General features: G+C 42.7%; 1 protein-coding gene across 1 annotated transcript; it reads right to left on the reverse strand.

Annotated features, from left to right (window-relative positions):
- Positions 1–17,457: 17,457 nt before the first annotated feature.
- On the reverse strand, positions 17,458–31,047 carry ALKAL1 (ALK and LTK ligand 1). The gene is made up of 5 exons (XM_019435258.2): positions 30,441–31,047; positions 23,102–23,155; positions 21,279–21,359; positions 20,124–20,200; positions 17,458–17,891 (listed from the first exon to the last, which is right to left on the reverse strand). Exons 1-5 carry the CDS (start codon positions 30,610–30,612, stop codon positions 17,862–17,864), a joined length of 414 nt encoding a protein of 137 aa, XP_019290803.2. The 5' UTR covers positions 30,613–31,047; the 3' UTR covers positions 17,458–17,861.
- Between the last annotated feature and the right edge of the window lie 30,000 nt (positions 31,048–61,047).

Here is a 61,047-nt window from a genome sequence, read left to right on the forward strand (position 1 = left end):
TGCGGAGTTGCATGTAGCCTAGTACTTTACGTTCAACTAGGGTTAGGAAGGCTACGGCGAGAAGAATAGGGATAATTAATGAGAGGATATTGATTATGAACATGCTGTTAGGGAGAGGAGTTGAACCTCTGATAATAAAAGCTTAAGTTTTATGCAATTACCGGGCTCTGCCACCCTAACAAACCCTAGCTCTCGGGCGGTGTGTTTAGGTAAACTGTCTAGATTGAGATTATATCATCTATTTGGTTAAAGGCGCTTTGGTAAAGTGGGCCTTACTTCTCTTGTCCTTTCGTACTGGGAGAAATTATTTAATAGATAGAAACCGACCTGGATCACTCCGGTAATCGTTGAACAAACGAACCTTTGATAGCTGCTGCACCATCGGGATGTCCTGATCCAACATCGAGGTCGTAAACCCTATTGTCGATATGGACTCTAAAATAGGATTGCGCTGTTATCCCTAGGGTAACTTGTTCCATTGATCAAGTTTTTGGATCAATAAGTGATGTAATACTTTCGACTGGTTAGTCTAGATTTAAATCACTCAGAGGTTGTTTTATTCTCCGAGGTCACCCCAACCTAAATTGTCGACCCATGGTAGAGGTTTGTTATCCCTGTCGGTTGATTATCAAGGTCTCTTTGGGTCGGTTAATTAAAGCTCCATAGGGTCTTCTCGTCTTATTGTCATATTCCCGCCTCTTCACGGGAAGGTCAATTTCACGGATTGGAAGAGACAGTAAAGCCCTCGTGTGGCCACTCATACAAGTCCCTATTTAAGGAACAAATGATTACGCTACCTTTGCACGGTCAGGATACCGCGGCCGTTTAACTAATGTCACTGGGCAGGCAGTGCCTCTAATACTGGAAATGCTAGAGGTGATGTTTTTGGTAAACAGGCGGGGCTTGTGTTTGCCGAGTTCCTTTTACTTCTTTTAATCTTTCCCTGGATTGCATGCCTGTGTTGGGTTAACAATTAGTTTGATATTTTGCTTGTAGTTAGGTTATATTTATCTTGTTGTTAACTATCAGTGGTTCTCCGTTCTGATATAAGCTTATGCACGGGAGAAATATTTCTTGTTACTCATATTAGCATTATTGTTTCTATTATTAAATAGATTAGCCCAGTTTTAAATTAGGAGTTGGTTGCGTTTTTTGACATTGAGATGTTTTGATTGTTGAGCTTGAACGCTTTCTTAATTGGTGGCTGCTTTTAGGCCAACTATGGTTTGCGTTTATGCTTACTCTCTAATTAAGGCTGTATCCTAATTCTAAAAAGCTGTACCTTTTTAGACTATATTTTAAACTTACATTGGAATTTTAGAGTTTTGAGGTAAGTTTAAAGTCGAACTAAGATTCTGTTCTGGGCAACCAGCTATCACCAGGCTCGTTAGGCTTTTCACCTCTACCCACAAATCTTCTCACTATTTTGCAACATAGACGAGTTCATCCTGTAATAGATTGTTCGTGGGTAGCTCGTCTGGTTTCGGGAGGCCTAGCTGAAGTTCTCTTTGTTAGGTTATTCTAGCTAATTCATTATGCAAAAGGTACAAGGGGTAATCTTTGCTGTATAGTGCTTTTAGTTTTTTCTTTCATCTTTCCCTTGCGGTACTTTCTCTATAGCGCCAAGTTAAATTTCTCCTATACTTTTTGAGGTAACTAAATGTTTTGTTTTACTTTCTAATGTTAGTTGCGTTTATGGACGATTGGGCTAGCTTTGGCTCAAGATGGTCAGCTTAATATGAAATCTTCTGGGTGTAGGCCAGATGCTTTGTTTAAGCTACATCTTGTCCTCCAAGCACACTTTCCAGTAGGCTTACCTTGTTACGACTTGTCTCCTCTTGTGGGTGTAGTGGTTTGAATAGGTTTCTTCAGGGCTTAATCACTTGAGGAGGGTGACGGGCGGTGTGTGCGTGCTTCATGGCCCGATTCAATTGAGCTCTCTACTCTCAAATTTACTACTAAATCCTCCTTTAATACTTAATTTCATAAGGATTTTCGTGGATGTTCTAGTTGTAGAAGATGTAGCCCATTGCTTCCCATCTCATGGGCTACACCTTGACCTAACTTTTTTGTGTTAAGGCACTTGTGCTTACTTTTCTTCCTTTTTAGGGTTTGCTGAAGATGGCGGTATATAGGCTGAATTAGCAAGAGATGGTGAGGTTTATCGGGGTTTATTGATTATAGAACAGGCTCCTCTAGAGGGATATAAAGCACCGCCAAGTCCTTCGAGTTTTAAGCTGTTGCTAGTAGTTCTCTGGCGGATAGTTTTGTTTGAGTTAACTATCTAGGTTTAGGGCTAAGCATAGTGGGGTATCTAATCCCAGTTTGGGTCTTAGCTATCGTGTGGTCGGAGATATTAAAGTTACTTTCGTGCTATATTTTTATGTTAACTGCAGCTTTTTACAGCCTAGTTAAGGTTTAACTTTAGTATATTTTTCTTCTGTAACACGCTTGACGCCGTAGGTCTATTAGTTTGGGTTAATCGTATGACCGCGGTGGCTGGCACGAAATTTACCAACCCTATTTTAATATAGCTTAGTCGAAATTTCATTCATAGCTTAATTTTTATCACTGCTGTATCCCGTGGGGGTGTGGCTGAGCAAGGTGTTATGAGCTACAATGGTTGTGTGCTTGATACCAGCTCCTTTGGATCACTGGGTGATTTAGAGGGCATTTTCACCGGGATGCGGAGGCTTGCATGTGTAATTTTATTAATAACTAATGGAAAGGCTAGGACCAAACCTTTATGTTTATGGAGTCTGGCGACTCATCTAGGCATTTTCAGTGCCTTGCTTTATGTATTTAAGCTACATCAACCAAGATATAGGATTGTTGGGTGTGTAAATATTGTTCGATAGGGACGAGTTAGAGATCGGGTTGACGTATCTATAGATAACTGCGAACAAAGTTATGATTTAGTATCAATAATTGGTAATGATGGGGTTGGTAAAGTTTATAAACGTTAATTCTTAGGCCTTATGCTTGGATACGGTTTAGTCTTGTTTTTGGGGTTTGGCAAGACAGAAATAGACACGTATTGTAATAAATAAGGTTAACGGGGGGTAAGGGGGGTTTGTTTAAGCTAATTATTTACTAAATCAAAAAAGTTTGCATGTGTATACGTGTATACGTGTACGTGTGTACGTGTGTACGTGTGTACGTGTGTACGTGTACATGTACGTGTGTACGTGTATACGTGTACGTGTACGTGTACGTGTATACGTGTATACGTGTATACGTGTACGTGTATACGTGTATACGTGTGCGCGTATACGTGGGTGCGCGCATGCCGTGTCCTGTGGAGCAATAGGAATTTAAGTATATGTCCTGTGACCATTGACTGAATAACACCTTGTTTGTTGTACGTGTGGAACCCCCGCATAGAGAATAAGTCCAGCTACATTATATTTGACTGAGTCAGGACCTTTAGGTCATAGCTGAGTCATAGCAAGTTCGACCCCCTAAAAATTAAAAATACCAAATGCATGACACCACAGTTATGTGTGATCATGGGCTGATTAGTCATTAACCCATCGAGATGTCCTATTTGAGAAAGTTGAAGGATTGGATTTAAGAATGTCATGGCCCTGAAGTAAGAACCAGATGCCAGATATAGTTCCGTTATAGACACCCCCACGTTGAAATGGGCCCGGAGCGAGAAGAGGTACACGCTCAGGCAAGGGTTGCTGGTTTCTCGAGGCCAGGTGATTAAGCTCTTTCGGACAGTTGAGGTCCATAGAGGACTGTTATAGATCATGGATATGCACGATTAAGCACTATTATGTCTTATGTAATATATATAAACTACTGTACATGCTTAATATTCATGGGGACAAGCAATTAATGCACGATATACATAGTATGTCTTATGTAATATATATAAACTATTGTACATGCTTAATATTCATGGGGACAAGCAGTTAATGCACGATATACATAGTATGTCTGGGGGGGGTATTGGTAGCTAATAGGTTAGTTTTACATTGTGCGTTTGTGTTATGGGAATTGAGGATTTTCACTTGCTTTTTTTGTGGAAAATGAGGACATACTGGGCAAGCACAGTGAGGGTGTATGTAATATATGAATTATGGAAGTCATGGGGTTGTTTTTTGGTATTAACAAGGAATAGTTTAAGAAAGAATTTCAGCTTTGGGTGCTGATGGTGGGGCTATTGCTTCTTCCTTGAAGTCTTAGGGAGGGCACATATTCTCCTTTTTTGGTTTACAAGACCAAGGTATTTTATATACTACGAAGACTCTTCATTTAAGGAGGCGGTTTTCAATAATGCCTGAGATGGGTATTAGGATTAAAAGGATAGAGAAGTATAGGATGGAGGCTAGTTGGCCAATGGTAATGAAAGGATATTCTACAGGTTGGCCGCCAATTCATGTCAGGGTCAGAAGGTCCGCCACTAGGAATCAGAATAAGCACTCGCTTAGTGGCCGAAACATTATTCCTCGTTGTTTGGAAGTATGGAGGGCGGGGATAATTGCTAAGATTAAGATGGATAGGACTAGGGCTAAAACTCCCCCTAGTTTATTGGGGATAGATCGGAGGATTGCGTATGCAAATAGGAAATACCATTCGGGCTTGATATGGGGAGGGGTGTTTAGAGGGTTGGCGGGGATGTAGTTATCGGGGTCCCCTAATAGGTCTGGTGAGAATAGGACGAGTAGTATGAGTGTTAGGATTAGTACTAGAAGGCCCAGGATGTCTTTGATTGTGTAGTATGGGTGGAACAGGATTTTGTCTGAGTCAGATACTATTCCTGAGGGGTTGTTAGATCCTGTCTCATGGAGGAATAGGAGGTGGACTGCTGCTAGGGCTGAGATGATAAATGGAAGGATGAAGTGGAAGGCAAAGAATCGTGTCAGGGTGGCTTTGTCTACTGAGAAGCCCCCTCAGATTCATTCTACTAGGTCGGTTCCAATATATGGGATTGCCGATAGGAGGTTGGTAATTACGGTTGCTCCTCAAAAGGATATTTGGCCTCATGGTAAGACATATCCTATGAAGGCTGTAGCCATGACCGTGAATAATAGTACGATTCCAATATTCCATGTTTCTGAGAAAGTGTAGGAGCCGTAGTATATTCCTCGTCCTACATGCATGTATAGGCAGATAAAGAATATGGAGGCTCCGTTGGCGTGTAGATATCGGATAATTCAGCCATAATTTACGTCGCGGCAAATATGGGTGACTGATGAGAAAGCGGTTAATGTGTCTGATGTGTAATGTATGGCTAGAAAGAGGCCGGTGAGAATTTGTAGGATTAAACATACTCCTAGCAGGGAGCCAAAGTTTCATCATGCTGAGATATTGGATGGAGCAGGAAGATCAATGAATGAGTGATTGCTGATTTTGATAAGGGGGTGTGATTTTCGAATGTTGGTCATTAGGTTCTTATAGTTGAAATACAACGATGGTTTTTCATATCATTAGTCATGGTTAGATTCCATGTGAGAATTATGATAATGTACATTGTATTTATTTTAAGTACAATTTTCGTGGTGAGCTTTGTAAGTTTTTCTTCAAAGCCTTCTCCTATTTATGGTGGATTTGGTTTGATTGTGGCTGGTGGTGTTGGTTGCGGTATTGTATTGAATTTGGGGGGATCATTTTTAGGTTTAATGGTCTTTCTAATTTATTTGGGAGGCATGCTTGTGGTGTTTGGGTATACTACGGCTATGGCTACTGAGCCCTACCCTGAGGCGTGGACATCTAATAAGGCCGTACTGGGTACGTTTATTACAGGGGTGTTAGCGGAGCTATTAACTGCTTGCTATATTTTAAAAGAAGATGAGGTTGAGGTTGTGTTTAAGTTTAATGGTGCAGGTGATTGAGTAATTTATGATACGGGTGATTCGGGGTTTTTTAGTGAGGAGGCCATGGGGATTGCAGCACTGTATAGTTATGGAACCTGGTTGGTGGTTGTTACTGGTTGGTCCTTGCTTATTGGTGTATTGGTGATTATAGAGGTTACTCGTGGAAACTAAGTAGGAGTAGGCTAAGGGCTAAGGTGATTATGAAGGATAAGAAGTAGAGCTTGGCTAATCCTTTCTGATTAGATACGACAGTTGATATTTTTATTTGGAAGTGGGAGATGGATTTTGGTAATACATTTTCTAGCCAGATTATATCTAATAGTATCGATGCGGATTTTTGGCTTATAGTTAAGCTTATTGTTGATGGGAGGCGGTGTATTACGATTGGAAAGTACCCCAGGAGGTTAGAAAACTTAAAGAGGTTTGAGGGGTATTTAAATTTTAAGTTTTTAGCCGCGAGGTTAAGTTCTAATGCTAGGATGAAGCCTGTAATGGTCACGGCGAGAGCAGTTTTAGATAGTGGGGTATAGTTATTTGTGGGATGATTGTTGGGGGGATATTATGGGAAATCAAGTATCCTGCAAAAATGCTTCCAATTAAGAGACGTTTAATGGAGTTGATGAGGTGGGGGTTATTTTCATTGATTGGGCTTAGGGAGTTGAATCGGGGTTGTCCTAGGAGTGCGAAGAATATGATTCGAGTGCTGAAGGCGGCTGTGAGGGATGTAGCGATGAGAGTGACCGATAGGGCTCAGGCGTTGGTATACGACGTATTGGCTGTCTCGATGATTAGGTCTTTGGAGTAAAAGCCTGTTAGGAAAGGCATACCTGTTAATGCGAGACTTCCGATGATGAGGGAAGTGGTGGTGAAGGGTATTGGTTTGTATAGTCCGCCTATTTTTCGAATGTCTTGTTCATCATTTAAACTATGAATAATTGACCCAGAGCACATGAATAATATGGCTTTGAAAAATGCGTGCGTACAGATATGCAGGAATGCAAGGTAGGGTTGGTTAATTCCGATAGTAACGATTATTAGGCCCAATTGGCTTGAAGTTGAGAAGGCAACGATTTTTTTGATGTCATTTTGTGTGAGGGCACAGATGGCTGTGAATAAGGTTGTGATGGCCCCTAGGCATAGAGTGAAGGTTTGTATGGTTTTGTTTTGTTCTATGAGTGGGTGGAAGCGGATTAATAAAAAGACTCCGGCTACAACTATTGTACTTGAGTGGAGTAGGGCAGAGACGGGGGTTGGACCTTCTATGGCTGATGGTAGTCATGGGTGTAGTCCAAATTGGGCAGACTTGCCTGTGGCTGCTAGAAGGAGCCCTAGTAATGGGATATTTAGGTTTTCATGCTGGGTGATAAAGATTTGTTGAAAGTCTCATGCATTTAGGTTGGTGAGGAATCATGCTATGGCCATGATAAATCCTACGTCTCCGATGCGGTTGTAGAGAATCGCCTGTAGGGCGGCAGTGTTTGCGTCTGCTCGACCATATCATCATCCGATGAGTAGGAAGGATATGATGCCTACTCCTTCTCAGCCAACAAACAGCTGGAATAGGTTATTGGCGGTTACTAGGATCATTATGGTGATTAGAAATATGAGGAGATACTTAAAGAATCGGTTAATATAGGGGTCTGTGTGTATGTACCATATTGAGAATTCTATGATCGATCATGTAACGAAAAGTGCTACAGGGATGAAGATGATCGAGAAATAATCTAGTTGAAAGCTTAGTGACAAGTTGAGGGTTTGAATTGATAGTCAGTGTCAGTTTGAGATAATTGTTTCTTGTCCGGAGGAAATGAATATTATAACCGGAACTATGCTGATGGCGAAGGCATAAGAGATCGTGGTTTTTACATAGTGAGGGTATAGGTTGTTTTTGTATAGTTGAGTGTTGGATATAATGATAGGTAGGAGTAGAATAAATATTGCAGTGAGTATAAAAGAGGTAAATAGATTTATTACTTTTATTTGGAGTTGCACCAATTTTTTGGCTCCTAAGACCAATGGATTACTTCTATCCTATAAAAGTTGAAAAAGCCACGCTTTTATACGTGGGGGCATGAATTAGCAGTTCTTGCATACTTTTTCGGTAAATAGGAAGATTTGCACTTCTATTATTAGATTCACAATCTAATGTTTTTATTAAACTATATTTACAATAAATAGGACCTAGTACAATTTTGGGGTTGAGTGATAAGAGAAGGAGTGGGAGCAGGTGAAGGGCTATTAGGGCGTTTTCTCGTGTGAATGATGGATTGATGTTTTTAATATGGTGTGTATATTTACCTCGTTGGGTTGTAGTGAGCATATAGAGGGTATAGGGCTGTGATGATAATATTTGTACCCATGAGGACGATAGTTATGTTGGATCATGAGAAGGAAGCTATTACTACAAATAGCTCTCCGATTAGGTTAATGGTAGGAGGCAGGGCTAGGTTCGCGAGACTGGCTAGTAGCCATCAGGCAGCTATCAGAGGGAGGATGGTTTGTAGGCCTCGTGCTAGAATTATTGTTCGGCTATGGACTCGTTCGTAGTTTGAGTTTGCAAGGCAAAATAATATTGAGGAGGTTAGTCTGTGGGCGATTATAAGGGCTGTAGCTCCTATATAACTACAGGGTGTTTGGATTAGCACAGCTACAATTACTAGGGCTGTATGGCTTACGGATGAATATGCGATTAAGGATTTCAGGTCTGTCTGACGTAAACAGATAGAACTTGTTATAACTATTCCTCATAGGGACAGCATCATGAAAGGATATGCTATTTGGTTTGTTGTGGGGTTGAGTAGAATTGTAATACGTATCATTCCATATCCCCCTAGTTTTAACGGTACGGCAGCAAGTACTATTGAGCCGGCAATGGGGGCTTCGACATGTGCTTTTGGTAATCACAGGTGGAGTCCATATAGAGGTATTTTTACTATAAATGCTATTATGCATGCTAGTCAGAGAAAGATATACCAAACAACCCTAACAGGTAGACGACCTGGACTCTATTATGGTCAGTGCTCAGAGATCTGCGGCTCAAACCACAGTTTTATGCCCATTGTTCTTGAACTAGTCCCATTAGCATATTTTGAAAAATGATCTGCGTCTATACTGTAAATTCATTAAGAAGCTAAACTAGCGTTAACCTTTTAAGTTAAAAACTGGGAGTTTAAACCTCCCCTTAATGACATGCCACAGTTAGATACATCAACCTGATTCATCACTATTATTTCAAGAATTATAACACTATTTATTATATTTCAACTAAAAATCTCAAAACACCTGTATCCTTCAAGCCCGGAACCCAAATCTACAGCTGCACTAAAACAGCCTAACCCTTGAGAAAAAAAAAAATGAACGAAAATCTATTCACCTCTTTCACTACCCCAACAATAATAGGATTGCCTGTTGTCGTATTAATTATGATGTTCCCCAGCATTCTATTCCCCTCACCTAACCGACTAATTAATAACCGTTTAGTCTCACTTCAACAGTGATTAGTACAACTAACTTCAAAACAAATACTAGGCATTCACAATCACAAAGGACAAACTTGGGCCCTAATACTCATAGCTCTCATTTTATTTATTGGATCAACAAACCTGTTAGGTCTACTGCCGCACTCATTTACTCCAACTACCCAATTATCAATAAACTTAGGAATAGCTATTCCCCTATGAGCCGGTACCGTAATCACCGGGTTTCGCCACAAAACTAAAGCGTCCCTGGCCCACTTTTCTACCACAAGGAACACCAATCCCCCTGATCCCTATGCTTGTAATTATTGAAACCATTAGCCTTTTTATCCAGCCCGTGGCTCTGGCCGTACGACTTACAGCTAACATTACTGCAGGCCACCTATTCATACACTTAATTGGAGGAGCTGCTCTGGCCCTAACAAACATTAGTACCTCTGTTGCTTTAATTACCTTTATTATCCTCATCCTACTGACAATCCTTGAATTTGCTGTGGCTCTAATCCAAGCCTACGTCTTTACCCTACTTGTAAGCCTGTATCTACATGACAATACTTAATGACCCATCAAACCCACGCATACCATATGGTTAACCCCAGTCCATGGCCACTTACGGGAGCCCTTTCAGCCCTACTGATAACTTCAGGTCTGGCCATATGATTTCACTACAACTCAATACTATTATTGACCCTAGGTATAACCACTAACCTACTGACTATATATCAATGGTGACGAGACATTATTCGGGAAAGCACATTCCAAGGTCACCACACACCCATCGTTCAAAAAGGTCTCCGTTATGGAATAATTCTCTTTATCACCTCAGAAGTATTCTTCTTCGCAGGCTTTGTCTGGGCCTTCTACCACTCAAGTCTAGCCCCAACTCCTGAATTGGGAGGATGCTGACCACCAACAGGTATTATTCCCCTAAACCCCCTAGAAGTCCCACTACTCAATACCTCCGTACTTCTAGCTTCCGGAGTGTCAGTCACCTGAGCTCACCACAGTTTAATAGAAGGGAATCGAAAACACATACTCCAAGCACTATTTATTACAATCTCCCTAGGAGTCTACTTCACCCTCCTCCAAGCCTCCGAATACTATGAAACATCATTCACAATCTCAGACGGAGTCTACGGATCCACCTTCTTCATGGCTACAGGATTCCACGGACTACACGTAATTATCGGCTCTACCTTCCTAATTGTATGCTTCTTGCGCCAACTAAAAGATCACTTCACATCGAGCCACCACTTTGGATTTGAAGCCGCTGCTTGAGATTGACATTTCGTAGACGTGGTTTGACTATTCCTATACGTTTCTATTTATTGATGAGGATCCTATTCCTTTAGTATTAACAAGTACAGTTGACTTCCAATCAACCAGTTTCGGTATAATCCGAAAGGGAATAATAAACGTAATACTCGCCCTGCTCACCAATACACTTCTACCCACACTACTTGCACTCATCGCATTCTGACTACCCCAACTAAATATCTATGCAGAAAAAGCAAGTCCTTATGAATGTGGATTTGACCCCATAGGATCCGCCCGCCTGCCTTTCTCTATAAAATTTTTCTTAGTAGCGATTACATTCTTGCTATTTGACCTAGAAATTGCACTACTACTCCCTCTTCCTTGGGCCTCACAAACAAACAAATTATCAACCATACTTACCATAGCTCTTCTACTAATCTCTCTATTAGCCGCAAGCCTAGCCTACGAATGAACCCAAAAAGGACTAGAGTGAACTGAATATGATAATTAGTTTAAACTAAAACAAATGATTTCGACTCATTAGATTGTAGCTTGCCCTATAATTATCAGATGTCCATAGTCTATATTAATATCTTCCTGGCTTTCCTCATGTCACTTATAGGACTACTGATGTACCGATCCCACCTAATATCTTCCCTCCTATGTCTAGAAGGCATAATACTATCCCTATTTATCATGATAACCGTGGCAATTCTAAATAATCACTTCACACTAGCTAGCATGACTCCTATCATCCTGCTCGTATTTGCAGCCTGCGAGGCGGCACTGGGCTTATCCCTACTAGTAATGGTATCAAACACATATGGCACCGACTATGTACAAAACTTAAGCCTCCTACAATGCTAAAAATTATTGTCCCTACTGCCATACTCATACCGATAACATGACTATCAAAACCCAACATAATCTGAATTAACTCAACTACCTATAGCCTTCTGATCAGCCTTATTAGCCTCTCCTATTTAAATCAACTAGGCGACAACAGCCTAAATCTCTCATTACTATTTTTCTCAGACTCACTCTCTGCACCTCTACTAGTATTAACAACATGACTCCTACCACTGATGCTCATGGCTAGTCAATCACACCTGTCAAAAGAGACCTTAGCCCGAAAAAAACTATACATCACAATACTTATTATCTTACAACTTCTCTTAATTATAACATTCACCGCCACAGAACTAATTATATTCTACATTCTATTTGAAGCCACATTAATCCCCACCCTCATTATTATCACTCGATGGGGTAATCAAACGGAGCGACTAAACGCTGGCCTATACTTTCTATTCTACACCTTGGTAGGCTCACTACCCCTCCTAGTCGCACTACTATACATCCAAAACACAACAGGGACTTTAAATTTCCTAATCATTCAATACTGAGCCAAACCAATCTCAGCCACCTGATCTAATATCTTTCTTTGACTAGCATGCATAATAGCATTTATAGTAAAAATACCATTACGGAACACAAAGGTTTTGTAACGAGAATCAACTAACTGTAGCTATGGAGAGGGCTGGTTTTCCTTTTTGTAACGCCTATGCTGCCTGGTGGGAATGACTTGTGTCAGCCCCGGGATCACGCGGGCAGGGCAAGCCTGAGACTAACGTCTTGTCAGGAGTGCACGGCATTATTCTCGGGACGGGATGATGACCCTAAGACCATAAAGGTGGGCGCAATGCATACTGTAAGTCAGGGATATTTCACTTTTTTTATTTAACAATATGTGGTGCTCAGTGCGTTCTGACACTTTGCTAAGCCCTTTAAGATTAGCTGATCTGCTTCTCCGAGAGGTGGTTACTGTTTTTATCCCCAGGCAGGCCAGAAGATGGCAGCACCAGAGATTTGGTGACTCACCCAAGGTCATACAATCTGTAATAATTCACCTGTTCAAAAAGTTAGCCAGAAAATTCATATGACACACATGTATTACCGGTTGGATTTATTTGAATGCCTACTGTGAACCTTAATTGTTTTTCTTTTGTTCCAGAACCCATCGCCTTCCACCTCTTGCAAAGCCTGCTGTACTGACTTGTGTGCCTCTCGGTGTTTAAACAGGACCAAACCTCTCATATCTTCCCAAAAACTCCTTGGGGCTCACAATTCCCTCCAACCATGCCTTCCCTCTTGCCTCGGCCGGACGCTTCGAGCTTGGGGAACGATCGTCTACGTTCGGGGGCCTTCACTTCTGTCCCCCCATTATGCCACCACCTATTCCCCTAAAACCTTTGTCCCCAGACTCGCTGATGTTGCCAGGACTAGTCACATCTCCATTCCCCAGAGCCTGTTTCCCAGGACCTGGGTGAGGCCCTTTTTGCATCTCCTGCTGTAATGTGCTCTCAGAGGCTTCCGTTAAATCAGTGATTCTTAACTTACCACGGTGTCATGGATCGACTTCTACAATTGAATGGAAGCCGTGGACCCTTTCCTAAGGAAAATGAAGCATGGCTAATATAAAATACAAGTTATATGTGTGTGTATACACATGAGTGTGTGTGATCCGTTCACTTTCAGAAGGGATTCACAGACCACCTGGGAGCATGACGTGGGAGATTAAGAACTTGTCGTCTGAATTCTGATGACTTCCTCACAACTGCCCCTGTGCCACTCCTACCTGTACACTCCACAGGTCCTGCAATGGCCTCTGGTCCCCATGTAGTTTCCCTCCCTCCCCCAAGCCTATTTTTGTCTTCCTGTGTCCATAGGTCCAAGGACACCAAACAGCACGTAATGTCAAAGACAGATTTTCCTTGGGGCGCCTGGGTGGCTCAGTCGGTTAAGCATCCGACTTCGGCTCGGGTCATGATCTCGCGGTCTGTGAGTTCGAGCCCCGTGTCGGGCTCTGTGCTGACAGCTCAGAGCCTGGATCCTGTTTCGGATTCTGTGTCTCCCTCTCTCTCTGACCCTCCCCCGTTCATGCTCTGTCTCTCTCTGTCCCAAAAATAAATAAACGTTAAAAAAAAATTTTTTTTTTCTTTTAAAAGACAGATTTTCCTCAAGGCTGAAGCCTGAGCTGAAGTCCTAGCATGTGTTCCAAGGTCACTTCATAGAACGTGGACCCGCGCCTTTGAACAGAACTTTCACTTGGCAGTCAGGGAATGTTCTAGCATTCTGGACACCTACTCATCATGACTGGGAAGCTCAAGAAGTCTTTGAAAAAGTGTTTGTTTTCCTTTTTGTTTCGTGACAGAACTGAAGAACCCTGTCTGGACACACACCCCCCGGTTCGGAGGAGGGATTAGCCCCATTGTTGAAGGTTGATCTTCCCCTTGCGTGGGCTCTGCCTCTCAGCCACAATTATTCATCAGCGCTGGTATTGGGCCTCATCACTGCTGTTGTCCCCAACCCACAAGAACGAAAAGGCAGCCACTCCATTAAACAGCGAGAGAAGGTCGCCAGGATGAAATCGCCCTGGTGCTAACTGACCACTCACTCAAGTATATTTTGAGATGTGCAATAGGGAACATTTCACTGACCAGAGGCAGACAGGTGGATAGAATAGTTTCTGTACCTCAACCTCTTCTCCCTCTCTCTCCATCCCCCCCCCCCCCACCTCCCTGCCTATGATGGACACAAGCCGAAGAAGCTGAAGACGTCACCTCTGTCAAGGATCAAGAGGCATCTCAGGGCACTTTGAGAGATGTGGACAGATGGTTTGCCGTGCTCAGGGCTACACAGCAGGGATCCTAGGAGACGTTTCCAGAAGCAGGGTATTAGGGGACTGCCAGGGCAAAGTCAAGGTAAAACTCAGAAACGCATCACGAAACCTCCATCGGGACCAGATTAGAAGAGGGAGCCAAGATTCTTCAAAGAGGATAAAAGGAAATCAAGCTGAAGAAACTCCCAAGTCAGAATGCCCATCAGATGTCAAAAAAATAGCAGTTCGTGAGCCAAGCAGGTCACAGACTTTTTTATTTGACTGCCATGGTGTCTTATCCTTTTTCTCATTCAATGCCAACATTTAGAAGTGGAGATATTTCACTTCGAAGTCCAGATCCCAGCCTTCTCAGGAAAATCACAAGGAGGCTGCTAACACGGCAACACCAGCCTGAGCTGAAGCCCACCACCCCCGTCAATTCCAACACCAGCCACTGTCCCCGTGGCTCATTCGCATCGTTTGCATGAGTCACCTGGCCCCACAGGCATTTGACATTCCATGCCCAGGGTTAAATGGCACTCCCAGTTTCAGTACTGTGCTCATGCCTGTAAGTTGGATAAACTGAAGCAGTTATGAAGGGGAAATGAGACAGATGATTTGTCCTGTGGGGTTCGCACAAGTTTACTGCATAAGTAGGCGACCCTCTCAACAGTGTTTCATAAATCACTGTTTGCCTCTTATTACGAATTACAATATGTTCTTAATCTCGTTCGTTGCGCTATGAGATAAGCTTATTCCTTATTACATAAAGCACCTACTATGAGCCAGTCACTTTGCCAGGCTCTAGAAATACTTCGGAAGATAGGTGATCCTCCATTCGACCTTATTTATTGGGGAGAGATGGGTAAGAAACAAATACCATTACTGCATAGAGTGATAAGTGATAGGAAACAAATTAAACAGAGTAGTGTGGGGAAGGGCTGCTTCAGACAGGGCCAGATTTTCTTATCAAGTAACCATTAAACATTTTTTTTCTTTAATCTTTATTTTTGAGAGAGAGAGACACAGAGCGTGAGTGGGGGAGGGGCAGAGAGAGAGGGAGACACAGAATCCAAAGGAGGTCCAGGCTCTAAGCTGTCAGCGCAGAGCCTGACACGGGACTCAATCCCATGAACCGTGAGATCATGACCTGAGACGAGTGGGACGCTCAACCGACTGAGCCACCCAGGTGCCCCTCAAGTAACCATTTTTCAACATGCAGAAAAGTGATCACACACACACACACACACACACACCCCACCGCCACCTCCCCTCCCCCAACACCCCCCCCCCCCCCCCCCCCCCGCCAATCACACATGCATCCTGTCTTCTAGATTCTCTCAAGGGCTAGTTTTAGTAATTCCATCCTGCCTTTCAAAGCAAAGGCGATAGAAGGTGAAATGGAAGGTCAGGTCATTATGCAGATAGTTCAGAGATTCACTGGGCTGTCTGTTGAAACCCTTAGGTGACTAGGGGAGAGCAGCCAATTTAATTGACCTGGCGTTCAGTATTCTGGAGTAAACATTGTTAACCTCCCGGCTTGCTGCTCTGCACAATGAGATTACTTCTGCAATGCGGGGATGTTACTTTGTTACTAACCATGAGCATTCTCCCCTATTCATCTTTCAACCACTTACTTCCCCACGTGAGAACATTTTCTCCATAGAGACAAATTAAAATCTCTTTATTTATTACTCTCTCAAGTTCTCCCTATTGAGTTCACTACAATGAGCAAATGAGTACCTTCAATGAAACACACTGTTAACTGGAGATATTTTTAATCAATCCCTAGGCTTTAAATATACAGAGATAGCATAGAATACATTTCTGAGGCACAGTAGTCATCTCTGGGAATGCTTACAATCTAACTTCATAGAACTCCATCGGAAATAATTTACCTTATAGAAGCCACACTAATCATGAAGCCTTTTTGGCCTACTCTTTTTTTTTTTTTTTTTCAGCCTAATATGTCTTTCCATTAAGTTCTTACCTGTCATTATTCAATAGCCTCTTCTTCACTTTTACAAAAATAGCACTCCAACTATCGGGGTGCCTGCCTGGGGGGCTCAGTCGGTTAAGTGTACAACTTCGGTTCAGGTCACGATCTCACGGTTCGTGAGTTCAAGCCCCCGCATCAGACTCTCTGCTGTCAGCACAGAGCCTGCTTCGGATCCTCGCCTCCCTTTCTCTGCCCCTCCCCCCACTCTCAAAAATAAATAAGCATTTTACAAAATAGCACTCCAGCTCTTAGAAAGTTAAGAGCCAAAGCTACTTCATTTTTCTGAATGTTGTAAATACCATAATTACTATGTTAAGTGCAATGAACTAAAAGTGTGGTATTTTCCCTGTTCTTTACTACATAGCATTATTGCAAAATTCCATTCCACCTCCTCTGTTTTTTAAGCATAATTACTTGTCTTTGCCCATAAGCCAAAATAAATAACACTGAAATTGAAAATGTAGCTTCAGAATATTCCTGAAGCCAAAGGGCATTTTTGAGCTTGTTTTTCTGATGGATAAAGGAGAACGTATGTTACGTACACAGACAGGATACACTCCGATATGGGAGAGACCAAACGTGGTGCACCATACAAGCATGGGCTAGTACAGGCATGCCTGTGTCCCTGACGCCAACACGACAGAGGACGAGCAGTGAGAGGCAATGACTGTGCTGGCTATGCCCTGGCAAACCACTCATGCTGTGTCTACTTTAGAAGGATGGGGGTTTTCTATCATTTTATTGCAGGGTTCTCATTTTTACACTGTTGCTTTTACATGAAGCTGTTTTAAAGTATCAGAATGCGATACAGGCTGGCTCAGTCAGGGGAGTGTGTGACTCTCGATCTCAGGGTCATGAGTTCCAGCTCCATAGTACATGTAGAGATTACTTAAATAAAATAAAATAAAATAAAATAAAAAATCCAAACAGAGCATCCAGGCAGCCCACATATTTTCCTAACTCCATAACACATAGCTCTCCTCTTTTTATTTAGGACAGCAGTACCATACGTCCAGACTTCAAAAAGAGAGGAATTTTCTCAGGAGACTAGTTAGCAGTTTAGAAAATACATATTTATCCATATATACATATGTAGTAATCACATCCCAATAGTCTAACTTCCGCAACAAATAGATTCAATTCAAAGAAAAGTAACACAGATCTTTTATATTTCAGTTTTAATAGAATTCATATTTCCAATTAGTGCAATTAAAGACAAATCTGAATGGATGTATTTAAATATTATTTAAAAGAATTGTAAAAGTGGACTTCATACAGGATTATTCAAAAAAATATATTACTTAAATCATTTCTCACCAATACTCTGAGACATAATTTATGTAATTAAATATTTAATTCATACTTATATGGAATATTAACCATATAAGAAAATAATATAATAAAAATAAAAGAATAGCATACTTTTCAATATTCTATTTAAATTGTGTGATTTAAGCATTGTTTTAAAACATTTCAAATTACTCTATACACAAAGATAAACCAAGAAAGACTTCGTTGTACAGAAGGACACAACTAATCAATTATTTCTGTAAAATCTCAGATGAGATTTTCATCTTAATACAGCAAAAAATTAGATGCTTCCCCTCTTTGTACAGTTAGTATGATTCCAGGCACTTTTTCCTTCAAGTTGCATTTATATTCTTAAGCAATGCCTATCAGGGAGAAGAAGAAAAATGTCATTTATAATCTGGTTTTTAATGTACTTAAAAATATGTATAGTTTTAATATAGTCATATTTTATTTTATTTTGCTTAAAGAATCTGCGGGCTCAATGCATAATCTAATCCTGAGAATATAGGCTAATGTGTGTGTGGAAGGGAAAAGGGTCAATCAGTACTTTTAGATACTTTCAATTATGGCTTCCCCACTAAAGTGTTAGGATATCTAAATAAACTGAAAAATGAACTTGGCATCACCTAAATAACTTATAAATATTCCTAAAACGTAGTAATCTGTAACTCTGTGTTTCTAATACCTTGTTAAATAAATAATGAGAAACACATACTCCTATAGAGGAAATCACTAAACCTCTAAACTTTACAGTTTCCAAGGGGCGTATTTATCAGCTCTGTCTTCCATGAATCTCGTCTCAGGGGAAGTTAGCTGGTAGGCAATATTTTGTATTATAGCACAGTACTTGTTTTTTGAGAACTTTTGCAGTTAATATGTTGTTTTGGACTTTATGTTTATTTACTCATTCACATTAAATATGCTAAAACCAAGAAAGATAAATGTGGCTTGATTTAGGTAATTTCAACAGCTTAATGAATTTTCTTTATTTGTTCATGTTTTACATTATTCACAAGGTTTGAGATAGATTGAGAGTAATTAATTCAAGTACCTTGCCATTGAATGCTAAAATGATCTAGCTCATTTTCTTAATCTAAAAAAGAGAATTTTTAAAATTTAGCAACTAAAAATATGCAGAATTAAGAGTGCCCATTATTATTAATTTATCATCACTATTTATTTATTTAAATGTTTATTTATTTTTCAGAGAGAGACAGAGTGTGAGAGGGGGAGGGGGAGGGAGAAAGGGAAACACAGAATCCAAAGCAGGCTCAAGACTACGAGCTGTCAGCACAGAGCCCGATGCAGGGCTCGAACTCAAGAACTGCGAGATAATGATCTGAGTCAAAGTCGGAGGCTCAACAGACTGAGCCACCCAGGAGCCCCTATAATTGCTTTTTAAAGAAGAATAAAAATAGCAATGCAAGTCAGGATTGTCTTAGTAACTGGCACAACAAACCTGTGAGATGAGTTACTTGGGGTAGATTAAGTCACATAGGCCAGATGGAGATATATATAGATACTTCTAGACTACATGTATCCCATGACTTCCATTTCTACCCTCACAAGCTATGAAACTAGTTTCTTTAAAGGGACTTGTCCGTGGTGCTGAAATACTGACCCCAGCCCCCGCCCCCTCCCCCAAACAGGTTGGCTTTGATCTGCACTGGGAAAGAATTACTGAGTAGAAAGATCTCTGCAAAAAATGAATGTCTTTCAGTCTCTTGTATACAGTCTACTTTTGTAAATATTATAATTTTCATCAGATTTATTTAGGTTATCCGAATACTTTATTACCCTAGGGCTCTTAGGGTAATTTAGCCAGAATGAAAATTCTGACTTACCATTTCAGTCTGGCAAAGTATATGCTAGAGCAGATGATGATTACATGGTTATGTTTTTGATCCCTTGCTTTTTCTTTTATTCTTCCAATACTTTCTCTCTTCTCCTTACCTATCTTGCATAAACCAAAAGTTTAGGACCCAGTGCAACTTTTATTATATCTTTTGACCAGCTGAAAAGAAAATAGAGCTTTAAATAGTTTTGTTCATCTAATGTCTACCTGCATTAAGGCTTCTGCACAAAGATAATATAACCACAAAGGTTGAAATATTTTTAAAAAATCACTCAGGGGGCACCTGGGTGGCTCAGTCGGTAAGTGTCCAACTTCAGCTTGTCATGATCTCACCGTTAATGAGTTCGAGCCCCACGTCGGGCTCTGTGCTGACAGCTCAGAGCCTGGAGTCTGCTTCAGATTCTGAGTCTCCCTCTCTCTCTGCTCCTCCCCCACTCATGCTCTGTCTCTCTCTCCAAAATAAATAAACATTAAAAAAAAAAATTTAAAATCACTCAGGACTGGTAAGGCTACCAAAAAGCTGTTTACCTTACTTAATTTAATCACTGTTGAGGGCATTTGTAATGAACTCAATAAAGCAGTCTGTGCATTTAGACCAAGCTTTAACACTAAGTAAAAAATCCACAGCTTAAGTTCATTATGTGTTGCTAACATCAGCTATCTGGCTTTTTCAATTGTTCAACATTTCTTAAGAAAGTTAGCCTGTCAAACAGAATAAGAAAAATAAATAAATACATACTCCTAGGCCAGGTCTTGTCTGTGAGCACTGGGGACTCGCTGCCAACCTTGTAAGCAATCTAGCACATCTCTTGTAATCTAGGAAAACATTTAAAGGTCAATTATGTATATAGTTACTACAAGTGTCGGGAAAACCATGTTATTATTGTCACTGATTAATAATGAGAGCTACAATTTAATAAGCACCCAACACAACAAATGTTTAACCGGGGTCTTTTCATGAATTCTCCTCCTAACACAATCAGGGAGATGTTACTGTTGTCTCACTTAAGAGTCAAAGATGAAAACCCAGCATCCAAATGTCAAGAATCTATCTCATAACCAGCGAGCAGCCTGAGTCCAAAGAGCAAGATGTCCCCACTGTGCCGTGGGATCACTCAGTCTGCTTTGATTCCGGTGTGATTCATTTCCCCAAGTCATTGAACACAAGCAGTTTTGAAAAAAATTATAACAACTCTGACTCAACAACCTGAGTAAAATTGAATATTCCTCGAGATGGCCAATCTAGTGAAGAAGAAGCAAAATGCTTAAAATCCATTTACCTAAAAAGGGAAGTTTAGGTTCAGAAAGGAATTTAAAAACAGCTGAATTAGCTCACGTGATCATGATGTAGGCAGTTTCAATGACAGCATTTAAAATATTACGTTTGAAATGACTATTAACTTCAGTAACTTAAGTGTCCAAAAGAATTCATTAGAGCAACCCTTAAAACACTATGCTACCATTGTTGAGAACAATGGATCACTCGTTGTATAAATGATACAATATGAAACTGTTTAAAATAACTTAAGAGGAAATTCTGACTTCCCTTTCACCGTCATCCTATTTTTGTGTTTCATTTATATGACAAAGCACTTTATGCCAAGGAATTTGAAAAACGATAAAAGGTTTAAATCTCTGACAAACGTTTCATCCAGTAAGGAAATCTGGCTATTTTCAGATTTGGATCTAGTCCCAATTATGAAGTTCCGTTCCTTACGCTGTCAACGACACACACACAAACGTTACTTAAGTACTGTCAGTGTTATAAATAGCATCTCATACAATGTTTAGTCTATTTCCAGCTACAGAGAGTGGAAGTTTAAAATTACATGCATTTATTGCTGGATACAGACTTTTTCTAAAAGAAAAAAAAAAAACTATCCAAACTACTTACAAGCTGGCGTTGAACAATCTCTGGTATTGTAATAGAGTCGATGGAAATGTATGCTACATTCATCTGAAAATGTGATTGGCCCTATAGGAAAAGAAAAGAACATTTATGATAAACATAGGCATGTTTTCCAAACAGATTTGCTAGCATTTATGGGTAGAGATATTACAACTGTAGCTTAACATCCTTCCATGCCCTTAAAAGAACTTGTCTGGAAGCACTTCTCCTTATCTTGGCTCTGTGGGAGGCAGTACATTGTGATCTGTGAAAAATCATCTAAATTCACTATCAATTCTCAACATTTCACGCAATGGAACCTTCAGTTTCTAAAGAACTCTTTAGAATAACTAAGAGAGAAAAGCTCTAGACAGAAAAAAAAAATCTCTAGAAAGCAAATCAAGAGGATGTGAAAAATAAAAAATAAATATCTTTGGTCCCCTCTTTCTGTTCTTCAGTTTTTTAATTTTTTTAAATACTTATTTATTTTTGAGAGAGGGAGACAGACTGTGAGCAGGGGAGGGGCAGAGAGACAGGGAGACACAGAATCTAAAGCAGGCTCCAGGCCTGAGCTGTGAGCACAGAGCCAGATGCGGGGCTCAAACTCACGGACCGGGAGATCATGACCCGAGCCAAAGTCGGATGCTTAACTGACTGAGTGCCACTCAGGCACCCCTCTTCAATTTTTTATTTAATAGGAACTAATGTTTATATGCAGAGAGCCTTATTCCATTTTCTAATTATAGTAATTTGTGTCTTATTAGTGTCAAGGACTATTGTAAAGTGAATAGGGCTTGAGACTTCCTTTTTATTGCCACAAATCCCAGACAGTCCCCACCAAAATTCACCTCTGTATCTGGAGTCTGGCGTTCTGGAAGTGGTAGAAGGACCCACAGTGGCATGAACAGAGTACCTGGACACAATACTGGGAAATTCCTTACACTTGCTGGGGCTCAGGGGGGTCTTGGCTTGATATGCAAAACCATTGTTCTGAAGTTGACTAACGAACATGGCTGCTGGCTTCGGTTAAGTGGGGAAAACTGTATCTTCCCCAGCTTATAGGCCTGAGATGTAAACCAAGGAAAGGTAGCTGGGACGATTAGGAATGGCCAGGCAAGAGGAATGGTCAGGATGGGGGTGCTTGGTTCAAAACAATTTAGTGGTTTGCTAGAAATGGAGGCACAGGATGCTTTCCAATGATCTCACAAAGTTGATATGAAGAACAAAACAATATCATGGAAGAGTATTTCATGCTTAAGGTATGGTGTACGAAAGCCCATCTTTCCCCTAGACAAAAAAACCTCTATTGCCCCCATCAGCTGGAGAGCCTGGTCTAAATTCCTTACATTCTCTTTGGGACCCTTCACAGAATGACTCTAGCCTACATTTTCAGCCATAGTTTTACCCAGTGGCCACACACGCCTTTACCTAACCATACCCCACAGTGCACCCACACCGTCTACCTGTCCTGCCCCCAAACTACCATGTTCTCAAAGAATTCCTTGTGACCAGAATGCTTCTCTCATCCAGGAAAGTACCATTCATTCCTTAGAGCCCAACGTAAATACAGTGTCGACTACAAGCCTATCCTGCTGGTTCTTGGCAAAATTACTCACTTTCTGTGTATCCCTAAAACTGTATTTACACTTCTATTGCCTACCAAGATCGGGATTATATTACCATTAATACAAGTTAATGGCATTTGTCCACTCCCTAACTGGACTGCTGAGATTCTTACAGACATTTCTCTTCAAATGCCAAGTGCCTAACACAGTAATTTGCACACAATCTTTTTATTTAATTGAGTCACTGGTAAATTTTGTGCTTACCTGTGAAATGCTTTATTAATTTGTCTTTCAAGCTCGAATCTTTTAGGAACATTTCTGCAAAGAAAAAAAAAAGTTTTAGGATTTGTGGGAGGCGTTTCCATCATGAAAAACATCCTTACAAATGGCCTATAACGACAGGCACCTGACTCATGAACTCACAGTGGGTCATGCAGCCGATTCCAAGTCTGTATCGCTAGCCCTGACGGTTCCCTGGGGGCTCCAGACCTCCCCCGGGGCTACCCGCTTGCCCCTACCACTCTATCCAGGAAACGTACAGGCCTCTCAAAAGTACACAGCCAGACCTGAACGTCTGATTTCCCTGCTGTCCCAGACTCGCATCTCCCCCACACTCCCTGGTCTCCTACCTGGCATCACTCTTTACTCTTGGCTCGGGCCAGATATCAAGAAGACATGCTTGACTTTCCTCTTTCCCTCTCTGCTATACACGATCCATTACTTGATTTCATATATTCCACCTCCAAAAATGATCTGAGACCCATACACCTGTTTCCTCTCATTACCACGAGACTGGTCCAAGCCGTCATACTTTCATGACTGTACCCGGCCAACAGCCTCCTGATGGGTCTTCTCCGTCCCCCAACCCACTCTCCCCATTACAGCTGGAACAAATGAACGGAAATGGGCTCCAGGCCAGGATATTCTCCCACTTAAAGGGCTTTGCACTTTAGTTTTTTTTTTTTAACTTTTATTTTAGTTATTCATTTATTTATTTATTTTGAGAGTGAGAGAAAGCACGAGCACGGGAGGGGCAGAGAGACAGTCAGAATCCCAAGCAGGCTCTGTGCTGCCAGTGCAGAGCCGGATGCAGGGCTGGAGCACACGAATCACGACCTGAGCCCAAGTCGGACGCTTAACCGACTGAGCCACCCAGGCGCCCCAAGGGCTTGGCACTTTAAATAAGTGAAAATAAAAACTCAAAGTGCATCCCACCCTTCACCTTGTATTCCCTATAAATACACCGCCCAGACAATGCTATTTATAAAAACAGTTGGGGGAGTATGCGCCACTCTTCTAGAGGAAAAGAAAACCGACACGTTAAAAAATCTTGAACCTGATGTTTGTTGGCAGTGGCAGATTTAAACCTTCAATGTTCTTATAACTGAGTCCTGTGCGCGTCGAACATCAAATGAGTCTAATATCAGGGGGCGCGAATGCTTGTCACCTCCCTATAAGTGAGTCGGAACGACCACGCTGATTTGTGTGGCCTTGTTGAGACAGGCACTGTAAAACGAAGACTCGGGAATTCTAACGCCCTTTACATCCTACAGTTAATGAGGGCTGTGAGAGCCCCTCCTTGCCTGGGCGGCTCCCTGCTCCCCGCAGCCCTGTGTAAGCCCAGAACAGCATTGTCAGGGCGGTAGGCTTGCGGCTGGATTGGAGCTCCCCTCCCCCTGACAACAAACATCTACACTTTATGACCGATCCAAACTAATCCAGAAAAACAAAGCAACCCTGACGATGTAAATATCTCTTTATATAAATATCTCGGTTGTCTCATCCATTAGAGTCCAGCTTGAACATGGGTCCTTCCTCCATATCTCTCTGCAACCTCTCAGCCAATTGCTGAGCCAATTGGCTCCTGTGGTGTCAATACTCCACGTTTTATCTGGCAAAGCAGCTCCCCTGGCCCTTTCTGAAAGCTGAGCCGGCCGAATGCAGAAAGACCACTTTGGCGAAAGCGTGTTCGAAGATCAGAGTAAGTCTAGTTCCAAACGTATTTTCCACTATAATTTTAGTATTTAGACCTGGCACGACGGTGACATTCGGGTTTAAAATACATTTTAATTTTTTTTAAGTTTACTTATTTTTGAGAGAGAGAGACAGAGTGCCAGTGGGGGAGGGGCAGAGAGAGGGGGAGACACAGAATCCGAAGCAGGCTGCAGGCTCCGAGCTGTCGGCACGGGGCTGGAACCCACGGACCACGAGATCATGACCTGAGCCGAAGTCAGACGCTCAACCGACTGAGCCACCCAGGCGCCCCGGAAAGGTACACATTTTAAATAAATTACCCCCCTTGTACACCCCCCCTGCACAATTTCTAACTTCTATAAAGGAAATTGTCACATTCCGATTAGCATAATAGTGAACTGTGGACATGTCTGGCTCCAAGCAATATTGTGGGCTTTTATGTTTGTAAGTTTATTTATTTATTTTGAGAGAAAGACGGAGAGGGCAAGCAGGGGAGGGGCAGAGAGAGAGAGAGAGAGAATCCCAAGTAGGCTCTGCACTGTCAGCGTGGAGCCAGACGCAGGGCTCAAACCCACAAACTGTGAGATCATGACCTGAGCAGAAACCAAGAGTCAGACCCTTAAGTGACTGAACCACCCAGGCACCCCTATTTTGTACCTATGTCTAATGATATAATATATAATTATGAAAAACAATTATGAGAAGTTTAACCAATACAAATGCCTATGTCAAAAATCAATGCATTACTGGATTATGTGAAACACTGAATAAAAACTTGTGGTTGGTATATTTATTTGCAGCCCCCCACGGGCAGCACACATCAGTCTCACTAGGCCCACCTTCAAGACACTAAGTGATGTCTGTTGCCTAAACTGACCCTGTTATCAGCGCCAGTAAAGAAAAGGCCCAAAGCAAGGAAGAGGGTGGAAACCAAGAGTCAGACACTGGACCAACCCAGCCACCCATGCGCCCTCGTGGGCTTCTTAAGGAAAGGGACGATGTCTTGTTCATGTGTTATCACCTGCAGGATGTACAATAGTGCCTTGCGGACGGAACATCTAGGAAATGTTTAAGGAATTAAAAGCTGAGAGGATGACCCCTCGAGGAGGTTGTTACCTTTGGAATGAAAACAATCAATGCTTTGCTTGAGCTCAGACAGGTCACCAAGAGAAACCATACTTTTAATACACTGGAATTGTCATTTCAAAGTACAAACATAACATAGGAACACATAGCAGGTTGACTTAAAGGAAACAGAGAAGTGATCATTAAGTTGACACCCCAAGTGATAAGCGAGAGATGTCTAGGTAAGAAGCGACGGGACGAACGCCCCAGAACAACAACAAAGAAAGGAGATCTCCAGTAAGATGAAGACTGACAGGTGTCTCCTAGCTGACGAGCGGAGCCCAGGGGAGCGGTGGGCAGGAACAGAGAACAGAGGGCCAGCCAGCACCCGGGCAAAGGTGGTGAAAAAGGGGAAATCATGCCTTTCCAGTTCCTGTATTTCTGAGGCTTTAACATCTGAAGCCTTGCTGGCCCCGGAGAGATGGCCCCTCTCGGAGCTGGCCAGCGATTCCTGGAGAAAGGAAAGCCCGAGCACACCTTTCATCTGCAAACCAACCAATCCACAGCCCAGGCCCCTACTACCTGCCTCATCCAGTCCTCACACTCAAGGCCAATATTCCCCCGCCCTCATTCCCCAGGGCCAGGAACCAAACAGGTACATACCGCCCTACACTCCGGAGCCCGCCGAAATCATTTCAACTGGCCGGTCCTAAGCCAGCTCACCTTGCCCCTCCTGAAGAAACCACCCCGCTCCCGACCAAACCTGGTGCTTCCCCGTCTGACCCTAGGGGCCTGCTGTGACCCGGTTTCTAGGGAACTGTGAGCAAAACTTCTTCCTTCACGACAGTCATTTCCAGGTCTTGCCATGCCCGACTGAAAACAAATCCCGCGTACATCTCAAAACACGAGCAGTGGTGGATACAGGCATACCTTGAAAATATTCCAGGTTCGGTTTCAGACCACCCCAGTAAAGCAAGCCAAGTTAATCTCTGCCTTCCCAGTGCCTACGAAGGTTATGTTTATATTATACTGTAGTCTGTTAAGTGTGCGATAGCATTACGTCTCTTTTTTTTTTAAAGTACATCTTGGGGCGCCTGGGTGGCTCTGTCGGTTAAGCGTTCGACTTCAGCTCAGGTCATGATCTCACAGTTCGTGAGTTCGAGCCCCGCGTTGGGCTCTGTGCTGACAGCTCAGAGTCTGGAGCCTGCTTTGGATTCTGCATCTCCCTCCTCCCCTGCTTATGTGCACTCTCTCTCTCTCTCTCAAAAATAGATAAACATAAAACAAATTTTTTGGTAATAAATAAAAATTTAAAAAGTACATACCTTAGGGGTACCTAGGTGGCTCAGTCGATTGAGCATCTAACTCCTAGTTTCGGCTCAGGCTATGATCTCAAGGTTCTTGAGTTTGAGCCCCACCTCAGACTCTGTACTGGTGATGATGTGGGCCTGCTTAGGATTCTTTCTCTCTCCTTCTCTGCCCCTCCCCCGTGCTTGCTCTCTCTCTCTCTCTCTCTCTCTCTCTCTCTCTCTGTCTCTCTCTCTCAAAATAAATAAACTTTTTAAAAAAAGTACATATCTTGGGGCGCCTGGGTGGCTCAGTCGGTTAAACATCCAACTTTGGCTCAGATCATGATTTCATGGTCTGGGGGTTCGAGCCCCATGTTGGGCTCTGTGCTGACAGTTCAGAGCCTGGAGCCTGTTTCGGATTCTGTGTCTCCCTCTCTCTCTGCCCCTCCCCTGTTCATGCTCTGTCTCTCTCTGTCTCAAAAATAAGTAAACTTTTTAAAAAAGTACATATCTTGGGGCGCCTGGGTGGCTCAGTCGATTAAACATCCAACTTCAGCTCGGGTCATGATCTCACAGTTGGTGGGTTCGAGCCCGATAGTATTTTGTCCACGGCAGAACTCCTTTGAAAACTGGATTCAATTTTCTCAAATCCTGCCACTGCTCTATCAGCAAAGTGTATGTAATATTCTGAATCCGTGACTGTCAGTTCAACAGAATTCACAGCATCTTCACCAGGAGGAGTAGGTTCCGTCCTAAGAAACTACTTTTCTTGGCTCATCCGTGCGAAGCAGCTCCTGATCCATAAAAGTCTGATCGTGACGTGGCAGCAATCCCGTCACGTGTTCAGGCTCCACTTCTGGCTCTAGTTCTCATGCTGTTTCCATCACACCTGCACTTGCTTCCTCCCTGAAGTCCGCAACCCCGTAATGTCATCCATGAGGGTTGGAAGCAACTGCTCCCAAAACGCTTGTCCCTAGTGATATTTTGACCTCTTCCCGTGCGTCACGAATGTTCTTAATGGCATCTAGAACGGTGAGTCCTTTCCAGAAAGGTTTCCGATATGCTCACCCAGATCCATCACAGGAGTCACTGTTTGGCAGCTATGGTCTTGTGAAATGTACTGCTTAAATGATAAGCCTTGAAAGTCCAAATTACTTCTTGACCCATGGGCTGCGGAACGGATGTTGTGTTAGCAGACATGCTAACGACATTAATGTCATTCTACGTCTCCATCAGAGCTCTTGGGTGACCAGGTGCATTGTCAATGAGCGGTAATATCTTGAAAGGAAATCTTTTTTCTGAGCAGTAAGGAGATCTCAGCAATGGGCTTAAAATATTCGGCAAACCAGGTTGTAAAAAGATGTGCTGTCATCCAGGCTTTGTTCCATTTGTAGAACACAGGCACAGGAGATTTAGCATAACTCTTAAGGGCCCTAGGATTTGTGGAATAGTAAATGAGCGCTGGCTTCCATTTAGAGTCACCAGCTGCATTAGCCCTAACCAGAGAATCAGCCTGTCCTTTGAAGCTCTGAAGGCAGACGTTGACTCCTCTCCAGCTATGAAAGTCCTAGATGGCATCTCCTTCCAATAGAAGGCTGTTTCATCTGTATGGAAGTTCCGTTGTTTAGTGTAGCGACTTACATTAATGATCTCAGCTACACCTCCTGGATAACTGGCCAAAGCTTCTACATCAGCCCTTGCTACTCAGCTTTGCACTTTTTTATTATGCCGACGGCTTCTCTCCTTGAGCCTCAGGAGCCAACCTCTGCCCGCCTCCAACTTTTCTTCTGCGGTCTCTCAGCGTCCGTGGAATCGAAGAGAGTTCGGGACCTTGTTCCGGTTTAGGCTTTGGCTTAAGGGAATCTCGTGGCTGGTCTGATCTTCTCTCCAGGTCATTGAAACTTTCCCCATGTCAGCAATAAGGCTGTTTTGCTTTCGTATCATTTATGCGTTCGCTGGAGTAACACTTGTCATTTCCTTCAAGAACTTCTCCTTGGCATTCGCAACTTGGCTAAGTGTTTGGTGCCACAGGCCGAGCTTTGGGTCTGTCTTGCCTTCCTCACCAAGCTGAAGAGTTTCCAGCTTTTGATTGAGAGACATGTGACACTCCTTTCACTTGAACACTAAGAGGCCACGGCAGGATTATTAATTGGCCTAATTTCCAATACTGTAGTGTCTGGGGAATGGGGACACCCGAGGAGAGGGGCCAGCAGTGGTCTCATAAGCGGCCCCTCCCCACTGCTCTGGCCTCACGTAGCCTTGCCTTACTTCCCTTGTCACCGCACTGTCTCCTGGCCTCCCCACCGCCCCCCCACCCGTGTCCCCCAGGGGCTGAGGTAGAGCTGGGCTGCGGGAAGCGGCCAAAACAATGTTTCCCCAGAGTGGGCTCCTTCAAAACCAGTTCTGTGAGCTGCAAATAAAGAATAAATGCTAGATTTTGAAAAGAGAGAGAAAGAGAGAGAGAGAGAGAGAGGGCAAGAGAGCAGGGGAGGGGCAGAGAAAGAGGGAGAGAATCCCGAGCGGACTCCGAGCTGTCAGCGGCTAGCCTGAGGAGGGGCTCGATCTTACAACCACAAGATCATGACCTGAGCTCAAGTTATGAGCCAGAGGCACAACGGACTGAGCCAGTAGGCGCCATCTTGGACTTCTGTACCTTGGGGACTCTCGTGACCTCTATCTGTGTTGACTAGTTTTTTCCCCCTCCTTCCTTCATCCCCTCCCTGGGCGTCTAAGTAGCCAGAGATCTGAGTTTCCAGTGCTGATTTGGGAGCCTGGCCTCGGGAAGGTGCGAGTTAACGACAGCCACCTCGGCCGGCTCAAGACTGCGTGTGCCTCAAGCATTCCCGGAGGCCAGCTAGAAGAGGGAAGCAAAGCGGGGCTCCCCGAGCCCGGTCAGGCTGTGTCTGCGTGTTCAGGCAGGGTTCTTGCTCAGTTCTCAAAGCCGGGTCAGACCCAGGAGGAGGGGCTTCCAGGGCGGGAACCGTGCGCCAGGCCCGGGTCCGCGGAGGCCGACCCGCGGGGTTTCGGCCGCTGCACCTGCCTCCGGAAAGGGCCTCCCTCGCCGGGTCACGCCGGTTCCTTCGAGAGACGGGGTTTTTTGCTACTTAAGTCTCGACAAGGCGAAGTCTAATAAACTCCTTACCTGCTTCCTTGAGAACCAGTCATGTGCAGAGACGGTCCGGTCCCTGCCCTGCTGAACTCCGGTGTCCCGGAGCGGGCAGCCCCCGAGCACCCAGGGTCAGAGCGCACGTCCGGCCGCGACGGGGACCGCTTACCTGTGTTCCGGGTGGCCCTGGACGCGGGGAGAAACGGCCACGGCTGGGGTTCCTGGTCCGTGGCACGGGCTCCTCCGCGACCCCGGGGCCTCGCCTGGGCCCCGGGCAGGGACAACGCCAGCGCGAGCAGGAGGAGCAGGGGCAGCAGGGCGCCAGGCTTAGCGGGCCGCATGTCTGCGCGCCGGGACGTCCCGAGGGGCGGGTCCCGAGGCAGGTGTGTGCGCGCCGGGAGCCGGGGTGTCCGCGACCCTGGGCGGGGGCGGCGTCCAGCTGGGGCCGCGCGGGAACTCGGCCTGCGGGAGCCGACACCTGTGCGCCTCCGGGTCGTGGGACGGGGACGCGGGGCGGGGCGGAGGCTGGGGGGTGCGCAGGATGGTCCCAGGGGACGAGGGCGAGTCCCGGCGCACTCCGCGACAGACGCGAGCCTCGGACTCGGCTGGTCTTCGCGACCTCGGACACCGGGTCTCGGCTCACGGAACCCGCAACTTCCAGGTCGGGACGCGGCCGCCCGGGGCTGCGGGGTGCGGGGTGCACGGGGCGCCAGAGGCCGGCAGTGCCTGGAGGTGCGACCCAGCCGGTGCGGGAGGCGCGACCTGCCGGGGGCGGCCCGGCCCGGGCGCTAAGTATCCTCCGGGCGGCTGCGGGGGCGGGGCCGCCACCTGGGAGGGCGGCGCCGGGCCCGCCCACCGCCCACGCCAGGCAGCCCCGGCTCCCCCCGGGGGTTCCCCCAGGACTCCCGGCTGGAGTGCTCCCACGGACGAGGTCATCGGGGTTTACCCGCGAGCGCAAGGCCGCAGCCGGCTCGATTTTTTTTTTCTTTTTTTTTTTAAGATCGAGAACTCTCCAAATGTTTCGTCCGATGCCAACAATACAGAGACGAGATTGAGTCCACCCGCTCCGATTAAAGTGGGCATCACTGATCAAACTGTGCCGTGAAAATAATCCCAAGGGCGAGCCAACAATTTTTCTAGACCTGGTATTAACAAGCCGTCCCGGGAGCTGGGGCAACATAGCAGGCTCTTCAAGAGCCCTGCAAATGGAACTTTACAGAGAAGGATGTTATACAGGTGAATCGCTTTACTATTGTTAAGCCTAAGAACCCGGTATTCCCGAAGAAAGCATAATGGCAGAGGAGAACGTCTTCCACCATGGGAGACACAGAAAAGCAACCTTGGGAAAAGTACACCGAAAGAGACTCAGATGGCCCTAGTTAGGTGGAATAAGTTCTTCCTTACAGCTTTTCCAGGTGAAACGAGAAATCACTGGGCGCTCACGGACATTGAGAAGCATTTCAAAATTTTACTATGCTAGGGAGTTAGCCACCACTATGAAAAGCAGGAAAGATACAAGGTGAAGAAACGCTAGTGGACTTGATGCAGAAATAACCGTGAGAAATGGACTCGAAATCAACTAGCAGGGAGAGGAAGAAACCAAACAAACCTGGAAGCTAGATTATTGCTCAACGTATACTAACACTACAGGAAGTCACCAGTCTGATGAACTTTTCAGAGCCTGACGCTTGGAGCTCAACTTTTTGCTCAGTCCTTAGCCCTGTGACCTCGAGCAAACTGTTTCGCCTCCATTTTCTCTCTGACAAAGTGAAGAGATTGAACTCTCAGGGGTTCTCAGACTGCAAGTAGCATGTGGAAGGAGCATCCGCTGTATGCCTGTGAAGACTGCAGTTCTGGTACCCCCAGGGCTCACGGTTCCACCTCAGAGGTGCCCAGTGAATCTGCGTTTTCAAGGACTCTGGGTAGCTTGGAAGTAATTGGTCCTCGAAACCCACTTTTATTCATTCATCGAAAATCATCTGAATGCAGACTCTAGGCCAGGCACAGTGGAAACACTGAAGCTACCTGCGTGGGCAAAATACACAACCTCGTTGTCTTTGTGAAACATCTAGCCTCATGTTTCTGTTTCCCTAAAGTAATGGTTTCATCGTAGACTATCAGGTTGTGTATAGCTAAATTAAATTATCACTTGTTTTTTCTTGAGTTTACTGTTTATCCTTGACTATTTCTTCTTACTGCCCCAGTTTATGCTACTTGCCTACCTCTTGCTAATTAGTTCGGAAGCAGCTTTAAGTGTTCATGTAGATATTATCTCAGTAACATATGGTAACTTTTTAAAAAAATTTTAATGTTTTACTTATTTTTGAGAGAGAGAGAGCGTGTGTGTGTGTGTGTGTGTGTGAGTGGGAGAGGGGCAGAGCGAGAGGGAGACACAGAATCCGAAGTAGACCCCAGGCTCTGAGCTGTCAGTGCAGAGCCCGACAGGGGCCTTGAACCCACGAATCGTGAGATAATGACCTGAGCCAAAGTCGGATGCTTAACCGACTGAGCCACCCAGGCGCCCCGCTGACTTATTTTTTAATAGACTTTTTAAAGAGCAGTTTCAGATTCACAGCAACATTGAGAAGATACACACACATTCCAGATCATTCTTGTCCCCTGCCCTCCCCCACATACACAGCCTCCTCCATTATCAACATCTCCAACTAGGGTGGTACATTGTTATAACTGATGAACCTACATTGATAGATCATTATCACTCAGAGTGCTGGTTTTGCATTACTGTTCCCTCTTGGTGCGATATGTTCTGTGGATGGGACAAATGTATTATGACATGTTATCTACCACTATAGTATTATTATATGTAGTAGTTTCACTGCCCTAAACATCCTCTTGGTCTGTCTCTCCATCCTTCCCTCTCCCACGTCCAACCCTGGCAACCACTCATCTTTATCCTGTCACCATATTTTTGCCTTTTCCAGAATATCATATAGTTGGAATCATATAGTATATAGCATTCTCGATTCTATTCTTACCAAATTTCAATTATAGAATACGGTGTTATGATCCATATTCACTACATTATACATTAAATCCTCAGACTTCATCTTGTAGCTGAAAGTTTGTACCCTTTTTACCAACCTTTCCCTATTTCCCTCACCCCCAGTCCCTGGCAACCAATTTTCTACTGTTTCTACGAGGGACTTTTTTTTAAATCCACACATACGTGATTCCGTGCAGTATTTGTCTTTCTCTGGCTTGTTTCATCATGCCATCCATGACCATGACCATCCACGTCATCACTAACAGCAGAACTCCTCTCTTTGTCATAGATGCATAATAGTCCATTGTGTGTATCTTCTTTATCTGTTCACCTGTTGATGGATGCTTCAGATGTTCCCATATCTTGGCTTTTGGGAATAATGCTACAGTAAACATGGGAAGTGCAGATACCTCGTCGGTATCCTGTTTTCATTTCCTTTGGATACACACCCAGAAGTGAGATTGCTGGATCACAGGGTAGTTCTGTTTTCCACAGTGGCTGCACCAAGTCACATGCCCACCAACAGTGCACAAAGGCTCCCTTTTCTCCACATCCTCATCAACACTTGTTATCTCTTGTTTTTTTTGATCAGAGCCATACTGACAGGTATGAAGTGATATCTCATTGTGGTTTTGATTTGCATTTGCCTGAAGATTGGTAACTGACATTGAGCATCTTTTCAGTTGGCCATTTGTATATCTTCTTGGGAAAAAAATAATCTATTCAGTTCCTCTGCTCATTTTTTAAACGTGTTTTGTTGTGTTTTATTTTGTTACTGAATTGGGTACATTCTTTATGTATTTTGGATATTAACCCCTTATCACATGTGTGATTTGCCAATATTTTCTCCCATTCAGTAGGTTGCCTTTTCATTTTGTCGAGAGTTTCTTTTGCTGTGCAGAAGCTTTCTAGTTTGATGTGGTTCTACTTGTTTATTTTTGCTTTTGTTGCCTTTCCTTTGATGTAAATCTAAAAACTCCCTGCCAACATGGATGTCAAGGAGGCTTTTCCAATGTTTTCTTCTATGAGTTTTATGGTTTCAAGTCTTACGTTCAAGGCTTTAATCTATTTTGAGTGGATTTTTGTGTGTGGTGGGAGGTAGGCATCCAGTTTCATTCTTTTGCCTGTGGCTGTCCAGTTTTCCCAGCACCATTTGTTTGAGGAGACCGTCCTTTCCCTCCTGTAGATTCTTGGCTCCTTTGTCATAAATTGATTGACCATATATCGTTAGCGATTGTTTCTGGGCTCTCTATTCAGTTCGGTTGATCTATGTGTGTGTTTTTGTACCAATGCCGCACTGTGTTGATTACTATAGCTTTTGTAGTATAGTTTGAAGTCAGGGAGGCTGATGCCTCCAGCTTTGTTCCTCTTTCTCAAGTTTGCTTTGGCTGTTCAGGCTGTCAATCCTTTTTATTTTATTTTATTTTTTTAAAATTTTTTGAAAATGTTTTTATTTATTTTTGAGAGAGAGAGAGACAGAGCACAAGCTGGGGAGGGTCAGAGAGAGAGAGGGAGACACAGACTCTGAAACAGGCTCCAGGCTCTGAGCTGTCAGCACAGAGCCTGACGTGGGGCTTGAACCTGCGAACAGCGAGATCATGACCTGGGCCAATGTCGATGCTCAACCAACTAAGCCACCCAGGTGCCCCATTTAGGAAAAAAAAAATGTTTATATATTTATTTTGAGAGGAGAGAGAGAGAGAGAAAGAGAGAGAGAGAGAGAGAGAGACAATCCCAAGAAGGCTCTGCATTGTCAGTGCAGAGTCCAGTGTGGGGCTTGAACTCACGAACTGTGAGATCATGACCTGAGCAGAAATCCAGAGTCAGAAGCTTAACTGACTGAGCCACCCAGTGCCCCCGGGTGTCCCATTTTTAAAACATAGAAATTTAAAAGGCACAAAAATTGAAAAACCCATTGCTACGCTTCCCCCAAATTATTGATAATATTAACTTAATTTTTAAGAAATCACCATCTTTATCTGTATTTTGTATCTTCTTGGCTAACAAGGTTATTTTTCTTGATTAAGGTTAATAGAAGTTCTATTTCAGGTCAGCTGAAATTATCGATCCAGGATTATCTGTTAGAAATTTAGAACCCGGGCTCCTAGGTGTTCTCTCTCTCTCTCAAAATAAATAAATAAACATTTAAAAAATTTAAAAAAATATTACAACCTCAATTCGAAGTGTGAATTTGAGGAACAGGTAAAGACAGTAACACAGAAAACCAGGAGAACATCCAAAACAATTGAACCGTGCCAACAGGGTTATGGAACCCGGCCCCTTTTTATAGTAATAAAACCTTCCAGGCCGTTTCCCTCTAAAACTTGGTGTATTACATGTCACTCTTACTTTTTTTTTTTAACCTCTTTCTTTTTAACTGTGATCTCTGACACAACTTTTATTTATTTATTTTAAAGTTTTCATTTATTTTAAGAAAGAGAGAAAGAGAGCATAAGTAGGGGAGCGGCAGAGAAAGAGGGGAAAAGAGAATCCCAAGCAGGCTTTGCACTGTCAGTGTGGAGCCCGATGAGCGACTTGAACTCACCAACCGTGAGATCATGACATGAGCTGAAGTTGGATACTTACCCAGCCGAGCCACCCAAGCATCCCGTCTTACACAACGTTTAAATAATTTCTTTCATAGCTTTTTTTTCTGCCTATATTACTGGAACATCGGGCACATACATATCCCAGGCTGCAAGATTTTACATAATAGTTTGCTGTTTGATTTGACCTAAACTTTGTTCCATACATACATGATTTGAATTGAGTAATATACAATGTGTTCTGTCAATATAAATGAAGAATCACATAACGCTTTTGCCTCCCTCTTTTGAGTAATATTAAAAATTCATAGAAATGTTCACAAAACTATATTTTTTGATGCTCAAACAACACAGGTTGGTCAGTCGGGACCCTGTAAGCCACTTCCTTTCTCTTTGACATTCCACAAATCAAGCATCCTTCCTTTTTTAGCAGCAACAAAGATATCCGAGCACATCTTGATTTCCCTGATTCCTTTCTATCAGGGACAGACACTTGACTGACTACTGTCCAGGAAGTTTCAGCAGAGATGAAGATCAGATTCCTCCACATGACAAAACATGGCAGGTGGATGATATGTCAGCAGGGTATCAAAGATCGTGTATCAAAGGTCATGAGTTCATGTGGTTGTTTCCAATTTTAACTAAAGGACTAAAGTCCTTCTTTTGAATCGTTTTTTAAATATGTTTTTAATTTTCCCTTTCTTGGCTATCAGCTTTTCAGAGTTTTCATATGCATGTGTGATTCATAAAATTACATACAAAAGCAAAAAAAGAATGAACAAAGAAAGACAGAAATAAAGAGAAGATAGAAAACAGTAACGTCTCTTATAACTTAAATGAATAAATAATAGGCATATTTATGAACTAACACTTCCTTTAACAAACTTGTTTTATGAAAACATGCAATGTCTACAAACATGTTTCAGAATTGTTTTTAATTGACAAGCTTTGGAGTTACTGCGCTACATTATGGACACTTATAGAGTGTATAGTAAAACAATCAACAACAAAATCCTCATCTCTCTACTGAATGTCAGGAAAATAAAACAAAGAATCTGCCACCTATGATAAATGTGACAGCCACTCTTATTTAAAATCATTGATTCAGACTGAGCAGACAGGTAACACAGGCTTTTTGTTTAGCACGCTGAGTGGTAAGTATTCTGTATTTCTTATCATCTTAGGAAAATATTTTACAGCTCAGCAGTTAAATAAAGAAAGATGCTCAGGTCTAATGAGATTGGAAAATTGCTTCCCTTCTGTGTAAGACTTCCTGTCCATATCTCACTTTTTAATGGAGATCAGAAAGAAGAACTATAAAGTGTATTTGTACTACACATTTCTCCTTGGTGCCATAGGCTCCCTGATTCCACACTGATCTCTGCCAGAGGAGGTACCAAACTGGACTTTGTGGCATAGCTGCCTTGGGTACTTACAAACACAAGTGATAGTGATGTACAGGGTGGTCACTCCGAACACGTGGGGGGCTTTAACCGGGGATGGTACCGAGTAATATCAGAGTAAGAAATGTGATCAGAAAAAGCCTTATTCACAAGTGTTAGCACACGTCTCTCTTCCATATTTAGTCTGAGCTACCCTTACATCACTTTTATGATTCTGAATCAGCTAAGTGGCATACTTAGATGAAGTGAGAGGAAGAAGATGTCATTAATAAATATCTAACAAGTGCATCATAGTGCATTCTATCCATATTTTTGAGTTGAGATTCTCAGACGCAGAGATAAGGAAACAAATGGTAATATTCTTAGATGAGTGTTCGGATCATTACAAACTTTTATAATGTTTATGTCCTGTGCTGAGTGCACATAAACACTCCAAGCGATTGGGAATAATTCAAAAAGTAAAAGACTGGAATTTGAAAGTATTTAATGTAATTTTAGACGTAGAATGCCGTACGGGGCGAAATGAGTTATGAGGCACCCCTCTGATCTTGAAGGAGACACAAAATACTAGATGTTGGACTGTGCTTAAAATAATACAAATTAGTCATAATCCATGGTGCCAGCAACTTACTGAGGCCACATTGACCAGCTCCTGCTAACTCAAGCAGAGCAGAGTATAGGCAACAGTCTAATGTAAGTCCAGAAAGCGGGCTCCAAAATCAATCCAGATCCCAGCTCTGCCACTTCATAGCTGTGTGACCTTAGGAAGTATACCCATTGCTACACTGTAAACAGGAAAAATAACCCACTTTAAGTGACCGCCATGTCTAGGTCACACTTAATTTGGGGCTTCTTTAAAATAAATATAAAGATGGGGCTCCTGGGCGGCTCAGTCGGTTGAGCATCTGACTCCTGATTTTGGCTCGGATCATGATCTCTCAGTTCGTGAGTTCGAGCTCCGCATGTGGCTCTGTGCTGCAGGGCAGAGCCTGCTTGGGTCCTTCTCTCTCCCTCCCTCTCTGCTGCTCCCCTGCATGTGCATACTCTCTAAGATAAATAAATAAACTTTAAAAATAATAACAATAAAACAAAATAAATACAAAGGTAAAAATTTCAGGACATCCCATTGACCAGTCGCCAGTTGAGTCTCCATTTAGCCCGCTTAGTTAACTCCCTGCAGGTTTTGGTTCTTTGCTAGTGCTGTAAATAACATTTTCATTTCTTTGGATAGATCTGGATCTTCTACTTTCGAGGAGTAGCCCCAGAAGGCTTATTTGCCCGCAAGCAGTGTCTTCTTTAAAGAAGACACCCTCTGGGGTGCCTGGGTGGCTCAGTTGGTTAAGCGGCTGACTTCGGCTCAGGTCATGATCTCGCGGTCTGTGAGTTCAAGCCCCGCGTGGGGCTCTGTGCTGACAGTTCAGAGCCTGGAGCCTGTTTCAGATTCTGTGTCTCCCTCTCTCTGACCCTCCCCTGTTCATGCTCTGTCTCTCCCTGTCTGAAAAATAAATAAAACGTTTAAAAAAAAGAAGACACCCTCCCTGCTCACTCTCTGTCTCTGTGTCTCTCTCTCAAAAATAAACATTAAAAAAATTTTTTTAAAAGAAAGATGTTCTTATTCTCATAGCATCTCATATATCTCAGAAAAGCACATCTGGCTTAAAAATTGGGACAATTAAATAAACGTCAACCCTGTTCGTTATAAACGCCACCAGAGCCAGATGGAAAGTTCTCTTGGGTACCTTGGATCTGCGAACTTTCCTTTCAGGCCACACCTGCAGCTTGACTCTGGTTTGTGTCCTTTTGGGATGGACTTCATATCACCAACCTTCAGCCTGCGACAAGCTAAATTAGTCCCACCAAAGTCTCTCTTCTGGAGCCTCAGATTGTACTTAGACACGTGAACAGCTAACTGTTTTGCATATATTATTCCTAAATTATATTATAAACTTTTCCAGCCTGTACACGTAGTATTTATTGTTCAGTCCACTCAGTACTTTGAACAGAGCTCAATAATGTATTTTGAGACTGGCAGATTAGGGACAGTAAGAGAAATCAGCATCATTCTTGCCAATGTATTATAAAATGCGACTTCGTGTATAGGGCAGCCTTAGAGTAAGAATCTCACTCACCAATAGGTGGCGCTGGTGGTTTAATTTCCGGGCAGATTATTAGAAAAGCAGTGAATTCCCAAGAAAGCCCGATTTCATTTTCCATCCCTGTATCGCATTTTCTACCAGCCTCCAATGTCCTCACTGTCTTTCTCAGCTCCGTCTGCCTCTGCCCTAAATAAGTGCTGCTTGAACGCTTGTAGCAGCTTCCTTAACTAGACTTCACAGTTTTCACCTCTCTTCCAAGCTACCCCAGGAATTTCTGCCAAATCACATGCGCAAAAGCTGATCTGATCATGTCAGTTCCCTGCTCAAACCTGAAGAGGCTCCCCAAGGCTTAGAGTAAATCCCAACAACCAGCCTGGTTCTCAAACCGTCATTGTTTGCAACGTTGGTAATTTTTACTCTCCCTTTGTTATCTGGCTCAGCGAGTCTTCTCAATTGTTCTTTGAAGCAAGGGTGACCAATATATATTCTTGTATTCCCACTCAGTCCCTGCAGCCTGCTCCATTGGGACTGATCTTTCCATTCTTTATTCCCAAAGCACTCTGTTCCTGTAAGACTTGCCTACCTCTCTAGGGCCATTTTCAAATCAGACAAGAGACATGTGCTCTCTTTCAAAATACTGTGGTCTTCCAGAGGGAAGGGATATGTGTGTATTCGTGGGGGAGAGAGAGAGAGAGAGTAAAAGATTCGTGGAGAAGTTTAACAAATTGTCATTGTGTCTCAATTACAAAACTTCTTGCCAAAACATCACAAAGGAGCAAAAGCCACTCAACTAACAAAGAGTAAAAAATCTTTTTGTTCTTCAAAAAAAAAAAAAATAGTGCTGAAGAAATTGGACACCCATATGCAGAAAAGAAAAAGAACACAGACCTCACACCTTTCACAAATATGAACTCAAAATGGATCGTAGACTTACATGTAAAGTGCAAAACTCCTACGAGAATAAATAGAAAAAAATCCAGATGTACTTGGGTTTGCTAACGAGTTTTAGAAATAGTGAGAAGTGGGAGTGTATTGAAATTAAAAACTTCTGCTCTGCAAAAGACACCGTGAAGAATGAAAAGACAAGCCACATACCGGAAGAAACTTACCTCTGATAGAGAACTTGTTTCCAAAATGCAAAAAGAGCTCTTACACGCAACAATAAGAAAACCACTGACCCAATTTAAAAAAAGACAAAATCTGTCTGAACGGCCACGACACCAAAGAAAATAATCAGATGGCAAATAAGCATATGAAAGGTGTTCAACACCGTTTGTAATTAGGGAATTGCAAACTGAAACTGTGATGAGATACCAACCCACATTTATTAGAATAGCTAAAATTAAAACAAAACCAACCAACCAAACAAACGAAAAGCCTGACGGTATCAGTGGCTAGAGCAACAGGAATTCTTATTCATTGTTGATGGGAACGCAGAATGGTGCAGCTGCTTTGGAAGACAGTTTGGTAGGTTCTTACAAGGCTAACCATTGTCTTAACATACAGTCCAGCAACTGCACTCCTGAGTACTTACACAACCGACTTGAAAACTTATGTGCATGCATTGCACGCAAATGTTTATAGCAGCTTTGTAATAGTCGAAACCCGGGAGCAACAAGATGTCCTTCAACAGGTGAATGTGCAAACGAACAGCAGTACGTCCCTGCAGTGGAACATTCTTCAGTAATGAATACAAACATGCTATCAGGCCCCCAAAAGACATGTATGAATGTAAAATGCATATTGCCAGTTAAACCGAAAGAACCCAATATGAAGAGGCTACCTACTACATGATTCCGATCATAAGACATTTTGGAAAACGACAATGTTAGTAGAAAGACCAGTGGTTACCAGTGGTTCCGGTGAAGAGGGAGAATGGACTATGTGACACATGGGGGATGTTTTTAGGGTCGGGTATACAAAATTTTACATATTCATTCAGAAGGTTGTGGGGTCCCCGGATAGAACACCAAATGTAACAAAATAATCTACATTGCAGAAGTATGAAACAGCCGTAGTAAAGGAAGGGTGAGAGGGTGGGAAATGTGCTGAAACTGGGTAAATCAGTGGAATCTCTAAGACTAAATGCAAAAGAACCTGTCCATAAGCGCTGTACTCCGTTCGATAATGTCGCTTCTCGTGGGATTAGGGGTTCACAGTCTGACACTACTGCATACACTTTAAAATTGGATGATTCAGTGCTGCCTTGGTGGCTCAGTCGGTTAAGCATCTGACCCTTGGTTTCAGCTCAGGTCATGATCTCACGGTTTTGTGAGTTCGAGCCCCAGGCTGGGCTCTGTGCCGACAGTGCGGAGCCTGCTTGGGATTCTCTGTCTCCCTCTCTCTCTGCTCTCCTCCACTTGCACGGTCTCTGTCTCTCCCAAAATAAATAAACAAACTTAAAAAAATAAAAACAAACAAATAAAAAAGAGAATTGAACAATTCAGTAAATCGGTGGTGGATGGCAGGAGCCAGGTTTTTCGCTGTTGGAGTGGAAGTTCAGAAATAAACAATGGAAGGAGGCTAGGATGATCCGCGGGATAATGGATTATAGTTGAACACTTCAGTATGAACTCACGTTTGGCTTAGTACAGATACAGACGGTTACACACAGAAATATTTGTAGGTGTGTGTGTATATAGTGCTCAGTATACACACGCACTTCCTCGCTCTGTCAGCTTAGAAGGCCCGGAAGCAATGACATCCAGGAGCAACAAGCACACCTACAGTGGACGTCTTGGTTTCCAGTGCTATTCGCTGGTGGAAGCATCCAGGACTCATCGGAGAAATGGACCATTTCAGGACTGGGGCAGGAAGCGGGCGAGATGAGCCTGAAGTACCTTGTAGTGCCCAGAGTAAGGAACCGCGCCCCCCCCCCCCCCCCCACACACAGTGATGGGGGTCTGTCAAAGGCACAGAGGGGCCAACTCCGAGTTCTCAATTGCCAAAGCTGGCATACTTTAATCAACAAAATAAACACTGTAGTGTTAGATTATAAGCTAAGGTGTAAAATCCATAAATCCATAAATCCATAATGGTATACGCACACACACACATGTACGCACATATGTATGTACATGCATATGTACAGACACATACGTACGCATACATACATACACATACATACACGCAAATGCACGTACGCACACAATACGTACACACATACATACACGTATGTACATACGTATGCACACACATATGTACAGATACGTACACACGCATACATGCATACATTCATACACATACACGCAAATGCACGTGCATACATAATACGTACGCACACGTACACGTACGTACATGTGTGTGCACACGTATGTACACGCACAAGCACATACATATGTACATACACGCGTGCATACAGGCACGCATGCATGCATATACGTATGTGCACACATGTCCATACATGCATGCACACACACACACAACACACGCATACATATGTAATACATGCGTGCGCATGCGTATATACATGTATGCACATATGTACATACATACATACACACGTAGGAGAGAAGAGACAAACCTCCTATACAAAGGAATTCTAAATAACTCATGCAGATACTCCACCCTCAAGGAAGAGAAAACTCCTTCCAGAGCATAATGTCTTCCTTCCAGAGAGTTCAGTGGGGAGATGGAAAAAAGTAACTTCTCGGTGGAGACACCTGACAGTCCTACCACAGCCGGGTGGCTGAGATCAACATAGTCCTAAGTCATATCGACAGTGCATACCTTTGATAGGATGGGATGAAAGGGCACCTTGTCCTATAAATCCATTATCCAACCATGAGCAAAACATCAGAATGTCCCTAGTTGAGGGACATTCTACAAAACACCTGAACAGAACTGCCAAGGTCACCAAAAACAAAGTCTGAGAAACTGTCACAGCCAAGAGGAGATTAAGGAGACATGACAGTGAATCGAAATGCGGTTCCTTGAATGGGATCCTGGAACAGAAAAGACGCTTTAGGTAAAAACCAAGGAAATCTGAAAAAAGTATGGACTTTGACGAAAAACAATTTTTAATATTGGTTTATTAGTTATAACAACTGTTCCATATTAATGTAAGGGGTTCATAATATGGGAATGTATGGAATGTATGTGCTGATGTATGGAATTCTATACTATCTTCATAGTTTTTTTGTAAGTCTAAAACTGTTTGAAAATAAAAAGTTAATTTAAGCAAAAGCCTAGGTTACACATAATTCGTTTTTTCCCGACTTTATGGAGATACAATTGGCATATAACATTGAGGAAGTTTAAGATGTGCGACATGCTGATTGGATACATGTATATTGCAAAATGATTACCAAAATTGTTAGTTAATGTCTCTACTATCTCATATAATTACCTTATGCATGTGCCTATGGTGGGAATATCTAAGATTTACTGTCTTAGCAACTTTCGAGTATGTCAACACCATACTGTTAACTGTAGTCACCATGCAATACATTAGATGCCCAGAACTTACTCATCTTATAACCGGCAGGTTGTGCCCTTCGACCAACATCTCCCTATTTCCCCTCACCCACCCCGCCCCTCCCCACTGGTTGCCACCATTTATTTTACCTTCTGTTTCGATGAGTTTGGACTTTTTAGATTCACGTATAAATAAGATCATACAGTATTTGTCTTTCTCCGTCTGATGTATTTCACTTAGCATATTGCCCTCAAGTCCATTCATGTTGTTGCAAATGACAGAATTTCCTTCTTTTTCACGGCTGAATAGTATTCCATTGTGTGTGTGTGTGTGTGTGTGTGTGTGTGTGTGTGTGTATACCACATCTTCTTTATCCACTCATCTGAGGACACTTAGGTTGTTTCCCTAGGTTATGTATAATCCTAATCACTTGTATAGGGGACGAACTTCCCATACAACAAAAAAGTAAGGATCTAAAGCGTTATCCTTAATTTTATAACTTTTTTTTAAAAAAAACTACTGACCAGGGCACCTGGGTGGCTCAGTTGGTTGAATGTCCGACTTTTGGTTTCAGCTCAGGTCATGATCTCACGGTTCATGAGTTCGAGCCCCATGTTGGGCTCTGTGCTGAGAGCACAGAGCCTGCTTGGGATTCTCTCGCTCTCTCTCTCTCTCAAAATAAATAAATAAACTTAAAACAATTTTTTAAACAAAAAAATAAGTAAAAACGTCTGACCGTACTGGTACTACGATATATATTAATGTTATCTGTCACAGCATTTTGATGGACTTTCACCGGTTCATACGGGGGTCATACGATCTCTCCAGAGGGCCCTGAGAAATATGTCAGCGAGATTGAATTGACATGTTGCTTGGGATTTGTCACTGACATTTTGTGCCTGGAAGCAGGGATATCAAAAGTCCTATAAATCGAGGGTAAGTCCCGTACACTGGATAATTTCCTTGCCCCAAATAGCAATGGGCACTTCACTGAGAAACCCTTGAGATAGAATTAGGCATCACTTCCAATTTCTGAGGACATAAACTATCAGATAGTGGGACTAAATTTTACTATTACTTCCACCATCTTGATTTGTCATAGCTTTTTATATGACTGAGATGACTCTCTTATGTTATTGTCACTTTCTGCAATAAAGTTCTGTGAAGTAGCTAGAGCAGTCACCTTGATGTGATAAGTCAGTAACTTGGCGAGCACAGATGTTTTGTGGTACCCCCATGTGAATCAGTAGCCGACCTCGTCGCCGTCTTCTGCTTGTCTTTTCATGACGAACACGGGGGGAATCTACGTTTCTCAGTCTGGAGAAACGTCTGAAATGAGGAGCTACATTTCACACACTGACCGTCCCCATTAACTCTCAGGTGAAAGAGACACTTGGGCTGATCATTTACATTAATTACATCGTTCTTCCTCCCACCCATCGTAAAGAATGTGCGGTTTTATTGTCACAAGATAGATTTCCGTTGATTTCAAGTTAACTATATTCTAAGGGCAGATGTCATTAACTTGTTAATCTTCATTTATAAACTAATTCTTTCACCCTACATTCTACAGCCGCCGCCTCCTACACAGATGAGGTGACAGTTGAGGGGTGTATTTTGAATTTTTAAACATGTGTACCGTAAGCTTTATTTAGGAAAACTTTGGAAGTTACTTTCCAAATTAATAGCATCAACGGTACATACATGCATGCACACGTACATACATATGTAAAAACAGTTAACTTCATGATGAAAAAATTATATTTTTGTAACCATTTCAGTAAAGAAATTCCTGATTAATTTAATTTTGTGGTTAACTTAAGGTTCACCATCTACTACATTTTCTTTCAAAATCTCTTTTGGGGAGTGCCCGGGGGGCTCCGTTGGTTAAGTGTCTGACTTCATCTCAGGTCATGATCTCGCGGGTTTGTGAGTTCGAGCCCCACGTCGGGCTCTGTGCTGACAGCTCAGAGCCTGGAGCCTGCTTCGGATTCTGTGTCTCCCTCCCTCTCTCTCTGCCCTCCCCTGCTTGCACTCTACTTCTCTCTCTCTCTCTCTCTCTCTCTCTCAAAAATAAACATTAAAAAATTTAAAAATAAAATTATCAAGAAAAATCTCTTTTGGAAGTACAATCGAAACCACAGCAATATATTTGGCAGGATAACAGGGACAGAACATGTTGCCTGCAGCACTCCCCCCTGGCCGGTAGAAGCACACAGAAGACAAAACCTCACCTGATAAAAATGGACTTTAGAGGAAAAAAGTTAAATATCGCTTAAGGACTATTTCCATGAAGCTATTTCTCCACCCTTGGGATATTTAAAACAAGAGGGGAATCTACCTAGTAAAAGACAAATGTCAAATGGTTTTGCTTGAATTTTCTTTTTAATCTGTCACCGGAAGCACCATTGCTTTGTGAAAGGTGTCCTACAGCCTTACCACGTTGTTTGTATCAGTCTGTGATCGGCTTGTATGGTCTTGGTTGACATCCTGACCTCTGACAGAGACTTGGAAATCTCCCTAATTTCATTAACTTGACACTTCACAATGATTGATATATGTGGCTAGACTAACCCATTATAACCTGCAATCCAGAAGATAAACTTTCTGACTTTCTCAAATGTTCTTTTTGGCAGCTTAATATAGGAGTTCCTACTCTTCTCAAACTCGAGTGTTCTTAAGAACCACTCAGGGATTTTGCGAAAACGCAGTTTCTTGGGTTTCATTGGAAGAAATTCTGGTTTGTATGGCATGGAGTCTAATGGTGTGGAGTCTAATGACCTGCATTGTTAATAAGCAACCCTCTCCCTTTAAAAAAAAAAAAATCTGCACAGGGAGTCTATAAATCACACTTTTTAAATGTTTTTAATTTTTATATGTTTTATGTTGAAACCGTTGTAGACTTACAAAAAAAAACTGCAAAAATTATAAAAATACAGAGTTCCCATATACTGCTTCCCTGGCTTCCCTAATATTAACATCTAACATAACTACAGTACAGAGTACATAACCAAACCCAGAAAATTAACATCTATACGATCCTGTTAGCTCATCTACAGACTGGGGTCGCTGTTCATTAACTGTCCTGCCGACATCTTTCCTAGCCCAGGGATTGGATTGCAGGATTCTGCCTTGCACTTAGAACTTGTGTCTCCATAGTCTCTTCCGACGCGGGACAGCTCCTCAGTCTTGTCTTCCATGACCTTGACACTTTTCAGGAGTCCTGACCAGTTAGTTTGCAGAATAAACCTCAGCTTTAGTTTTCCGATGTCCCTACAAAACCAAATTCGGCCCGTGCATCGTGGCAAGAACCCCACATAAGTGACGGTGTAGCCTTCTCAGGGCATCTTACCAGGAGGCACGTGACATCACTGTGTCTCAGGACTGCTGTTCTCTTGGGTCGCTTGCCTGCTAGATAGCTCCAAGTAAATGTATTAGTTTTCCCTCTGTAATTAATGGGTATCTTGCGAAGAGATACTTCTTGACCACGTATCTTGCCTCCCATCATAGTTTCACGCACTGATTTTAGCATCCATTGACGATGTTTCCTGCAACAATTGTTGCATGTGTTTGCTAAAGGGTAATTTTCCATTTTTATCAGTGTTTTACATTTATTAATTGGAAGTATATTTAAGGAAGAACGGTCCCTTCTGCCTCGTGTATTTACATACTTAGTTATATTTATCCAACTCCTTGTTTGTATTTGAGAAACTCATTCTAGTTCGTGTTCACCCAACACTTAGTGAGTTTCTATGATCAGTGAGGTTGTACTCTAAACTCTGGGACACCTAAGTGAGTAGGACATTGTCCTTGCTCTTGAGAACATTCTAGGGTATTAATAAGATCCAGGTGAGTTTGATTAATATAACTTAACTTCCCCAAGCCTGCTTTGTTAGACTGAGTCTACAACTGAACTTCTGGTATCCACCAGGGGCTCTCAGCATGAGAGCATGAGCCTGAGAATTACTTAGGCAACTCGTGAAGCAGGCAGACCCATGCCAAAGAGACTGGCTCAGTATAGCCAGGAGGAGGCCTGGAACTCTGCATTTGTTGCTATGTGTCCTCAGTGATTGAGGTACAGGTGATCAAGAATCCCACCTGAGAACTCCTGCGCCAGATACGAGGCCTTCTCATGCGCTTTGATGTGGTTTTAATTACAACATGTCTTTTCACTTCTTCAAAAGATTCTCTCCTCCACGGCACTGGGAGGATTGTTTTCTTTAGGGCCATCACTTTCCCCGGAAGCACCAACCTCTCTGCCCAATGGAGGACAACATTTGTGGGGGATGAAAGAGACACTGGTTTTCATTCAAGAGTGTATCACCAGGACTTGTTAGCGGTATTGAAAAAGGGTAGTTTTGCTTAATCCTGGTCTCTTGAGGCTCTGGTTGTCCAGAGGCTTGTTCTACAAGCTTCCTAAAGAGCAGTAGAAAAACTGATAAAACACATTATTATAATTCAAGATGTTGTAAAAAGTTAATATGGGTTTTTTAAGTTTCTTTATTTACTTTGAGATAGAGTGCAAGCAGGGAAGGGGCAGGGACAGAGGGAGAGAGAGAATCTCAAGCAGGCTCTGCCCAATCAGTGCAGAGCCCGACACAGGGCTCAAACTCGTGAACCGTGAGATCATGGCTTGAGCCAAAATCAGGAGTCAGACGCTTAACCAACTGGGCCCCCCAGAGACCCCCCCAAAAGTTAATATGTTTAAGTCTACTCAATAGCAGTTTTATATTAGAATATTGGGGCAAATGGCTTTTCTACCTCAATGGGCTATCGATGTACTTGGTGTTCCTAGTTTTATCTTATCCCTTCAGCAGCAGAAAGCTTATTTATAATAAATTTTGAGAAATATCAGTTTGAGGGATATAGACAGAAATATTATTTAGTGCTTTTAGAAACGAAATATTGTTTATTGCCTTAAATAAACCATTCGCATGATGGTTATTTCTTATCAATGGACTTGGGGCCACAAGCTCAATTAATGAATTTTTTCTGCGTGAGAGAAATGGTTGAACTGCGAAAACTGAGGGAGAGAGTCTCCCTACCGTGCTGCTCAGCATGTTCAGCTTACTGCAAAGTGTGTTTACATTTCTAGCTACCTTCTTCAACGGTCTTACACATAAAACAAATTCAAACCCTTTAAGGGAAAAACTTACCTTGCGTATCTGCTAATCTCCTCGTAAATCTCCTGATGGTGTTTAATAGGATGACTTAAACCTAACCGTCCAAGGGGGACTTTTGACAGTTTTATGAGGGAGTTGGTTACTTTTGGTTTGGGTCTTTTGCCTCTCAGTTGTTCAGCGTCTTTCTGAGCCACCTCGGGGCTGCTCCTACACACCCAGCCCATGGCCAGAGCCTGGCCTCCATCTTTTCTCCCATGTCTTCAACTCAGCCTGGCCTCTGTCACAAGTCAATCCTAGGGTCATTCCCGGAACATCTCTCCCGAGAAGAGTTTCCTTCCATGCTCCCTCTCTCACCTGCAATCCTCTTTTGGGTGATGTGAAAATATGTTGGAGGCTGGGGGAGTACGTGCTGAGGGACCACACGGGAGGAGAATGCTTAAGGGTGGGTACATGCCAGAGTCCTAGGTGCGGAGCAGATAAGGATGTTTTGCCCCAAGGGTGTACTTAAGAGTGTGGTTAAACAAAAGGAGACACTAGGGGTGGGAGCTGTGCTCTAGAAGATTCACGTCACAGAACGGTCTTCATGATCAATTTGTCCAAGATGGCTTTGGTCTGGTTCACCCAAAGCAGGATAAGAACTGCTCTGTTTGTCTCCAAGAAGACCGAAGGGTTGGTGTTACAAAGAGGATATCTAAGAATCAGAGATCACACAAAAGATAAAATGAACTACCCTGGACAGTAGCAACTTTTTCCATCTCTGGAGCAATTCCAACATCACCTGGTATCCCTAGGGAATTCATATGTATTGCAGACAAGATTTAAACATTGCTTAGGTTTGGGTGATGATGATGGTCTTTATGGTTTCTGATATTTTATGATTTTATATGACTCTGTTGGTGATTTAGGATAGGTTCGAATTCTAGAACACCGAAGCCAAGGTAAATGTTTGAATTCATGCTTTGTACCTAAATCACAAAGGAAAAGATCATACGCCATTCAAAGAAATCGTCTGTTAAATTGTGATTTTCCTGAGAAGTTGCCTACTAATTAAGAGAGTAGATTTTAAGTCATTAATTGCAGGAAGACTCCATCAAATATTTACCGTATGAATAAAATCTGGATAATTACACATGTACAAAAATTACATGTTTGTATTAGATATTTCACTCATTATTCCTCAGCTTACAGAGAGGTTTGAGCTGGCCCTATGATAAAGAGGCTTGCTGCACTCTGCATGCAAATATTAGCCAATTTTAAGAAAACAAGGTTAATTTCATACGCTCTTTTGGTGCCCCAATTATTAAAGCAATTGCCACTTTTATAACCGGTACTCATAGATGTCAAGTATAAGAGAGGAAATAGAGTATCATAAACTTGATTACCAATAATTGAAACACCACACTTACTTTAGCAAGATAATTATTGTGGTTTTCAGTGGGACCATACTCTGACGATTGTCAGGTTTTGCCTAGTGTCACCTTCTGCCACTAGGAAACACGTCCAGGCATATTTTAGAGGAGCAGATGGGCAGTAATAATGCGTGTTTCCTAAGTAGATCACTCAAAATCTAAATGCTCGTTTACTTATTTATTTGCTTATTATACTTTAGAGGAGTTTAGGCTACTTGGGTATTGTGGATAGCTCTCTAAATTACCTTTATTTAAGGCATCGCTTACTCATTGTTTCGGTGGCTAGTGAACAATTTTTTTCTATCTCTGGCAACCGGTGTTGAGACTTCTGTTGTACCTAACATACTTTGGAATGTATATTTCAGGCCTTTTGGTAAATTGGTCCTCAGGTTTCATAAGGAATGAAAGGAATACGGTCTTCGCCCAAAAGGTAACTTGGCGTGAAAATATCTTGCAGTCGTGACCGATCCCCGTAAACAGGGCGTTTTGTCATGACGACTGGCAAAGTAATTTTATTCAAGGATCATGTTTAAATTAAAAGAAAGCTTTAATAGAACCTTTGAATATGTCTGTGAACACCAGCTTGGGAAACACTGGTTTATAATATGTATTTTCGAACATCTTTAGGATCATAAAGTACATATTTTGATGAATAAATGGCTGTTGCTCGGATCACGTCTAACACAAACTGTTGTCAATGTTAAGTTTGATGAGGCAAAGCTGAACCTTTAGGGCCATTTTCCATTGATTCTGAGTCACACCTGCTATTGCATCATATTTGGAAAGTAATTGGTACTCACCAGTAAAAAAATTACTAATACACCACTAAGAGGATTGAGCCACTAATGCAGTGTATGAATGCAGAGTAATTTTACTAAAATATATCACAGTTTACTCCCTCCATTGTTAACATATATGAGTTTGGGGGTGATGTGTGTTAATTATAACGAAGATGAAGACATACCAAAATAGGGACCCTGTGCCTACATAAAGGAGGCACACGTAGCCATACGGTGATGGTGGCTGGCCACCTACCCCACAGACGATGCCGGCACCTTCCAAGCACTATGCATATAACAACTTTATAAGCATGCTGTGAATTGTTGACACAACAACTCTCCCCATTTTCATGGTACAGAAGGAGAAAGCGAATCATGGACAAGGTCACTGGTCCAAGGTCAGAGCTTATACTTGGCAGAGGCAGGACTTGAACTGGGCAGTCTGCTCCAGACTTCATGTTCTCGGCTCTCAGCTGAAACCATGTTAGTTTCTTCATTTGGCATTAATTTATTTACCGAACATAATCATCTAAACCAAATCAAATTTCACCAGTTTTGCACGTCAGCAGGCTTCTTTTCCTGACATGTTATGGGATGGTACTTGGGAGATTGGTATTAATTTGGCTTTCCTGTCTACAGACTGTACATTTGCATCTCTGCAAAATTAGCAATTAGTTCCTTGGCTTGGCTGCAAGCATTTTTACATAACTGCTAAGATAATAAAGAACTCCTACTTTTCCATAAGCAGAGTTATCTGCTGGAATGCAACAGACACAGAAGGGCCAAAATGTTGAATGGCCAATGCTCATCTAAGAAGCAGTATTGGCCAGCAAGAGCCCTCCCCCACATCCTGCAGGCAGGCTCTCGGCGGTCACTGTGCACGGCCCCTGCCCCACCGGGGCACAGGGAGCCCCTTCCGCTGAAAGCCAGCCGGCTCGCCGGACTGCTGGGCAATCACACCGGACGGAAGGGTTTACGTGAGTTGTCTCCGTTACATTTGCTCCTGTCCTGAAGAGGCTTACAAGGCGGCATTTACTTGTGGCATGATTTCCTCATTTAAGGCACTGTCTCAAAACTTCAGTCCTCAGTACATGCTAATTTCAAGATTGTTCAGGGGGACCTGGGTGACTAGTGGGTCAGGCATCTGACTCTTGATTTGGGCTCAGGTCATGATCTCACAAGTCCGTGTGAGATCGAGCCCCAAGTGTGGCTCTGCGGTGACAGTGCAGAACCTGCTTAGGATTCTCCCTCTCCCTCTATCTCTGCCCCTCCTCTGCTTGTGTGCCTGCTCTCTCGAGAGAGAGAGAGAGAGAAAGAAAGAATTAAATACAAATAAAAACAAGTAAAAATTGTTCATAAATGGCGTAGGACAACCAGATTGGTATTTTCTTCAGTGTTGTCATTATTAGAATGTTCACATGCAACGCTCTTAAGCGATACCGGCGGAGGAAGCATAGGCTTTTCTGATCATGAATGCAAGGACTAACTTGGACTTTCGGAGAGCCCTTTCTGGGTTGCTGCCCACAGCCTCTGCGAACTAGAGCAGACCACCTTTGTTTTCTAGATCTGTTCCTCTGGGAGGTGCCAGTCGGCTGCAAATGGGAATTCAGTGAGACGAACTAGTCTGGAAGGGAAGTCTAGGACTAAACTCCCCCAAATAGAAAGCAACGAGGGGTCCGGGTCTGGCTCACCCGTCTGCTGGGTGCACACCGGTGGACGCGCAGGAGTGTGGATGGACGGAGTTCAGTAGGAGGGCCCCTAAGGGCTGGCACTCTAAGTGTTGATTCCGGATAAAAGGCAGTTGCCCCAAACCCTTCAAGGACCATGACCTGACAATTTGTACAGCACAGATGAATCCAAAGTTGACGAGACTGCCAAAAGACCGTTGACTTTGTTAAGACGCCTAATTATACTTTTTGCTAACCCAGTTAAGGTTCAAAGTTCTGAGAATGCTCACGAGCGGTCGTGCGTGGCGTAACCGTGTAGCCGTCGTGCTAAGGAAGCAGGTAGCTCGAGAACACTGTGATTGAGAAGGGAACTGCATAGATTAGAAGGAAAGCAAAAGAAGAGAATGATGGGTGAAGGGCAGGCTTGAATTTGTACGTAATAGGCCATGAATTTGTTTTTAAGTCACAAACAAATAAAAACTAAACATTTTGATGTACCAATCTGGACGCTACTGAAAAGTTGACTTTCTCCTGGAAGGGAAATGGAAACCCACTAAGAAGTCAGTGGAATTGAACTCTTAAGGGAGCCGTTAGAGTAAATAGTCTGTGATTTAGGTCCTGGAGAACCCGCATATTTATAGCTTTAACTCTCTCTTTTGATACATCCTTTTCAAAAGTTAAATATAAACAGGTTCCAATTTGTTTAGCAAATTTCATGGCATCTTTTGAAGTCATTTGACCCATTCATTGATTGATCTTAGAACATTTCTTATTAATTTGTATTTATTTTTAGTTGTATAAAATAGTAAGCTTTGGGGCACCTGGGTGGTTCAGTCGGTTGATCGTCCAACTTCAGCTCAGGTCATGATCTCACAGTTCGTGGGTTCGAGCCCTGCATGGGGCTCTGTGCTGACAGTTCAGAGCCTGGAGCCCACTTCGGATTCTTTGTCTCCCTCTCTCTCTGCCCCTCTCCTTCTCCCTCTCTCTCTCTCTCTCTCTCTCCCTTCTCTCTCAAAAATAAATAAACTTAAAAAAATTTTTAGTAAAAAAAATAGTAAGCTTTTATCATATTTGTAGAAACAACACTTCTTGGTGAGCTGGCGATCGTTTTATTTTGGTTATTACATTCGCTGAAGGTATTTATTTTTTTATTTTTTCTTTATAATTTCTTCTCTTCGTAAGGTTAGAAAGTCTTTCCCCTTTCGGGGTGGTGACAACTGTTTATCACTGTCCTTGTTTTTAAGCGGTGTCTATAGTTTCTTTAAAAAAAACATTTTTTTTTTAACACTTATTTGTTTTTGAGAGACAGAGAGAGGCAGGGCACGAGCAGGGGAGGGACAGAGAGAGAAGGAGGCACAGAATCTGAAGCAGCTCCAGGCTCCGAGCTGTCAGCACAGGGCTCAAACCAACGAATCGTGGTATCATGGCCTGATTCAAAGTCGGACACTTAACTGACTGAGCCACCCAGGCGCCCTGTCTATAGTTTCTATAACTCATCTAGATGTTATTTTGGGTGAGGAGCTAGGTGGATTTTTTTTTTTTTTCTTTAAAGCAAGGCAGATGTCTTCTCTGCCTTCATTTATGATGTGCTGGATTAGCTAACCTGGCCCCTTCCCTCTGCTGCTCTATGGAGGGATTCTGTGGACCCAGGTTCTTCATTTCTGAGGTGATGGGTTTAATGATGGTTTGGCTGAGGGCATAGAAAGGGGCCAGTGGGCTTGTCCAGGCACCAGGAACGAGGTGCAGGTTGAGGCGGGCTTGGTGGGGTTCATCTGGGACTACCCAGTACCCAGACTGTGACACAGGCACCCCCCGCTACAATGTGAAGAAGGTTGTGGGGGCTGGTTTAAAGACCCAAAATAAATCACCCCACTCCTATTACCCTTTTACCATCATCAAAATTATGAAATTGCCCTTCCCCTCTTTATGCATACACCTCCCAGGCTAAAGCTACATCATGGAATTTGCTTTAACCCGAATTTCAAAAAAAAGACAGATCATTTGTTCTGAGCACTGGATCTTTTTCTAGGGATGTTGTTAAGCATTTAGCAATGCCCTCTTTTAAAGTACGATACTGAAAGCTTGGCTTTCTCCATTTCTTCCTTTGAATTTCCCTTCTCTGCCATATTTATCCTGTGAACAGACATAAACAAAGGATTCTGTTGTCTAAACTTGCATCAGGGTGGATTGAGGCTGGATGTAAGGAACTCCAAAATGATGAAAAAGGACTAAACTTGCTTTGAGCCTAGCTGCCAGGCACCGTTCTTGACTTTCTGCAACTCATAGCCTCGAGTGACAGGCAGAAAGACGGGAAAATACATGCAAGATAGGGGCACCTGGGTGGCTTAGTCAGTTAAGCGTCCGACTTCGACTCAGGTCATGATCTTGCAGTTCATGAGTTCTGTGCTGACAGCTCGGAGCCTGGAGCCTGCTTCCGATGCTGTGTCTCCCTCTCTCTCTATGCCCCTCCCCCACTCACGCCCTGTCTCTGTCTCAAAAATAAATAAACATCAAAAAAAATTTTAAATGCAAGACAAAGATACAAAGGCAGACAATAAATTTAATAATCTAAGACATCCTCCATGTGCACTGAATATCTTATGGTATTGGTTCAATGCGATGCTTACCGTGTTTGAATTTTGGAGACCAGAGGGAAGGTGAGAACAGTCAGACTGGACCGGACAGAGGGAAGACTTGGGGCACATCCTCTCTACCACCTACCCATTGGCCCACAGTGACTTGCACAAAGAATGAGCGAGGGTAATTTGAGACGAGAGCATTTCCTTGTGTCTGTGATTGTGAGGTTGGTTATGAATAGAGGTCATGGTCCTGATCCTGGGCTAGTCCATCCACCTCTCTAAACAGCAGTGTCCTTACGTTAGCTAGGACGCAGGGGCAGCAGGAAGTTAATCAATCAGAAGACTGAAAGCCACCAGCAGGGAGGAGGGGGCAAGGGACACGACGGGGAAGGAATGTGTTTTGCTTCGCAGAAGCCACAGATCCAGCCAGGGAGCTGCCTTGCTAGGCGTTTCACCGGAGAGCCCCTTGCTAGGTGGGTCTCCCCTGATAATCCCTTACGTGAGCCAGTTGGAGCCATATTGGAGGCGAGGACCTGTGCAGAAGCCCTCCTCATTTGTCCTGAAGTTACTTTAGCTCATTATAATACTAGGATCTCCCCCTGTGGGCGGAGTTTTCAGCCATTTTTTGAGCATATGATGTACGCACTGGCATGTTGACGTGCTCGGCATGTGCAATTGGACCGAATTGCTTGGGGTACATTAAACTGAACCCAACCCAAGGAAGCATTGAAAGCGAAGAACTTTTGATGACTTGTTACCAAAAGGAGACAGGGAGATAGCTCTCGTAAAGCACTGTCTCCCTGTGGGTTAGGACAGGAAGTTTTGATTAAGTGTATTAGGGGTAGACCCTTTGACTGGACCCCTTGACTTCGGTAACACTTGTATGTAAAAACGGAGAGATTTAGTTCCAGGTGGAAAAAGATGGTGAAACTCGCTCTCTTGACTCAACTCAATCTTCTTGAAGAGGAAAGAAATAGGTTGTCAAATAGTTTGGAAGTAAATCTGAACAATACAAACATGGGTCGTGTCAAGAGAAACCAAAGGACTTAGGAGTTTGCTAAGAGTTTATTCAGGGAAAAGGTTTTATTTATGGAAAAGATGGGTAGAAGTAAATATAAATAAATAAAGCTATCAATACATGGGAAAATAAAGCATATATGTGATAAATTGGAGATCATCACCCAGAAAGATTTTTTCTTAGATGTACAAATTTAATGCAAGTGGATGGGGCATCTGGGTGGCTCAGTCGGTTAAGCGTCCAACTTCAGCTCAGGTCACGATCTCACGGTCCATGAGTTCGAGCCCCGCGAGTTCGAGCCCCGCAAGTTCGAGCCCCGCGAGTTCGAGCCCCGCGTCGGGCTCTGGGCTGATGGCTCAGAGCCTGGAGCCTGCTTCCGATTCTGTGTCTCCCTCTCTCTCTGCCCCTCCCCCCTTCATGCTCTGTCTCTCTTTGTCTCAAAAATAAGAAAAAATTAAAAAAAAAAAAAACGTTAAAAAAAAAATTAAAAAAAAAATTTAATGCAAGTGGCAATAAAAAGGAAGCAAAGCAGGTGGGGGTGCCTGGGTGGCTCAGTCGGTTGAGCATCTAGCTCTTGATTTTGGCTCAGGTCATGATCCCAGTGTCATGAGACCAGGCTCTGCATCAGGCTTAGAGCCTGCTTAAGATTCTCTCTCCCTCCTCTGCTCCTGTCCCCCATGTGTAAGTGTGTTCTCTCCCTAAAATAAAGTCAAAAAAATAAAAAGGAAGCAAGGTAAAACACCGCTGACATCAAAAAAGAGACTTTAAGTCCTAAACTAAACATTTTGTAAAGTAAATGTTTTTAAATAAATCCATCAATATATTTTTTACAAGAGACTCCTGAAACAAAATACAAGGGTAAAACTGAAGAGATGGAAAAATGATACATGACACAAATGTGGATTGAAAGGATGTCAGGGAGGCAAAGTCAATATAAGACAAAATGTATTTTTAAAGCTTAAAGCATCATACTGTTAAAAATAAATTGTAAAGAGGCCCCAAATGGAGTCACCTGCCCCCAGGACAGCAAACAGAGACTTAACTACTTGCATGTGAGCTTTAACCAGTCAATATGAGATTTGCTGATCAGCACTAGTGAGGTAGCCTGCATGGGACTCTCACTCTTCCCCCAAAGGGAGGTGACCTTGCCCGAAACAATCTTTTCTTTTCTTTTGCTAATAATTTTCTTCGCTCTGCTCTGTTTCTGCCAGTAAAAGCCTTCCATGTGCACAGATCCTTGGAGCTCCTTTCTACTCACTAGATGGGATGTTGCCCAATTCATGAGTCACTGAATAAAGCCAATTAGATCTTTGAATTTACTCCATTAACAATACAAAATAAAGAGGAATGTTGTAGGGATGCTAAAAGGAAAATACGTTAAGATGTCACAGTTATGAACATAGATCCACTTAACCGTATAGTCTAAAAAATACATGCAGCAACGTATGACGAAATAGTGAGAAGAAATACACAAATCAACCACTGTAGTTATTTAAAAACTTAATGAGATAAAACAAATATGTAGTAAAATCCATAGATACAACCACTTAACCCCACGCTGACGAAAATATTGACTATTTCTAGCACCCAATGCTCCCTTCTACGAAATTAGCTTCTACCATCACGATTCATTTATCTGTTCTTGAACTACACATAAATGGAATCATTTAGCACTTTATTAATAGCTTATTGGCCATTTAGTTTTCCTCTTTAATAAAGAATCCATTCAAGTATTTTTTTTTCCTTGTCTTTTCCTTATAGATTTGTAGCTCTTTATATATTCTAGGTACTAGTCCTTTTGTACCTGAACCAACATGGGTTCGCTCTCACTCCTTGGTGAGTCACAGATACACCAGGTGGAGTTGTTGCACAAAATAGACTTCATTTGCAGCAAATGAGGAGTCATGGGGCAATAACTTCCAAAGCCATGACTCTGAGAGAGGGTGAACGGGTACCTTTTTTTTTAGGGTTCGGCTGAATATTTAGACAGGGAAGATTTGTCATCATAATTAGAGGCGGGTAGAAATTTGACTTACATCTTAAGGAAACAGGCCTATACTTAACATTGTATGTGAATGAGGCTGAGGTCCCACCGGGGCAGGATTTTAGTATTATAATGAGATCAAGGGAATTGTCCCCTTTATCTCATGGTCATTCCAAGGGCCACTCCGGGGTCCATCTGTGCGGGCCTAGGTAAGGGTTTAGCTCAACTGGTCTGGGTGGTCTGGGCCGGCTGGAGGCCCTATCAGGGCAGTTGCTATCACCTGAAGGGTGGTTTTGGCTTTCCTATGCCTGGGTTAAGAGGTAAACCCTAAAGAGATTAAGGAAAAATGTAACACAAAGGTTGTGAGTACAAGCAGTAAAGCGAGTACAGGCAGTGAAAGTCAGGTCTCGGGGTCTGGCCGGTGACACTTTGTTAGCTGTATGCATTGAAAATATCTCCTCTTGGTCTGTGACTTGCCTTTTTACTCTATTAGTAGAGTCTTTTGATGAACAGTAGTTGTTAGTTTCAGTGAAATGCAATGTTTCAATCTTCTAATGGGCTATTTTGGGGTCCTGTTTAAGAATTTTTTTGTCTTAGGGGTAAAAAAAAAGGGCATTTTTCTGTTGTCTTTGAAAAGTTTTATTATACCTTCCCATTTAATTTCATGCTCCATTTCAAATATGCTTTCTGTGTTTCAAATACATTTTGTGCCTAGTATGCAGGGAAGGTCAAGGTTCATTTTATTTTCCATGTGGTACCTTCTATTAAGAAGACCATCCTTTCCCTACCGAGCTGCAGTGGTACCCTTGTGGTAAATCAGGTGACTGTACATATGTGCGTGTATTTCTGGACTGTTTTCTTTTCCATCTTATGCTGTGAGCAGAAACCAGGACTGGATTTGTGAGGCTATAGATAGTAATTTCCCAGCGCGCTATTTTTAGGTTGAGACATGAATGCTTTTGCCTTGATATGGTTCTTTTGATTCTTTTCCCTGACGTGCTTTCCAACCCTTTAGAAGGACAAAGATGGCAGGATGCTCAAAGACGCGTGCTGGTAATGGTGACCCCGGACAGTTTTTACTACACATTTTACTATGCTTACTTTTTCTAATAGAAAAAAATTACTACAAAAATTAGCATGTTCCTTAACCCAATATTCAGGAAAAAAGTAAAATTACATGAATGCCTCAGGAGCCTTTATTTTGCATTATTCAGAGTTCATTTTTAGATTCCCGATTATATATGAACGCCTACTGAAAATATTCTACAAATGTTTTGAGATCTCAGAGAATAACAGTGCTATAATCTGAGACTTTAACGTCTCTTATTTTTTGGGTGTTAAGAGAATGTTACATCGGTTTATCTTTAATCTTGGCATTTAATACAGTAATTCGTGTAGATATTCATGCAATCTTCATATTTGCAATGTACATTTTAAATGACCTTTTAATTAGGTAAATTTTTAGTTCTTGTTTGTGAATGCAAACATTAAGTACAAGAAGAAATATTTTTATATACTTTGGCTGTCCTATTTTTTGTGCAATGAAATTCCATATATTCTTTATAAACTGACAGCTGAAAACAAAAATCTCCTGATGCAAGTGTTGGTCCCAGTTTCTCCGATGCATCCAGTGGAATTAGCATACCAGATTCAATTCTTTGCAACGACTTGGTCACTGAACACTTAATGTGAAAATCTCTTAAGTTCATCTCTCAAAGCACCAGGCTCCCAGAAAAATAGTTTGGGCAATATGTGAAAGCTTTAATTATGAATTTATAGATTTCCTCTTTTCTCCTCCCTCTAGATTCACCCGTGCTTCCTGAAAATGTTAGGGGAGCTTTCTGGAGTCCCATCTAACACCAAAGCTTGTTGATAAATGACCGCTACCTGAATCGTTCAGGCAAGGAAGTTTCTGCCAAGTGAATAAAGTTAGAATGAGTCGTCATTGCCCCACAGAATCCAACTCTGGCTCATTTGCACCATGAAAACTGTGTAGTGTGTTTGCATTCACAATATACACAAGGTAAGGACCGCAAAGGGAGCACGTTGTTACCTGAGATCTTCTATGATGACCTTAGTGTGTGAAGAGAAGTCAAAGAGACCTAGCGGATCCATGTGTGGAAGAAGTGATATAGCTGATCACTTTACCAGTTCAGTTACTTTTGAAGCGCGTAAACTGATGTAAGAAACATTTAAAAAGGCATTTTTCTATCAGCCGCAAGAGGGCTCATTTAAATTTCAAGATGGTGAATGAACTTCTCTTGTTTGGAAATGAAAAAAAATAAATAGGGCACCTGGGTGGCTCAGTCGATCGGTCAAATGTAGGACTCTGGATTCCGGCTCAGGTCGTGATCTCACGGTTTGTGGGTTCGAGTCTCGTGTCAGGCTCCATACTGACAGCATACAGCCTGCTCGGAATTCTCTCTCTGCTCTTTCCGCCCCTCCCCCTGCTTACGGGCTCTCTCTCAAAATAAGTAAACATGAAAAAAAAATGTCTAGATCTGTACTTTCATCCGTTTACTGCATATGATTAGTTCTCTAACATCTTTAATTCCCTGTCAAAAACAAGTTTCCATATGTCATGGTTTCCATGAAAATTATACTTCATTTAGAGAAAAACAGAATTGTCAAAATAAAAATGGCTGTATCTAATGATTCTTTTTTTAAGTGCATTTATTTATTTTGAGAGAGAGAGAGAGAGCGCACAAGTTGGGGAGGAACAGAGAGAGAGGGAGAGAGAATCCCAAGCAG

The sequence above is a fragment of the Panthera pardus genome, unplaced genomic scaffold (genome assembly GCF_024362965.1).
Source record: "Panthera pardus isolate Hobbes unplaced genomic scaffold, ASM2436296v1 HiC_scaffold_7, whole genome shotgun sequence".
NCBI classification, from domain to species: Eukaryota; Metazoa; Chordata; class Mammalia; order Carnivora; family Felidae; genus Panthera; species Panthera pardus.

Excerpts from the sequence above, each read along its gene's own strand:
- ALKAL1 (XM_019435258.2), bottom strand. The coding sequence starts at position 30,612 with ATGCGGCCCGCTAAGCCTGGCGCCCTGCTGCCCCTGCTCCTCCTGCTC. Across the intron at positions 20,201-21,278 it reads AGATTGTTCAACGCCAGCTT|ATTACAAGAGATGTGCTAGA; the intron begins GTAAGTAGTTTG and ends ATGTTTTCCTAG. Across the intron at positions 17,892-20,123 it reads AGACAAGACCTGGCCTAGGA|GCATTGCTTAAGAATATAAA; the intron begins GTATGTATTTAT and ends TCTCCCTGATAG.